Genomic DNA, 71,365 nt, shown 5'->3' with positions numbered 1-71,365 from the left:
TCTTCTTTGTCTATTTTTCACTTTCTCATTATAATCTGTTTTCCTCAATGAAATCAATTTTGATGGCATATCTTCCAACAGAAGGCAGGGTAGATTTGCACTTTGTGGGCTAAGTCAGAGATATATAGCATAACCTTTTGTGAGTCTTAGTTTACTTCATCAAGTGCTGTGAAAGGACATGCACAGAGAAGTATGTCAAATGGAGAGAGTAATTTGAATACAAATGACAGGAAAGGGAGGAAAATCCTACAGGAAATGTATTGCTTAGCCCATCTGCTTTTCACAAAAGACCTACATCAAGATATAGGCCTTGTGTCATGAGCTTGACCAGGTGTCAATTTCTGATGCCAGATAATAACATTAATCTGCCTGAGCTGTCCTTGGTCAGCTTGTGAGCGAATCTAAAAGTTAAATTATTAAGGGTTTCCATAGTCTTTTTAAATCTCAGCTGAAAATATACCTTTTCTCTCCCCCTTATATCTTTTCCCTCTGTTACCATTTGTGTTTTATTGCTTTATTTCAATAAAATTTGGGCTGTATACAGCTCATGTACACATGAATAAATCCTGCTGCTTCAGTGTAAACATAGTTCTGTCCATCTGACAGTTGCAGGCAAATAGGTTTAGATTGGATATCAGGAAAAAACTTTGTCACTATAAGCCACTGGAATAGTCTGCCTAGGGAAGCTGTAGGCTCTCCATCGCTGGAGGTGATCAAGAAGAGGTTAGATAGCCACTGGTCAGGGATGGTCCAGGCTTAGCTATGCCTATGTTCTACTATGGGTATTTCCCACGCTTCTGGGCTTTGCTGGTTGCCCTCTCTCCCCCCACCCCCTTTATGCTACATGTATCAGGGTGTTTTTAAGCCTTCCTCAGAGGCATTGGGTGTTGGCTGCATCCAAAGCTGGGGATTTTGACTGGGATGTGCCAGTGCTTCTGCTGAGACTTAAAGCCAGAGGTTCTTGGCTAAGGAATTTTGACAATTCTGCTCATGGTCAGACCAATTGCCATATTAAAGATCAGGAAGAAATTTACCCCGTGGTCAGATTGGTATAGACTGTGAGGGTTTTTGCTTTCCTTTGTAGCAAGGGGCACAGTCCTCTACCTATGATCCCTTGACTATATTAACAACATTTTATGAAACAGGACGTTGGCTGCCATGATTCCCCTGCTTTACTTGTGGTGGGTTAGGGTGTTATGTCTTATGTTGTCAGGGTTGACATTAGTTTTACTAAGAGGTTAGAATATGGATCTGTATGGGCTGGTTTGGATAGGAATGATCTTGCCTCAGGCAGGAGGTTGGACTAGATGACCTCTTGAGGTCCCTTCCAGCCCTACTTCTCTATGGGCATTTTTACACGTGCAAGTGTCACAGCACTGGGCGCTTTGAAAAGTGCCCAGCGCTGTGACACTTATGGTTGTATAAGCAGTGAAATGTGTGTCAGCATGAAAAAAATGGCGGCATTGCATTTCAAAAGTGCACCTCCGCCATTGTCTCTGTGCTGATGATCATTTTTCTGCTTATACAACTGCAAGCAGCACAGCGCATTGTCAGCTTCCATGCAGAGCAGACTCGATTAATCAAGTCTGCTCCAAATTGGTGGACCTCTGGCGCATCCAAGACCTAAAAGGTATGTGTATAAATGCCCTACGATTTCATGATTATATGATACAAACCCTTGCATCTGAATAAATCAAGAGTAAATCTGTAAATGGAGAGATGGAGCTATGGCTAGTGACCAGAATTAAGGATAATAAAAAGTCCTTTTTCAAATACATAGGAAATAAGAAGAAGGCACCGGGTAATGTGGGGCCCTACAGGATTGGCTTGGCAATCTGGTGATTGCAGCAAACAAAAAAGCTGACCTCTTTAATGAATTCTTTGCCTCCATATTCCTGAACAGGGACCGGGACATCTTCCCCACTAGAATTGCAGATGGACTCAGGGGAGGCACCGCCATGTTTAGGGTCAGGGATGATCTCTAGTTAGGGAACTTTTGGAGGGGCTGGACATCTTTAAATCTGTAGGTCCAGATACTCTTCACCCAACGGTGCTGAGGGAATTGGCGGGGGTCATAGCGGGGCCCCTAGCATGGCTCTATGAGCACTTGTGGGGCACTGGCCAGCTATCAGAGGATTGGAAAAGGGCCAATGTGGTCCCCATTTACAAGAAAGGGAGAAAGGAGGACCCTGGCAATTATAGGCCAGTTAGTCTTACCTCGGTCCTTGGGAAGAGCTTTGAGAAAATTAACAAGAAGCACATCTGCAAGGGCCCAGCAGGGGAGGTAATGCTCATGGGCAACCAAATGGGTTCGCTGAGGGCAGGTCCTGCCTGACTAACCTGGTTTCTTTTTATGATCAGGTTACTAAGTCCCTGGATGAGGGTGTTGGGGTAGATGTCATCTTCCTGGACCTTAAGAAGGCCTTTGACATGGTTTCCCACCGCATTCTCTTAAAAATCTTGGTGACTGCAGCATTGATGTCTACAGAGTCAGATGGGTGGCAAATTGGCTAGATGGTTGCACCCAGACAGCGGTGGTGGATGGGTCATTTTTGACCTGGAGGGATGTGGGCAGTGGAGTCCCCCAGGGCTCGGTCCTGGAGCCTGTACTGTTCAACATCTTTATCAGTGATCTGGATGTGGGTGTGGAAAGCACATTATCCAAGTTCACTGATGACACCAAATTGTGGAGTGAGGTGGGCATGCTGGAGGGGAGGGACAGAATCCAGCTAGATCTAGACATATTACAGAGGTAGGAGGATGAGAATAGGATGGAATTCAAGGGAGGCAAGTACAAGGTACTGCATCTAGGTAGAAGGAACCAGCAACACACCTGTAGGCTGGGGAACACCCTTCTTGTCACCATGGTGGCAGAAAGGGACCCTGGAGACATTGTTGAGTCTAGGATGAACATGAGCCACCAATGCAAGGAAGAGGTCAGTAAGGCTAACCACACCTTGTCGTGCATCTACAGATGCATCACAAGCAGGTCCAGGGAGATGATCCTTCCCCTGTATGCAGCATTGATCAGGCCACAGCTGAAGTACTACATCCAGTTCTGGGTGCTGCACTTCAAGAGGGATGTGGCTAGCACTGAGAGGGTCCAGACGAGGGCCACTCGCTTGGTCAAGGGGCAGCGGGGCAAGCCTTACGAAGAGAGGCTAAAGGGCCTGAACCTTTTCAGCCTCCAGAAGAGAAGGGTGAGAGGGGATCTGGTGGCTATTTACAACTCACCGGAAGGACCAGTGGGAATTGGGGGAGGCTCTGTTCCCCCAGGCACCATCCAGGGTTACTAGGAATAACAGCCACAAATTGTTAGAGAGAAGGTTCAGGCTGGACATCAGGAGACATTACTTTACAGTTAGGGCTGCCAGGCTCTGGAATGGGCTCCCAAGTGAGGTGGTACTCTCTCCTACCTTGGGGGTCTTCAAGAGGAGGCTGGACAGATATTTGGCTGAGGTGATATGACCCTGGCACCCGTTCCTGCCCAGGGCAGGGGGTCCGACCTGATGATCTGTTTAGGTCCTTTTCGACCCTAAGTACTATGAAACTATGAAATGTCACTCCTTTTCAGACCATCAGTCATTTTGCCTCGGGACAAGTCTTATCAGAACAGGTTCACGAGCATGTTTCCCTTAGTTGAAGTATTTTAGCCCATTGTCTTTTCATGCCACTTTGCACCATCCCCAGACAAGGCATCCTCTTTATCTCTGGAACCTCTACTGCTCCAAGGTTGTGAGATCAGATGTTGTCTCCATGTTTTCTTACCTGCCAGTTTTACCTTTTAAGCCTTATTATCCTAGATAATGCACCCTAGTAGTCACCATTTAGGAGAGTACTGAGTGCTATAAGTCTCTCAACCTGTAGCTCAGCAACCTCAGTCTTCAGCAAGGTGCTTGCTTTTGTTCCTGCGGATGTTCCAAATACAATAGGTATTGCTCATCTGCCTCAATCCTATCTTCTTACATGTAGTCTTAGCTTTACTGAAGATTTAGCATGTGAGAGGTTAATTCACTTAGCTGTTGAAGGGCATGTTAGTTCTGCTTGCTCAAATGCAGAACTTGCAGTTTCCAACCGTTGTATCATAAAGATTGAGAAAACTAACCACACTGAGTGTGAAATTTTGATGAGAAGGGGAAGTTACTGAATATGAGTCTGGAATGAGAAATCGCAGTGATGACATTTTCCTTTCTATATACTGTTTATAGACATAAACATACATATGTTTATACATTATATACATATACATTTGTATATCTATATACATTTTGTAGATTGTACATCTATATACATTTTCCTTTCTGTACCTTAATCCAAGATGACTTTGAATTTAAGATGACCCCCAATAATGAGGTTAGATACATTTGTTATAATTTTCCATGTATAGAATCTAATTATCAGTGTGTCTTCTAAAAATCATCCCTCCACTGCCACGGTGGGGAAAGCAGCAGAAGTGGGGCATGTGGTGAGGGTGGGGGCAGGTGTCCCCTAGATCCCCCCGACCTGCTTCTCTGATGTCTGTTCTCCTGTGGTGCCTGTACTCCCTTCCACCTCCCCCTGCCTTCTGCCCCCATGTGCTTGTGACCCTGGTGTTTGCCCCCTGCCAGCCCTGAACAGCCTATGTTCCCATACCTATGCCCTGCAGCTTCTGCAGCCTCTGGCCCCACATAGCCTTTACCTCTCTGCAACCTCTGATCCTGTCCCCCACAGCTTTGCTCCCCTGTAGCCTTTGCTCCCCCACCTACAGCCCACAGCTTCTGTCCCTGCCCTAGAGCTGTCATTGCCATGGTTGCATGGCTGGGCAGGGATCAGAGCTTCCATGTGCTCCATGTCCTGGGAAGGAATGGGGCCAAAACCATGCTTGACAGTAAGTGGGGTGGGGTGGGGGTGGGGAGTAGGGGGGACAGGGGCAGGCAGATGCTGCAGCTCTGTCTCTGGCCATGACCCAGGCTCAGAGCTGAAGTCAGAGCCATGTCAGCTGCCTGTGCCCCCTTCTGCCTGCCTTCGCAACCTTGTACTCAAATTCAAGATGAGGGGCTTTCTCCCTCAAATTGAATGGTGAAAGCACCTTGTATTGAATTCAAGTAAATACAGTGAATGTGATGAAGGGAGAACTAAATATGTGTCAGTCAGAATGAATATGAGCTGCATATATTATGATGGTAAACTTTCAGTAATTACATGAATGCTGCTTTATAGGCTAACAGGAAATGCTGAAGAGACATGGTCCCTGGAGTTCTCAGGGAATCAGGCACCTATGTCTAGCTATGGGAAGAGTTTAATCTCTGCTCTGGATTCACAAAGCTCTCCTGAGTTAGGCACCTAAACCTTTCTTTCAAAACCTGGGGTACTTATTTTAAAAAACCCAGATAGAAGAGAAGGTGTCTCCTTTTTATCTAACAGCCCAGTGGTTAAAGTAGTCACCTAGGTGGAAGAAGATCTGCCTTCCCATCCCTGCTCCAGTGAATATTTAATTGTTTTGTACAAAGTGGTGTTAGTTTCAGTAGAAGACATTAAGAGCAGGCTGTCCTAGAATGCTGTGTTCAAGATCTCACAGGCAGCAGAGGGACTTGAACCCTTATCTTATCTGCCACATAAGTGCTTGAACCACTGAATAGATGGGTAGAAGTAAGAAGTCAGCACCACCACCTCTTCTGGACATGCTTTTGTGAAATTGCACATGGTTTGCACAGGTTATTTGGATCACACTACACAGGCAGATGCCTATTTTGAGATTTCCCTCAGGGCTGTAGTCTGTGCAGGCACTTATGTCTGTGCAAAGCAGCAAAAACTTAGGTGCCTACAGGATATTACCTGTAGAAATGTAGGCACAGAGGAGTGTAAGTGGTGTTTTGTGAATATCAGAGGTGCCTAAATGTTGGATTTAGTTGCTTAAAGAAGCATTTAGGCATCTATGTCCCATACATGATTAGCAGTTATCAATGAACAGGGATACCTTTGAAGCACAAGAGAAAATTGGAGACATCTTGTCAAAAGCTTCTTTCAAATAAAGGCTTAATCTTCCTGAAGTTCTTCCTCATTTAAAGCTCTCATCAAGATGAATATGTTTGGGCAAACTTGGCAAACTGGGTAAAAAAAAGGAAAGAAGAAAATTCTCATAATTTGTGCAAACATCCAGTTTTGATCAATTACAGCCTCTGCCATGCTAGCAGTTGAGGTATGTATAACCAAAAATACTATGTATAACCAAAAACACTCATGAGACTACCGTACAGTTGACTAATTGACTGCATGGTAACGCATCAGTGTCTACATATACAGGAAGCTTACTGCAGTCAGTTAGTCTAATGTGCAGTTAATTTGCTACTTGCAGGTAGCAAATTAACTGCGCCATAGTAACTGTGTAGTAGCATACATGCAGATGCCGAATGGGAGCAAATTTGCTCCTGGTCAGCCCCACCACCAGGGAGACATCCTCAGGCTAGCTGCAGGGCCATGGGGCTTGGAGGTTCTCCAGCCCCAGGCCTGGGGCAGCTCTTTGCCTGCCCTTTAAAACTCTCTAATGACCCTGGGGGCCTGTGCCACCTTTTACCTGCCTCTGGCCAATGGCTCCTTCAGCAGTGGCCCCAGGCCAGCTGCAACAACCTGCCCGGACCCTGGTGCTGTTCCCCAGCCTAGCTCCACTGCCTGTCTGTCTGTTCCACACTGTGCCCCTGTGCTCTGCACTGCAGGAACCTGCTTAGGCCTGGAGTCTCAACTGCAACCCCTGAGGGCCATCTAGGGAGCCACACTGGCATCATCCCCAGTGCTACATACCACCTGCTGGGGGCCTACCTCATCCCAGGATGAGACTATGGACCTTGTTGCACTGTGGGGTGAGCCTGAGGTCCAGATCCAGTTCACCCCAGGTGGGTGCTCCAATGAACACATCTTTGAGGGCCTGGGGGCCCACATGTGGGGGTGAAGGCATGACTGGTTTGCATGTCAGTGTTGCATAAAGATCAAGGCCCTGCAGGTACAATGGGTCCATGTCACCAATCACTACCAGTGGCAGGGGGCTGCCTGCAGGATCATGCCCCTTATGGGGCAAGTGCATCACATCCTCATATCCCAGGACCCCAGGTGGAGCCATGTCATGTTCTTCGCACAGGCAGCTTACCAAAGCTTCTACTATGGCCTGGCAGTAGCGATTAAATGTCAGTGGGGGAAAGCCCCTCAGGGCACCAAGAGCTCATTGCACTATGGCCTCTACCCCTGGCATTATCCAGCAGCTCCAGCAGCCCAGGTCAGCACCTGCCCCACCAACTCCAGGTGTGCAGCCCTGTCCAGGAGATTAGCCCAGGGATGGCACCTCTCCAGCCATCCTCCCTGGATGGGGCATCTGCCTGGCCAGCCGGGCACTGTGCCCCTGCACCCCAGGATGCTGCTAGGAGCTGCATGTCATCTCCACCAGCAGGGACAGACTCAGGCCTCCAGGCATACCTGCCACACGAACCTAGTAAGGCCTGCACACCCACCCGGTAAGCCCTCTCCTCCCCTCCTTGTCCCTGTCTCTATCCCCACTTCCCGCCTGCCCTGACCAAACTCCTCTAACCCCCAGATGTCCCCCCCACAGCACACAGAGAAGTGGGGTGGGGAGTGGCAGTATAAAACTTTATTGAGCAGCCAGTGCCTCATCAGCTAGGCAGGCATGGGCCTCTCACACACTGAGGAATATGCTGATGCCAGTGGCAATGTCATCCTCAGCTGTGGGAGGCAGGGACACATAGCATAGGCACAGGTACCCCTCCAGGCAGTGGTGAACATTGCAGGGAAGTGCAGGCTTTCCTGCCACACCGTCAAAGCTCAGGGTCCCACTCCAGGTTCTCAGGTGTGCCTGGGGCACCAAGGCAAACAGCAGCAGCACAGAGTAATGGGTTGGGCACCCCTCACTCTATGGAAACAGCTCATCACAGCGCACCCAGGACACTCTCAGCAGAGGCATGCTTGGGGCACCTCTTTGGAGAGGCTCCCTGGGGGGAGGGCAGGGGTGCCACCAGCTTCACATTCCAGTTGGTCATGAGCCCCTCACCCCTTCACCCAGGCACCATGAACCTGGTGGCAAGGGCCAGCAGGAGGAGAAGTGGGGAGTGAGTCTGGAGTACCTGCAGCAGGTGCTGTCAGGGGCCAGGCCTGACCTGGCCCGGGAATGGGGTGAGGAAGGCAGATTGCCTGTGGAAAGCACCTGCCCCTGTGGAGTGAGTGGGGATGGGGGCCTCAGCCAGTGGCTGCCTGTCCCAGGGCCTGCCTGGCAGACTTATCATGGTCCCTGGCACCTGTGTGTGCACAAAACTCTGAGGCCAGGCAGTGCACAGCTCCCTGATATAGTGCTTATTATCCCAGAAATATTTTAAACTCTCAAAACAACCTTTTTCTCCTGGCTCTGCAGGTCCAACACTTGCATGTGGTGGAGGGACACCAGCATGGGGATGCGCCTTCAGGGTCACCGCTAGTCTCAGCTGGAGTCCTCTGTATGCGCTGGCTCAGGCAGCAGCAGACCCAGGACTAGACCCTGTTGCTGGTCCGCTGGTCACAGTGACAGAGGAGTGGCTCATGGACTCACAGGCCTGGTGTGTTGGGGCTTGCGAAGGGGGATAGTGGTACGTGCAAGCTGGAAAGGGACCAGGCGAGCGCTCAGGAGGACCAGGCATTCAGGGAGAAGCTCCTGGCCCTTGAAAAGAGGCACATTGCGCTCCTCAAGAGGATGGTGGAGGCCTATGAGCCGCAGGCCTCCATGGTGGCCAGGGCAGTGGAAGCTGTGGAATAAGACCATTAGGTGCTGGACACCATCCTGGCCCTGGCAATCACCTTCATCCTGCCTGCTGCCTTGCCCCTGGCCCTAGCCCAGGGATGGGCATTTATTTTGGGCGGAAGGTTGCTTACTGAGTTTTGGGAAGCCATTGAGGGCCACATGACAGGCAGCCAAGGGCAGATAAATATTCATTTTCTAAATTTTTTAGGGGCCCCATGGGCCAGATAGAATGGCCTGGTGGGCCACATCTGGCCCACAGGCTGCATTTTGCTCACCCCTGCCCTAGCCCCATCTTCCCCCTAACAGCTGCCTGTCACCCAGCTGCAAGCTCCACAGTGGGCTTGGGCTGGGGTGCAGTGGTGCCTTCTGCAGCTAGATCCCTCTGCCCTGGCACCCACCCCAGTTCCGCCACCAGCTCGCCCCCCCACCTGGGTCCCCCTGCCTCTCACCCCGGCTCTATGCATCCCCAGAGCAGGAGTTGCCCACAGCGGGGCTAGCATGACATGCAGGCCTTGCTGGCTCTGGCCCCAGGCTGCAGGAGGGGGAGCTGGCTGTGCCAGGACAGCAGCCCTCACCCTCACCCCTGGGTGAGCCCCCCACTCACCTTGCTGCGGCTGCGGTGCTGGACACCTGTCCTGGGCTCCAGCCTGTAGGCACCTCCACCCCACTGCCCCCCCCCCCCCATCCCAGGAGGCTACACAGAGCACTGTACATAGTCTGCACGGGGAAGAGGTAGCTTTATGGGTGGTGGGTGGGTTGGTTAGTAGTGGGGCTCTGTGGTTTGATGGGAAGGGGAGAGGGGCTCTATGGTTCAGGAGGGAGTGTGGGGCAGGATCTGTGTCTGTGCAGGGAATAAAGTGCTTTTGCAGAAAACTGTCCATAGGTAGTGCGGTGCTGGGCGTGTGCAGTGGGGCCGAGGTACATGGTCAGCCGTTTAGGTGGCCTACAGCAGGGAGTGCGGAAACAGCTGGTCCACCAGTACCTCTTGCACCTGGTGTCCTGGCCTGCTCTGCTGGGTGTGTGGCTCACCCAGGGCCTCGGTGAGGCAGGAGGGGGCGGTATCATTGTCACTACCACTGCAGCTGGTGCTCCCAGTGCCAGGCATCCTCTGCCTTTTGCGCTTGCTCTATCAAAGCCTTATGGAAGAGCTCCCCCTGAGCCTTGCAGATGTTATGCAGCACACAAGCAATGATGATGACCTGGAGGATGTTGGCCTCCATGACCTTGAGGAGGGCAGCGAGGGTGCATAAGGGTGCACTTCAGGTGGCTGAGGGCACACTCCACCAATGTGCGGGTCTGGCCCAGGCACCTGTTGAAATGTACCTGGCGGGGGTCCAGCTGGCTGGTGTAGCGCTGTATGAGCCAGGGGAGGAGCAGGTAGGTGGGAGTCCCTGATGAGAAGGGCTGGGACCACCACCTCACCCAGCTGGTGGTCTGGCACCCCTGGTACAAAGCACCCAGTCTCTGCCAGGGCTATCAGAGTGGAGTTCCAGAAGACACCCAAATGGCTACATGTATGGATACATGCCCAGGGTGGGTTTACTGTGCAGTAAAGTACTGCACAATAAACCCATATAGCACTAATTGCATGCATAGATGTGCCCAGTGTAAAACTTTGTTTTAAGAATATAAGGTTCCATTTTCAAAATGGTGCTCAGCTGAGATAATATAAATCTTGTAGTTCATGCATGCTGGAATCAGATGGAAACATTACACAGCTGCATAATAGGCTATTTGCATTACTGAGTAAGAGAGTAATATTTTGTCCTTGAGCATGATTATCACACAATTGTATATGTGAAAAACACATGACCTTAGGATACATAATCTTGTCTATAGTATTTTAATTTCCACGGTATTTTCTCTTTAACACATACATATTAAAACTAACATTAAATATGACCTGTTAAAGGAAAGAATGGTCTGTGTTTCCTTGCGATTCAAGAAGTTTTGAAAGTTACATGTGACAAGTTACAAGTTTCTCCTTATTTTTACATAGCTTTTCTACCCAGTCTTTCCTTCCAAATGCTGGTCATAGATCCGTACGGAGTGAAACTTGGGATTTAAGTCAGGCTCTTTAAAAACTTGTTTTTCATTAACAGTTTTTTTAACTTAAGTACGTGGCAATGAGTTGGAAAGAAGTGTCTCTGGTAAAGACTCATTTCCTCAATTAAAGGCGCTGATGAAGCTGCTATTTCAGTTTTCTATTCCTTCAAGAGAATATCCAGCAACTACAGAGAAAACAAAAACTGCCAGTGCTGATAGCTATGGTAAAATTGGCAGGCAAGGTTCTTTAGGTAGAACCTAAGAATATGTTTTATTAGACCAACTGAGTAGTTGGAAAAAAGTTCTTTAGCAAGTTTTGAGTTCAGTCACCCTTCATCAGGCATAGGAAGTCTCACTCCGTATGGTAAAATTGAGCCTTTTTCTGTTGAGAATGATCTCTCAGAGCTTCTATATGCATCAAGGTAAAAGAAAACGCGTTCATTTTTTTCCTTTGTAGGTTACATATGAAAATATTCTGTGTTTGTTTAACATAATAACCGCTAGACACACAACAGTTGCAAATCAGACAAAGTGAATAATTGCTTATCTTTTGATGGCAAACCACTCCTTAGACAAAGATTAAATAATCAAACACTGTTTCAACTGTGAGTGTTATGGACATGGTGGTTACAAGAAATTTGTAACTTGTCACCAGAGGCGACCCAGGCAGGATGCGGGGCCCGGGGCAAATCAGCTCATGCAGGGCTCTGCCCCAACTCCAATCCCACTGTCCTGGACCCAAAGAAGCTGCCGCTGCCATTGGCAGCGGCAGCTATGGGGGTGGGGGGATAGTGAGTGGCTGGATGCGTAGCCACTGCTCCGCCCAGCTCTGCGCCACCACTGCTACACTCGGCTCCATGAGGCCCCCCAAAGCACGGGGCCTGGGGCAGTCACCCCAATTCACAACCGCTCCCCCCCCCAAGGACGGCCCTTTTTGTCAGATGTAACTTTCAGAACTTCTTGAATGATTATTTATTATTGAAGGAGGGGAACTCAGCCCATATTATATCTGGTGCTGAATAATTTCCTTTTGCGGTTAATGATTTGTTGCAGTCAATAAATACTGTTTTATTATGGGACCATGTTAGGCTGCAAATTGGCAGCAGAGAATAGCTTTGCCTCTGCTTGTAAATGTTAGGGTGTTCCTTTCTTGGCAGCTTCCGTAAAGATTTCCTGAAGTTGTGCCCTCTAGATAGTCTTTAATTAAATTTCTGGTATAATAGATATAAGTCAAAGTGGGTCATTGGAAACAGTGATAAAAGCTGAGTAACTTTATGTACCCTAGACACATCCTACACTGTCTGCATTTTTATGTATATGTTGATATCTTTCCAGATGCACTAATAATCAAACCAAGGTCCTTTTGAGATCATTAGGTAATGGTGAAGAATAGCCACTATGACATCCTACAAGCAATGCCCATTTCAGAGTTTAAGCAAAACAGGGAACAGCTAGCAAATATTGGCCATTTCAACTCATTTCTAGATAAATTGAAATAGGAGCTTGCATTTAACCAGCCTGGAAATACCTATGTTTCTTTTCGTCTTCATTGCCGCAGAAGTGAAATGTCAGCAGGAGGAAGGCTCCAGGAAGGTAGAAGGCAGAGTTTTTGAGCCCAGTGGCAGCAAAGCCCTAACAGGGGCACTCTGAGTAGGTAAAGGAACCAGCTCACCAGACTGGAGGCTCAGAGGAGTCTTCAGCCCCAGGGGTCCAAATTTTGGAAAGGAATAAACAAGGCTTAGTATGGGGGAAGCCCCAGTGATTGCTGCTTCACCAGGAGAAGTTGCAGAGGAAACAGACTTGCATTACTGAGGAGTGCTTGGGACTCATTCACTCGCTCCAACACTAGTTGATTTGAGTTAATGAGTTTGGGTCAATGAATTGTTTACTATTTATTCTGAGTGGACTTGATGTATTTGGTTCCCTGAGGGGTCAAATGAATTGCTCCTGCCAGATGGTGCAGAGGGATCCAGAAATTAATTAGTTGGGATATGTATGAACTATTTGTTTATTGAAGGCTTGAGTTCAATTCTGCCTAGAGGAAATTAATGAATCACACTCAGCAGAAGACCCAGCGTGCCACAGGCCTTTGAGCTACCACAGGATCATATAAATCTTTTGTTGATTTGAGGGGACTCAGTTGAAGTCTTTAGCCTATGGGCCTCACGAACCTTTGCTGAATGCAGTAAGCTGAGTTGTTTACTACCTGCATTGCTAGTACGGGACCCTCCTGTGCAAAGAACTGTAGTCTGAACCCTAGTGAGACCTAGTTGGCATGCGGACATGGTGCAAAGGGGAGGAGGAGCCCTGAGAACCATTGATACGCTCTGCTCGTGGGAGTACCTGCACATGACCAAGGACCCTCCCTCAATCTCACAAGATCAAGGCATGGCAGGAAAGTCAAGGGGTATGCCCTATGAGCAGGACATACAAAGGATCAAACTGTCCAGCCCCAAGAGCTGGCACCCTAGAGGCTGGAGTGCTTGGGCACTGCTGCTCATAATTACGAAAATAAATAGAAGGTTATACTCTGCTTTGACTGCAGGGCATGGCATAACTATACCATGTACTCAAATGTGGAGCTATGAATGAAAGAACAGCTGGTTGAATACACCAGACACTCAGAGAATATAGTGATGAGTGAGCTCATAGGAAGTTAGTTACTTTTTTCTCTTGGTTTGCATATGGTAATGTTTAATGATCTTAACAGTGAAACCAGCTGTTGCTCTTCAGCTCACGAACAACATTGTTAGTATTAGGGTTGAATTCCCACTGCTTTGATCTATAGAAAAAGTAAAGGAGTCCTGGAAATAAAAAGTTGAATAATTATATTGTACAAGTTATTTGTAGTTTCATTTTAACACATAATGCAGGAAACAAGCAAAATAGCTTCAAAATACACACAGAACAGCTCTCATTAATTTTTGCTTTTGAAACAGTAAATGTTAATAATAATATTAATAACATCTTTAATTTTTCAGAATTCTTCAAGAGAATTAAGTATATTTAAATCTTAATTCACTTACCTTTATACTGGAAAACAGCATCAACTTTACTGCCAATTCCTGGAAAGTCATCTACTATTCTTCGTGGATAACCTCTTTTCATGGTTTGACTGTTTTCATCATACCTGAATGATACAGTAGGATGTAATGATTTTTTAAGAGTTTAATTTTCAATCCTGAAAAGATGTAAACATATACTTAACTTTATCCTTAGTATGGAATCTGATTGACTTCACCAGGACTGTTCACATTGTATAAGTAGATAACCTTCACATGTGCATAATTATTTGAAGGATTTTGGCATTAGACCCAGATTTATAAAAGCATGTAGGCACTGATGTGGGAGTTAGGGTTTGGATGCACCATGTGACAGTTTAATCAGCCTTTCCACCTTGTAGAAACAGGGAGTAGGCACATGCAATATCTCCCTAACCTGGTGCAGTGTACTTGAATCCGAGGTAGAATTACATCAGGGATAGTTAGAGGCACTGTTGTCAGCTAAAACCACATTTTTGTCAGCTATATTGGTGGCAGTGTCATGTATCTGTGGAGTTATCCAGAGGTAGCCATTTGCGATAGGCTTCCCTACAACCTACTGGCAAAGCATTAAAATTCTGCCCACTGTGACTAGCTGGTTGTCAACTCCGGATCCTAATTTAATCTGGTATACAAACACAATGTACAATACAGTGGAGAACTGTGTTATTTAATGAGGCCCTTTGGTACTTAAATCCAGGAATCTGATTCCTGCCTAATACTTAGGTAGATGAGAGGCCTCAGTTTCTGCCACTAAAGTTCCACAGGTGGTTGGGACTCTGCTTCTGTGCACCTCACAACTGTTTCCATCTCGGCAGGACTAGGCATCATGGCCCTATCGTTACAGACTAGGCATCCCAGAGCATACCTGCTGCACATCAATATAACTGAAACTAGAACAAGTCCAGAGGTCACAATATCTTTCATTGAATTGAAGTAGTGGAGATGGTGTTGCCACTCTGTATAATAGTTTAGAGCACTGGTTGTTAACTGGGAGTATGCATACCCCGTGGGGTACTTAAAAAGGTCGTAGGGATATTGGTGGTGGGGGGGTTCCCACCACTGTGCGCACCCTGGCTGAGGCCTGTGGGGCACGTGCCCCCCCACCTGATCTGTATGCAGGGCGGAGACGATTGCTGCTGCACACTGGGCTTTGTGCACTGCTGCAGCTGCCCTGGGAGTGGTGCGACATCATGTGCCTGCTACTGCTGGGCTGTGCTGCGCCCCCTGCCCACCCGGTGGTGGGATGCGCATGGCATCACACCACTTCTGGGGTGCTGCAGCGCAAAGCCCAGCATGCAGTGGTTGCTGCCACCACCCCATACACAGATCGGGGTGGGGGGAGCATGTGCCCCCCAGGCCTCTGCCAGAGTGTGCACAGCAGCAGGAGCTCCTGGACAAGCCTCCCAGACTCTGATTGTCCCACACCCCAGCCTAGTCAGGGCCCCATTCACCCCAGCCCCAATCCACTTCCTACTTCACTGCAGGGGCCTTGATCTGCCCCCACCAAGGCCCTTTCCCCTCCCACACAGACTAACCTGCTGGGGGACAAGAAGGTGCACACATGCATGTATGTATGTGCTCAGCCCCCACAAATCATTTTAATATAAAGGGCTACATGAGCTGAAACTCTGAGACAGAAGAAGTACATTTGTTAAAAAAGGTTGAAAACCCCTGACCTAGAGAAATGGTGCCCAACCTTTTAGCCCTGTGGGCCAGATGAGTAGTGAGGAATTGGTCCTCAGGTCAGATCCAGTCTGTTGGCCCAATCTGGTACCTGGGATTGGGACCTGATCTGGCACACAGAGCTTATCTGGTAGAGCCTGATCTGGCATATGGGGTTAGAGCCAGGGCCCAATTTGATTTGAGGGCTGGTTTGCCTGGGCCCAATCTGGCACGTGGGGTCAGCCCTGTGTGCTGTCTTGGGCCCTATGCCCAGGGATTTAAACACCACTCTCCCACCTCCCAGGAAAGTACACTAACCACCAGTCTGGAGGTAATGCTGGGATAATGGAGTTTAAGAGTACTCATAATCACAGTGGCCCAGCTTCATCAAGAGGGGGGGAGGGAAACCATATCCAGTTACTTTGCTTCTTCACTTGTGGTTCAAGTACTCTCTTATGTCATATGAGGAACATTATTAGCAAATCCAATCCTCCTCCACTTGAAGAGCAGCCAGTATAACATAAGGATGAGTTTAGGGCTTGAAAAAAATATAATTGCTGCTTTACTGCTACTTTAAAAAATAATCAGGTGGATTGCTAATGCATTTGCCTTGTGACAATGACTGTAAAATATCAGTGTAAGGGCTCTCACCAAACACACTGCATTCAAAACATAGAGAACTATAGACAGTTAAAAACTTAGCTAATATTGTGTGCCTGATTTTATCATCATGCTAAGGAAATGTATTGTAAATGATTAAGAAAACCCCCCAACATCTTTGGCTCAGACGATGCTCCCTACTTATTGCCAACTCTGCATAAGGAACTACTCTCATGAATAGCTTGCCATCTGCCTAAATATATCTGTTTGTTTATTTCATTTCCTCTGGTATTTGAGCATCAAGATTAATTCACAGCAATTAGACAAGCAGGATTAATCTTAAATGTGCTACAAATTCAGTACAATTCAGTTAAATAAGGGAAAATTAAGGACAGACTGTTTCATTCCACGTTATCTTGATTTTCCAAGTGTGATTCAGATTTATTTGTTCCGAATGCTCTTTGAACCCCAGTACTGGGACAGTTGAAGCCATACTCCCCTGGCTTTTGGGGGTAAGCAAACAGCTGCAACCTCAGTGTGCTACAGCCAGTGCTGCCTTGGCTTTCACCACTGTGAGACCTCTGCTGAACACAGGAGTCAGAGAAAGTAAAGTCCTATTAAATCAATGAGTGCATCTTCCTGCTAATGACAAATTGCTTTCTTCTTATATTTTTTTGTAATGAAAGTCCCATCTCCTGAAACTTCTATCATTTTTTGTTGAAAGGCTCTTGCTGTCTTCTATAGTAGATAGAAACATATCTAGGTCCAGGATACTCTATTTACATTCCTTTATACTGTACTTTAAAAGGGAAACAAAAGTATATTCTTTCATCAATTCAGAGTCGCTTAAATGCTTGTATTAAATGCTAAATAAAATGTTCTTTAATATTGCTACCTAAATGTCTAAATATTTAATGGGACACATCTTGTCTGCACATATTTAGATAATAGAGAAATCAAACAGAAAACAAAATCATTGCTCTTACCTCCAATACTTGTCACCTACAAAAAAGTCCGTTTTCCCTGTGTTCTTTTTGCTGCATCAATTTTCTTAACACTGCTTGGGAAACCCAATGTGCTGATATTCTTAGGATAACCAGGCAGCTCCTGATACCCACTGATAACCCAGAAATTATTGCCTGTTAATACAAAAAATGCAATTCTAGTTTCACCAATGGTTCCTGACAGGCAAAAGCAAACACAGGTGCATTCTTTTTTGTAAGTCACACAAGAGCAGAATTCAGGAAAAATACATTAAATTTCCTGTAACTGGTGATACTATATAGCAAGTGAATTATTCACATATCCACCCACTCCGCTCTTCTCTTTTTAAAAGTTCTATTTTATGAAAAATTTAGAGCAAATAAAATGCTTTACCTTTGAAAAATAGAGTCTGATCTTTAGTATTTTCATAAGCAGCTTGAATACCAAATGGAAGAAAGGGCAAGAATGTAGAAATTAATTCAAGTTCAACTTCAAAGGTATCAGGATAGACTCTCCATAAATACCTGTATATGATAGTTTTCATAGTAAATAATAAACCCCATAGATATTCCTATATATTAATGACAATATAAATAGCAATGTGTCTTAAACCCCTTTTCTAATAAGTGGAATCTAGTTGAATTGTACTAATCAACCAATTTTGCTTTGTTGGACAGTGAAATGCTTGCTACGGTGGGGGGTAAGATTTTGTCACTTCTTACTAAAATCCAAATGGACCGCCCACTTCTAGAATTCCAGTTTTCAAAGATACCAAGTGGTTAAGGCTATAAATTAGGAACAGAAGGATTTGGGCAACTCCTGTGCCACATTCTAATACAGGGAGAAGTCAGGATCGAAAATGGACCTGATTTTGTAACCTATTAAATCCATCTGCGTTGCTTGCACAGATGTAACCAAGAACAGAATTTGGCCCAATTATATGGTAATAAAGATGACAATACCTTAGCAAATGTATCTTGTTAGCTAAGGGGCGGGCAATTATTTCAGGCGGAGGGCCGCTTACTGAGTTTTGGCAAGTTGTCAAGGGCCTCATGGGTAGCTCCGCCCCTTCACAGGTGCCCCCACCTCCTTGGTCGCCATCTTGGTACTAGAAGTTCCACCCCCTAACCTCTGACCTTTGCCCCAGGAAGTCCCTCCCCTTGGCCCTGGAAGTATTCCTTTGGGGAAGAGGGTTTGCCATCTTAAGGGAAAAAAACCAAATGATATACTACAACTCAAACATCCATAATAATATATTTTAATTTAATTTAAAATAATATTTTTGCCCTGATTTGTGTGGGTTTTTGCTGTATATGTAGAAGTGATTGCATAATAGCTGCATAATGCAGTCTTACTCGTATATTGTATTGGGTGTGGAGGGGTGTCGGGGGGATGGGTGGGTGTGGGATTGGTGTGGAGCTGTGGGTGGGTGGGAAGGGGGTTTGTGGGGATGTGTGGATGTGTGTGGGTATGGTATTGTGGCTTTGGGAGCCACTTGGTGCAGAGTGACTGGCAGGAAAGTGGGGAAAGCGGTGGTGGGGAGTGGGGGGACTGGAAGTAAGCAGAGTGCAGGGCCTGTGCCAGTGTTCTGGGGCCAGTGCTGGCAGGGCCCAGAGTGGGCTGGCAGCAGTGCGGGGCATGGGCTGGCAGGAGTCCATGGAGCTGGACTGGGCTAGCAGCAGGGAAATAGGGGACCTGGCCCATGGCTTGTTAGCTTTGGGCCGGCTATGGTGAGCCTTGGCCTCCCAATCCTTCCTGCTGCATGGCAGAGTGGCCCTTGCAGTGCCCTTCGGAGTGGAGGAGGAAGACAAGGCATGCTCAGCTCCCACTGCCTTCTCCTTGTCATCGTACTCACAGCGGTGCTCATGGTGCCACTCACAGGAGTGGCCGCTGCGGTGCTCCCACCATGACCGACTGTCATACTATGCCTTCCCATGCAGCAGCCACCACCGGCCTCACAACCACCACTGTTTCTGGCTGGCATGGGCACCTTGGCCCAGTGCAGGGACAGTGCGGGACAAGCGGCACTTAGGCTTGTAGTACAAGCATCCGTGGGGCCGTGACAGAGGAGGTGGATGAGGCGGGTTCAGGTGCTACCTCCATCTCCTTGTTGCTGCTGCTGCGGTGCTCCTGCCGTACCTGGCTGCCGTGCTCCACCTCCCTGTGCAGCTGCTGCCACCAGCTCCACACCCACTGCTTCTGAATCTGCTGTTGCTGCTGTTTCTGATGGCCATGGGCGCCTCAGCCTGCAGTGGGGACAGCGCTGAGCACAAGCAGGCACAGGGCAAGTAGTGTTTGGGCTCAGGGACACGGTGGTGGTGGCAGCAGCAGCAGTGGAGGCCTTGTCACCTGGAGGCCTTGTCACCAGGAGGTACCTGCCCACTGCTGCAGCAACGAGGCAGAGCAGCCCTTGTGGCACACCTTGGGGCCACCAGCGTGGTTGTGGGGGCCACGATATGGGCTTGGGTGTCGCCACCTTCTGCTTGTCACTGTGTTCACAATGCCACTCCAAGCGGCTGCTACTGCCGTGGTGCTCCCGCCATGTCTGGCTGGTGCACTCCACCTCCCTGCACGGCTGCTGCTGTGGCAGTGGGCGGCTGCTGCCAGGTGATGAAGCTGGGCTGACCCTACTGCCACTGCGTACCTACCACAAGCCTGAGCACCTCTTTCCCCGTGGCCACTTGTGCTCAGCGCTGCCAGCACAGCAGGCTGAGGCACCTGTGGTGGCCAGGAGCAACAGTGATGGTGGCTGCAGGAGAGGTGGGCATGGGGCCAGTGGCAGCAGCCATGCAGGGAAGTGGAGCATGGCAGCTGGGCTCGGAAGGAGCACTGCAGTGGCAGCAGCCGGTACCACAAGTGGCACCATGAGCACTGGCATGAGCGTGGCAACAAGGATAAGGTGGTGGCCAAGCCCACCTCCCCCTCCTCCTCCTCCTCCTTCTCCCCCAAAGGGTGCCACAAAGGCCTCTCTGCCTTGCATGGCAGGAAGGAGTGAGAGGCCAAAGTGCACCGCAGCCAGCCCAAAGCAGCCAAGCCATAGGACAGGTCTTCTCTCTCTTTGCTGACAGCCCAGCCCGGCTCAATGGACCTCTGCCTGTCCATGCCCCGCACTCCTGCCAGCTTGCTCTGGGCCCTGCGAGTGCTGCCCCTGGGACACCAATGCAGGCCCCGCAATCTTCTTTCTTCCACTCCCCACACTCCTTGCCACCTCTCTCCCTGCTTTCCTGCCCACCCACTGGCCACTCTCCACCACATGGCTCCTGGCTGCATGGGCAGGAGCTGGCTCAACCCCGAAGACTGGAGCAAACCCCACAGTCCTCCCTTGCCTCCCCTGCCTCCCCACCCCCCCACTCTTACCTGAATTTCCCACTCTGGTACAGGGAGGCACAAACAGCCCCACAAACCCAAGCCAGAAGCCTCTGCTAGGCAGGGGCTTCTGGCTGGGGGAGGGGGCAGGGCTGGATAGGCCCTGGTGTTGCAGAAGCTTGCTGTGGCTTCCCCTGGGTCCTACTGCCCCTGGCTCCTGTCATCTTTGACAGGAGCCAGGGGTAGATAAATATTAAATTTCTAAATTTTTTAGGGGCCCGCTGGCTAGATAGAATGGCCTTGTGGGCTGGATCCATCCCGCAGGCTGTATATTGCCCACCCCTATGCTAGCTAATATGACCATCTGGTCATTCTGCAATGAAACATAGAACTTTGCATGGTATAAGATAGTCTTACTTCACACTTACATAAGTATAGATGAGTAATAATTATATTATCTGTTAAAAATAAAATGGATTTTTTTTTCCCCATTGATAACTAACTTTGATTGACTGTCTATCTCTTTATCAAATCGTTGATGTCAGTCACTGGGATGTATGGCAGTATTCAGTCATAGAGGAAATAATGCAAAAAGAAACCTCCAAAGGTTAATGTTATTTTACAATAAACTGTATTTACCTGCCTTTCACAAACATGACTTCTCTGCGTAATGTTGTGATAGCACTAAAAGACACCTTGGAGCCACAGACTTTAGATGATTTAACTGGAAAGAATGACCGGGGCCCTAAAGGGAAGCAATTAAAACACATGCATCAAATCGTGGGGGAATACCAAATATTTCATATAAAAATACTTTCAGTACCATACTTTAAAACTTTGATATAACTTTTTGAAGAAACTATTTCTGCTTTTTGTGTTTTTTAAGCCATGGTACCTACTCACCATAAATGGCCTGAATGTGAATAATGTCATCTTGAGAGAGAGGAAAATCTTAAACTTTGAAATAGGCATAACTGGGAAACATCAAGGCCCTCGGATCAGCAGAATGGGGGAGACCTAGTACATGGCCCAACTCATGAGCAGCAACAAGAAACAAGTTGAATCCTAAAGAAGAATAGGAATAAACAGTTTACATAATTGTGTCTATAGTGATTCAACAGCCCTTAGGATATATACCTTAAGCCATCAAAGTTTATATATAACATGAGACGTCATATGGGAGAAGGTAGTGTTTTTCCAGTGTCACATAGGGAGTGGCTCTTTCCTGTTTTTCTGTTGGCTATAAAATTGGCTGAGTTCAGTGAGTAGTTAGCTGGAGGTGAGAGTGGGAACACCTTTGTTGAATTGCCAGGAACAACTGCAATTTATCTTCCCTTGACTGTGTAGTGATTCAGGCATATCTGAAAGCTGCAGAACAGGGGGAACTGCTCATATGTACACATGAGGCATTAAATTATTTTGCTCTCTATGACTTTCTTCATTGTATACAGAGTATATAAAGATTGGGAAAATCAGAATATTAGCAGGATGTTCTATCTTTTATAAACAAAATTTTTAAGTTAATAATTTCTTTAAAGTATCTCCTGAGAAAATCTTGCAACTCAATTAAATCTGTTAGCTTGAAAAACAGGAAATAAACGGTTTTATCTCAGACATTTATCTACATCCACAAATATTAATGAGCTACATTTCACAAATCTCTTGTGTGTTAGGGAAGAATTACTATTCCCCCTTTACAAATAAAGAGATGTCAAGTGATTTAGTCATGATCAAAAGTCTATAAGAACCAATCACAGGTTTTTCAAGTGATGCTGGCCATAATGCAAGGATTCTATTGCATAAAAAAAAATCAAGGTCTCAACATCTCCATTTGAATAGGCAATGAGGCCAAGACTTTTCAATTTTTATCATAAAAAATGGAAAAGCAAAAGAGGTCATCCCAGAACATCTCATGTTCAAGTTCCAGGTCTCTCTGATTCACAGCAGGGGCTGCAACTATGGTCTTCTATATGCCAGATGAGCACCCGAATTACTGGCCATATCACTCTTTCCCCCCCAAAATCTGTTGTACCTTGTATAAATAATTAAATATTCATTGGATCAGAGAGATGTTGAATCTATTGCCTAGTGTTTAGGGTACACACACGGGAGACCAGTGTTCAGTCCCCTGCTCTGAATAAAAAAAGATCTAAGACTTGGATAAGTGCCCAAACACCAGGCTATTAATGAATATGGAGACTTCACAGTTGAGACCAGAAATCCCACTCTCCACTTGAAAGAACTTTTCAAGAAAATTTTTGTAGAAACTGGTAAAAGTACAACCAGGTGACCTATCACCTGGACAAGGGAGAGGAGATTGATGTCATATATCTTGACTTTAAAAAAGCCTTCAATCTGGTATCCCATGATCACCTCTTGGCAAAACTGGCTAACTGTGGCCTTGGCCTAACCATGATCTGTTGGCTGGGGAATTGGCTCCGCAGTAGGACCCAGAGGGTGGTGGTTGATAGAAGTCAATCGTCATGGTGTTATGTGACCAGCGGGGTCCTTCAAGGCTGTGTCCTAGGGCCTATACTATTTAACGTCTTCATTAATGATGTAAACATTGGTATCAGAAGCGGACTGGCCAAATTCGCTGATGACACCAAACTCTGAGGCAAAGCATCCACACCTGAGGACAGGAGGGCAATCCAGGCAGACCTTGACAGGCTCAGCAAATGGGCAGACGAGAACCTGATGGTGTTTAACACCGAAAAATTCAAGGTTCTCCACCTTGGGACGAAAAACCTGCAGCACGCTTATAGGCTTGGCAGTGCTACGCTGGCTAGCACTACAGATGAAAGGGACTTGGGGGTTATGATTGACCACAAGATGAACATAAGCATTCGATGTGATACTGCAGCTAGTAAAGTGAGCAAAGTGTTGGCTTGCATCCATAGATGCTTCTCAAGCAAATCCCAGAACGTCATTGTCCTGTTGTACTTAGCCTTGGTGAGGCCGCAGCTGGAGTACTGCATCCAGTTTTGGGCTCCACAGTTCAAAAAGGATGTGGAGAAGCTTGAGAGAGTCCAGAGAAGAGACACATGCATGATCAAAGGTCAGGAAAACAGATCTTGTGGTGAAAGTCTGAGAGCCATGGGACTCTTCAGCCTGGAAAAGCACAGGCTCAGGGGTGATCTGGTGACCTCCTATAAGTTTATCAGGGGTGCCCACCAGGATCTGGGGGAACGGCCACAAACTCCTCCATGACTGTTTCAGGCTGGACATAAGGAAGAACTTCTTTACTGTCCGAGCCCCCAAGGTTTGGAATAGACTGCCGCCAGAGGTCGTTCAAGCACCTACTTTGAACGCCTTCAAGAGACGTTTGTCGTGATGGATGTTTATCTTGATGGAATCCTATGATCCCTGCTGAATTCCTGCCCCTGGGGCAGGGGGCTGGACTTGATGATCTTCTGAGGTCCCTTCCAGCCCTAATGTCTATGAAATCTATGAAATCTGTGAAATTGCTGCAAATAGTTTCATAGTTTCATAGTAGCTAGGGTCAGGAGGGACCTGAACAGATCATCTAACCTGACCCCCTGCCACAGGCAGGAATGAATGCTGGGTTCACAAGACCCCAGACAGGTGATCGTCCAACCTCCTCTTGAATATGCCCAAGGTAGGGGCGAGGACCACTTCCCTGGGAAGTTGGTTCCAGATTTGGCCACCCTAACTGTAAAATATTGCCTTCTGATCTCCAACCTAAACCTATTCTCCATCAGCTTATGACCATTGTTCCTCGTGGTGATGCTGGGGAGAAAAAAGCTCTACCTATTTGCTGTTGATCCCCCTTGATAAGCTTGTAGGCAGCCACCAGCTCCCTCCTCAGCCTCCTCTTGCTGAGGCTGAGCGGGTTCAGGTCCTTCAGTCTCTCCTTGTAGGGCCTGTCCTGCTGCCCTCTCACCAAGCAGGTGGCCCTCCTCTGAACCCTCTCCAGGCTGGCCACATCCCTTTTGAAGCGTGGTGCCCAGTACTGGAAGCAGTACTCCAACTGCGGCCTGACCAAAGTCGCATAAAGGGGGAGTATCACCTCTCTGGACTGGCTTGAGATGCACCTTTGGATGCACGACAAGGTATGGCTGGCTTTGCTGGCTGCGGACTGGCATTGGCGGCTCATGTTCATCTTGGAGTCCATAATGACTCCAAGATCCCTTTCTGCCTCTGTGCTTTCAAGAAGGGAACTCCCCCACTTGTATATATGCTGTGGATTCCTTCTCCCAAGGTGCAGCACCCTGCATTTGTCTACGTTGAATTCCATCCTATACTCATCTGCCCACTTTTGTAGCCTGTCTAAAAATTGGATTTCAATGAATTAATATTTCCCAACAAAAATATTTTTCCACTATGTCCAAATAGATTCTCTTTTGTTCTAGCACACAGTAAGTCCCAGAACAACCTCTACTGCCTCTCAGATATTTGGGAATTATATTTTGAAAGATTTAACCTAAACCTTTCCTGATGAACATTAGCCTTCTTTTTATCCTCCGTTTTGAGAAAAGGACTAGAAAACTGTAGACTCAAAGGACTTAAGAAAATCTTCTGAAGGAGGAGTGTGACCTTTTCTAGGAGTGTGACTTTTTGTCTCACAAGTTTACTGAACTTTTAAGGAATTCCAAAAGACTAAAATATCTCAGAAATCAGTATTCAATGGAGTTGGGCTTCAAACCATGCAGAAATATTGCAGATATAGTAAGGGTCTATGGAGGAATTCTATTTCCTTTTTTGTGCCTAAATTGCAGTTTTCTAGCTACACATCTGACTTGTTTTGGAACTTATCCTGGCACTGTGGACACATAAGCATGCCTGTGTAGACTGAGCATAGGCAGTAGGTTATGCACTGATAACCCAGGAACCAAACCTCCAAGGGTGCATCCAGACTACTGTGGTTGTGCAGTATATGGCACTGCAAACACATTTGCAGCACCACATACCACACAGTCTGGAGTTCTCCATGTGATGCTCTGGTTTTTTTTTCCTGCATTTTTTTTCTGACCCCCAGGAGTAAAAAAAAAAATCTGGAAAAAAACCCCAAAGCAGCGCACTCTCGGGCAGCACGCGCTACTAAAAAGTAAAGCCGGGCCACTTGGATCTGTGCTGCGACTGCCGGCCAGGCTCTTCCCGACAGGTTTACTGTGGCTGCAGCTCTGGAAGGCCCCCAGGATCCCAGGTAAGTCTGCTGGGGCCAGCACAGTGCTGGCCCCAGCCTCGTCTATGCCACCTGGGGCAATTTGCCATGTGCCAAAGCATGCTTGGCATGGGTTTTCCCTGGGAAAAAGAAGCGGCTGTGTAAAGTCCACCACTGCTTCTTGTCTCTGGGGAACCAAATTTCCACGCATGTCTGGATGTGCCCAAAAGGGGCTAACCACCCAGCTACAGGGGCTAAAATATGGGACAATATCCCCCTTCTCCTGCTTCTGCTAGTCATGGAGTTCTGGCAACCTACATTTTCATGGCTTACATGCCCCTATGCATCCACAATGGGCCCATGTACATACCTGCATACCTTCCTGGACAATATATAGCTTATTGTGCATGCTCAGTCTAAGTACACATGCTTTTATATCCACAATGCAGGGGTAACAGACTTGCAGCCTGTGCATAACTACCAAAAACTCCACTTATATGGCTAGAAGACTGTCATTTAGGTGTACAAAGAGAAAGAGAATGCTGCCCCTATTACAGACATGATACAAAACAATAATGACTCAGCTACTGGCTCCATTCTTTTCTTATGTTGTTAATGAGGACCCTGTACTGTTGCTGCTTCCAATGGTGCTATTCCCATTTGTTCATTTACTTCTCATTCTATCCTTTGGTGTAGGATAGATTTGAATTTGGGTACCGACAATTCAGAGAGACTTAGAATCATAGAATCATAGAGAAGTAGGGCTGGAAGGGACGCCCAGAGGTCATCTAATCCAATCCCCTGCCTGAGGAAGGATCATCCATATCCAAATCATCCTATACAAATTCTTTGTCTAACCTTTACCAAAACTACAGTCAACACTGACAACACAAGATACATATTCTGCCACAGGTAAAGCAGGGGGACAACAGTGGCCAACATCCTGCTTCTGCAAAGACTGGTAATATACATATCCCAGGAAGAAGGCCACACCCCCCACTACAGAAGAAGGCAAACTTCCCCTCCCTCCCCATAGACTAAACCAATCTGACCATAGAGTTTAATTCCTTTGTGACCAAAATATGGTGATTGTTTCCACCCTGAGCAGAGGGACAAGACTCTTTAGCCAAGAACCTCCAGTTTTAAGTCCTAGCACTCCAGCTGCTGTGAACTCTCAATGCTTGATACACATAGCAGCAAGAAGAGGGGTGAGGGGAATTCTGTTCCAGCCCAGTGCAGCAACCAGCAAAGCCTTGAAGGATGGGACATACCTATAGTAGAATATAGGCATATCTATGCCTAAGATCATTCCTGACCAGTGGCTGTCCAAACTTTTCTTGAACACCTCCAGTAATGGAGTGCCCACAGCTTCCTTAGCCAGTCTATTCCATTGTCTCACTGTTCTAACAGTGAAAACGTTTTTCCTGATAACCTACTTTGCTGCAACTTAAAGCCATTGGTTCGCGTGTTACTATCTGCAGCAAGAGAGAAAAGATGTTTTCCCTCTTCTTTATGAAAGTCCTTCAACTATTTCAAGGCTGCTGTCATGTCTCCTCTTAAGCCCTTTTTCCACAAGCTGAACATGCCTAGCTCCTCATATAACTTGCTTTTCAAACCTTTCACCATTTTTGTTGCTTACCTCTGGACTCTCTCTAACTTCTCCATGTCCTTTTTTAAAATGTGGAGCCCAAAACCACGCACGATACTATAGATGAGGTCTAACCAGTGCTGAAGTACCAGTGCTGAGGTACTAACCAGAGAGGTACTGTCTCCTCCCGTGTCTGGCACCTAATGCTTCTATTGATGCATCCCAAAGCCACGTTAGCCTTTTGTGCAGCTCCCTTATACTGCAGACTCATGTTGAGTCTGTGCTCTCTCAAGACTCCCAGATCCTTCTCAGGAGTGCTGCCATCCAGCTAGGTGTCATTCATGTGGTATTTATATTTTTTATTATTCTTCCCAAGGTGTAGCTCTTTGCATTTGTCAGCATTGAACTTTATCCTGTTAGGTTCATCTCAGATTTGATTTGCATTTTCTTGGGATCCTTCTGAATTATACACCCATCCTCCAGTGTGTTCTGAATCTTTCCCAGTTTTGTGTCATCTGCACACTTGCTCAAGAAGCTTTCTATGCCAGCATCCAAATCATTAATAAGCCTGTTAAACACCAGTGGGGACCAGGACAGACCCATGTGGACTCCATGTGAATCCTCCTGCCATTCTTACATGGATCCATTTATAATTACTCTTTGCTTGTGGCTATTGAGTCAGTTGTCTAACCCCCTTATAGTAGTTTTGTCCAGCCTACATTTATCCAATTTGTTTATGAGAAGGTCCTGTGGATCTTGTCAAAAGCCTTGCTAAAGTCCAGAAACACTAAATCCACAGCATTCCCTTCATCCAGCCAACTGACCTGCCAACTTTTCCATTGCCTATATGCTTTCCTTTTGCATTTGAGGCATCCTAGATGCTCTTTGTACAACCGCATTGGTTTCTTGCCATTCTTCTTGTGCTTCCACCGTGTTAGAAGATGTGGACCTTCAAATCTTCAGTTTGGAAAATGGGATTCTTGCAACTGATATAAAAATCTTTTAAAAAGATTATTTACTTTGTGTGAAACCTCCAGAGGTTATGGAAGCTTCATCAGAAGAAGCTCCTCTAAGACAGGGAGGACCCCGGACTTGAGTAGGAAGCTGGACCAGATGACCTCCTGAAGTCCCTTCAGCCCCATTTTTCTATGATTCTATTAAAACAGGAACACTGTCTTAGAATTCAATAGGACCAGCTTTTCAACGTTTTACTTTCCTTGTTTAAAATCCTATAGTAATTTAGGGTCAGATTCAGACTGATTCCAGACACAATTAATAAGATATAGAAAGAATTTTACACCTAACTTCTGAAGAGCAAGCCAGATTATCCCTGTTCTATAAGTCACAACATACATTAGGCACATGAGTTTAGGCAGGGCCTACATTTGGACTGCAATGTGTCTTCATTTCTACATTTGGGATGCATGTTTTGAAATAACCCACCTAATCGCTGAAGTGTCTAAACTCTGTTGCAATCCAGATTGGTGCTGGGATGCACTTAAACCCCTCACAGGAGTCAATATATTAGACATGGCAACATATTTAAGTCATACTGCCAACAATTAAAAAATGCCAGTAATAGTGCCCCACATCTGCATAATAGCCTAGAGAGTATAGAATTTGCCCAGAAAGTGACAAGCCTGGGTTGTAATCCTCTTCAGCCTGAGGGGATTCCCACTTCTCAGGAGATTGTCCTAAAAACAAGGTTATAACATAGTCCAGATTGCTGCACTGTCCAGTCCTCCTGTTAGAATCACTGGTATCCAAGAGTGCAAGATTCATGGAGGAAAAGGAGAACAAGCAAGAGGACTCATTACAGCAAGCCTGTAATAAGGGCAGTCCTCTGTATAGGGAGGAATCCTGGGTTCTGATCACTGCTCTCAGGACTGTTTATGGATTCATGTTAGATATTCCTTGTTTAAAAATAGAAATATGCTTAATGGCAGACACAAGAACCCATATGTCTCCTCTCTCCAAGAAGGACTCAAATCACTAGGCTATAGAGAAATGCTCTTTCTTGCTAGGTTTCCTTCTTGTTCCCTGGCTCTTGCACTTTTAGCTTCCAAGTGCCCAGCAGCACAAATAAAAGGAGTAGAGGGTGGTCCCCTCCAGCTATTCTATAGCTTGCTGGTTAGGGCATTCTCTTAGGAATTTAGAGATATGGTTTTAAATTCCCTCGCAATCAGAAGGTGTCCAACCTAGGTCTTTTAGGACTAACCACTTAACTATTTGGTAAAAGTGAAAGTCACTACATCCAGTCAGGTAGGTGCCTGGCTTCATAAGTGGCAGTAGGCATTCTGTTCCTCAAGTGAACAGAAGCAAATAACTTGGTGCTCAAGTTTGGTACTTTAGCTCTGGTGGGCAACAGGAGGACAAATATATCCCCATACTTAATATTTCCTTTTGTATACCTCTAGATTCTTTCAGGCCTTCAAGCTAGTCCTTTGAAGGCATCTAAGACTATTCATTGACTGTATGTGAATTCTAGGTACCTAAATGGCCCAGCTGGATCACCTCTTTGGATTAGTGCACCTATGTCTTACACATGCACTGAAGTCTGAGTATAGGTGCCTTAGGTGAGCAAAATGGATCTGGTCTTTAGGCTTTTGCCAGATTAAAAAAACCAAAACTGTTACTTTAAATATTATTTTAATGTCTTACATTATTTTCAAGGGAGAGAAAATAGACTATATTAGAAAACAACTACTTATGTGTTTTTCTTCTTAATTAGTCTGTAGAATTATTCAGACTGTTTCCAAAAATGTAGATGGAAAGATTACACTTTTCTAATACATTCTATAGGTGAATACATGTGCCCCACTAAAGGCTGTGGAAATTTGACCATTAACTAAAATGGGGTGAAGATTTTACTCTGTATACTTTAGAACTTTAAGACCTTGATTCAGCCAGTTTTCTTAAGCATATGCCTAATTTTAAACATATGAAATTGTGTCCTGTTGAGTGACACATCAGTCCTGTTGAGTGACTGATTTTCTGCCTCTGTCTATGGGATCTAATTTTCTCACGTCACCAATTTTTTTCACCTCTTATTTCTTCATTTAAACCACATCAACCATGGTAGACTAACACTTCTTCTGTTAAGTAATTCAGACAAAGGGAAGTTTTAAGAGTTACACAAATTAGCGTGCCTCATCTTGTACATGCTGGCCATCTTCCACTTTCAGTGATGTCTGTGAAAACTGAGTGTGTACAGTACTTCAGAGAAGCAACCAAACCTCTGACAAAACAGGACTCATCATTTGCAAAATAACTTGTGACAAATATCCTCACTGTTTGGCTGTGCTATTTTTATGAAAACCATGTTCCAATGTTTGTCATTTGTAGCCAATATCTATCTTCAGTTCTTAGAAGAAGATGAACGTCATCCCAATTTCACTGCATTATGATGTTTGCTGTTTGGCTTTTAATGTTACTCAGCTGCAGCATGGGTATGTTCTTTATTAATATTTATTTGCACTGTGGTAGCACAAAGAGACCCTCATTCCCCTCATTCAATCTGGGGGTCATTAAGCTATTTACTGGTGGCCCCAACACTTCTAAATCATAATGGTTGAAGGTAGCTCCATTAAAAGGAAAATATATATTATACAAAGAATTGGAAATGTGTTTCCTGATCTGTGCCTTCCAGTTTTCAATTAAAGTTTTTAGGAACTTTATAGATTTTAAGTCCGGTTGTGAACATTATGATTATATAATCTAACCTACCCCATAACTTTTGCTTGATTTACAGCATGTGTTTAGGAAGGTTTTCATAACATTTACATTGAACTGGTCAAAGACCAACATAGCACCAGAAGCAGCTTTGGTATGAGGTGGGGCTACACAGAGCAGCTGCTGTTTCTCCTCTGCCCTCATTGCTCATCAGCTCCCTCCAGTGCCTGTGTGGAAAGGGAAAGAGGAGAGCCCATGAGGCCATCCATTATTTGGACATCACTCAGGGCCAATCCGGATTGACCACTTAACCTAGTCATTGCAAGGCCTAAAAGTCAGATACCTGTGTCCAGGAATGTGATCCAAATAGAATAAGATCCTTAAGATCTTTGTGAATACAAGTGGGTTAGGCACCTATGTTCTCTGTGCTGAGAATGGGATGAGTTGGGTACCTTCAGCGAACTTGGTGGTATCTAGAGGTAACCAATGGAAAATAGTAAGCACAAGGAAGGGCCACAGGAATTTAGGCACATAAGTCAGGCAGTGCTTTCGGCATCTCAATTCACTGGGGATCCAGACAGTGTAATCCCTTTTCTAAGGATAAGTATTAAGTGGTCAGTAGTGTGAAGCCCAGTGATTACCACGCTCACGTAGGATACGTCAGACATGTATTCTAGTCCTTTCCCAGCCTGAGGGGATTCAGACCTACATCTCCCACTTCCCAGGAGAGCATTTAAAGCCTCTGACTGCAGAATAGACTTGGTGGATGCATTTGAGATTTTAAATCATTGAATGAGAGCATGAGAAAAGTAAGAAGGTGCATGATTCGGTAGTCCAGTGATGTGGTACTCCCCTGGAGTGGGGAGAATGGGCTTCGCTTGCTGCTTATCTCTGTTTTAATCCAGTGAGTGTGAAATGTAACATTCATGAAGAGTCTTGGAAACAGGAGCTGGAACTCAGGATACTCTTTTCTCAGCTGAGTGCTACTGTTACTGGACTTGTCCATCTTCCGGCTCTAAGGCTCTTGCATTATAGGCTCCCAGCATGGGGGAAGGAAAGTGCTTTTCCACACTAGGCAATTCTAGTGGTCTGGTGGTTAGGGAACATTTACAGACTGGGAGATGTGTTGATTTAAGGAAACAGTCTGCTGCAGTGCTGTCAGTGTAATGTAGGGGTGCTCGGAGGAATCTTAAGGAACTGAGACCTGTGATGGGACCCCTTCAATCCCTATTACAGGGAAGAGCCCTTAAAGAAGAACAAGACTAGAGGCCACACCCATTAGAGAGATATAAAGACAGGGCCCCAGAAGTGAGAGGGCAGAAGGACCCTGAGCAGGGTGGATAGAGCTCCCATTGAAGGAAGACAGGTCCAAGGGAACTGACTGGTGCATAAGCTGAGGTGTAAGACTGGCTAGGGCAGGGGTGGGCAATTATTTTGGCTGGAGGGTTGCTTAACAACTTTTGGTGAGCTGTTGAAGGCCACAAGGGTAGCTCCACCCCTTGACATGTGCCCCATCCCCCTATCGCTATCTTGGGACTGCAAGTCTCACTCCCTAATCCCTGACTTTTGCCACCAGAAGTCCCTTCCCTTGCCCTCGGAAGTCCTTCTTTGGGGAGGGGGGCTTGCCATCTTGGAACCGGAAAAAAAACAAATCATATACTAAAAATCAAACATATACTATACATATTTTAATGTTATTTAAAAAAAATATTTTGTCTTGATTTACCTGTGTTTGCATAGTGTATATAGAGGTGATTCCATAATAGCTCACAATAAAGTCTTACTCTTGTATACTGGTGGGAGGGGGGGTAGGGGGGAGTGCTGGGAGCCCCATGGAGGTGGAAGAACAGAGCCCACCAGGTCCAGTGGCATGCGACCTCTGAAAGCCTGTGCCTCTTGATGGCTTTTAGAGGGGCAGCTGCAGGATTGTAATAAGTTTTTTGGAGCCCGTTCCCCCTGGCTAAGTAGAATGGCCTGGTGGACCAGATTTGGCCCATGGGGCATATTTTGCCTACCCCTGGGCTAGGGCCTAATAAGACTTAAGGAAATCTGGGTTGATTTGGGGCCTGTTCAGAAGGTCAAGGAGCATGAAGAGGAGATTGGACCAGGGAAGAATCTGGTGGAGAACTATGAGTCTAACAGGGTCTTTTTGTCATTATACAGAAAGATGGTAAATGCAGGAAGTGACATCCCATCAGACCAGGTAAAACCCCAGACCTGAAGAGGGTGTGCTCAGAGGGTATTTTCTGTTGGCTGGACTCTGTTTTGCTGCAGACACCAGCCAAGTGATCGATTATCCCCACTTACCATCATTAGCAGCAGACACCGTGCATATTGAAGCATAACACTCATCTGTTCTGTAAGCATTAGCTTAGTGTGAAGAGTATTAAAATGATAATAAACATCAAACAGATAGATGAAATTCCACAAAGCAAAATTGTGCTACCCCAATTAGCTCGAGTTACTAGGGTAGAGTCACAAAATACTAGATACAGGTAAAATGTTCAAAATAATTCACAAAAATTCGTCAGAGAAACTGCTAAGGAGATGAAGCTGTGAACAAAAGTTAAAGAAAATTAAAGAACTGTCATTCATTGGAATCTGGCAAAGAAACAAAGTTTAAGAATAAACTGTTGATTTTCAACAGAGCAATACATTAAAAGACAGTGATTTTTAGGTTTAATCAAGACTATAAGAAACTCCATAGGAAATATTCAAAAAAATGAGAATGGAGAACATATAAAAGCACATGGAATTCATAATTGAAAAATACACTGAAGTGAAAAAAAAAACGTGTTGAAGAAAGCAAGTGGAATGATTTGGAATACTTATGAGTAATATATGAAATTGATTCCCAATTAACTGTAACTATTAAGGAAAATGACTCAAGGAGAAATCCTGGTTGAAGTGAAATCTATACCTTTACCATCTATTTCATTACCATCAACATTTCACACTGGGGCTTCATTTGCAACAGGTTCCTAAAGGCTTTTCTGGACTTCCTGTTTAATATTTGTTAGAAAAATAGATATATGGCCATACAAAGATCTCTACCTTGCCAGTAAGGGATCACCTACTATCCCCCTTTTCCTTGGGTATTCTCTCTTCATGCTCACCTGCCATGACTTTGATGTTTGAGGATGCACAGCAAGGAAGAGAAAACAAAGGGAGGCAAGATCTTCAGTTATCCATGCTATTAGGGATCGTGGCAGTGATTTTCTTCCCAGGCTCCACTGCCCTTACACACCCTCTACTATTGGCACACCAATACAGGCACAAGCCTGTGACCTCTGTCTGTCTCACCCTTACAGCAAGTGAAATATAGTGACTGATAACACACTAGTTATTCCAATCTCTTGCAGGCAAAAGGATGACCACTAATGGCCCCTCTCATGTACTTCACTACATTTTTTAGGGCTTTATCCCCTTACTCAGGACATCAGTTGCCACTACATCTGTTTATAATGACCCCTATTATTCCTGTTTTTACTTCCTCTGTCTGAGTACAGTCTCCCCAGACATTGGTCTCCTTCTTTAACCCTTGGTTGAGTTGATTCAGGCTCAACTCAGTCCTCCCTCAGGGCCAACTAATTACTCAGCCATACACATTGATTCATTCCCATTTACAGTCCATCATTCTTCAGGCATAGCATTATGATTCTTATTACATCCGTTAACAAACCTCTTGACCCCTAGTCAGTCACTTGGCTTTCATTTTACTCACTCTCGGCACCTCATTTAGTAATCCAATAACACTTAATTCATTTGTTCTAGGTCCCCTTTTGCCCAGGGTGACCCAGCTTGCATATTAGCTTCTCATTAGTGATTACAACCAAGTCTCTAAGTCTAAAAAGATTAAGTCTATTTGGCCCTTTTTCTAATTGGCTGAACTAAGAAAGAATCCTTTTTCTCCTGGGGTTTCTAGTCCAATAACCCCATTCCTCCTCTTTCCCTTAGGGAAAACCCTGGGGTAAACTTGACTCACTAGCGGCAGCAGCTCCTTTGCCCCCAGCTGAGGATTCCCATGACATCTCTCCATCAAAGTACTTGCTCCCCCTTCGCCTTGGTTGTGGGTTTGTCTCCCGGTTATCTTACCAATTCCTTTGGTTAATGTCCATGCTTCCGCACAGCATGCACGAGCTACAGCTCACTTGTGCTTCCCCTCTCTGAGGAACCATCCTGTCGGCAGACCCAGGCTTATGTTCCAGTCCGGACTTAGCAGGCCAATGGGAGCTAGCCTCAGGGTCCCACGTGTGTCTGGCACATGGGCAGCCAAGTTTGCTTTGGATGCTGTCAGCATGTTTCTCCCCATTGCTCATGCTCATCAGTAAATACCCTTCTGTGTTTGGCCTGGGGGAGCACTCCTGACCATAACAGGGCCCATGTTTGGTGTCCTGTTACAGGTAGACATTTTCTGCCCTATTGGCCTGGATCTGGGGCTGGGACTGGGTCTATCACACCCTCCTTTCCAAGGCAGCATCTCTCTCACTGAATGCCCACACATCTTTCCTTCATGGCTGCCAAAGGGGATGCTTCAGGAGTAGGGTTAGAGGGTACAATCATCAATACCTTAGCCCACAGATGTGTTGTCAGAGTAGGTGTAGAGTCCCTGTAGGTGCCAGGACCTAGAACTCAAGTCTTCCATGCTGTAGTCAACAGGCTGCTGGATTAAAGTTAGGAAACTACTTCTGGCAAGTATATACATACCTAGCCAATTCCATATTTGATTGTTATAACCCTTCTCAGTCTAATGTTGCTAAATTAAATAAGCCAAGCTTCTTTTATATACTTTTTGAGATGAGGTCTCAATTCCTTTGACCAGCTTAGTGACCTTTCTTTAAATTCACTACAATTTAAATTAATCTTTTTGAACATTGGTGACCAGAACTGTACATGGTATTCTGAAAGCAGTCTTCCAGTACATTGTCCAGTGCCCTGAGTACCTCTTTCTCTTTACTGCATATATCCTGTTTACTAAACCCTAAAGTTTTTTTTAAAGCCATGTTACACTGGTCATCAAGCAATAGGCTAAATTGCTACTCTTCCTCAGGTGTCTCTAGACTTCACACATACCTGTTCTGGTGCAATGAAAGAACAGGACATACAATAGGAGATCAGTCTGACTAGATCACAATCTTTTCAATGAGTTGAAACTCAAAAAAGAATTATATATAATGTGGAAAATTTGTCATATTACTAGGAAAAAGTATAAGCATATTCTGTATCCCAGTATCCAGGTCTGCAGGGAGAAAATCAGGAAGGCCAAGGCATGATCTGATATGCAAGAGGCAAGGGACATTAAAAGCCATAAAAAGGGTTTTACAAGAATGTCAGAAACAAAAGTAACCAAAGCAACTAAAGAAACCATAGGTCTCTTATGGGATGCAAAAGGCAATTCAAAGAATGTGTGATTCAAAGAAGGCTGAAGTATTTATTTAACCTGGAGAAGAGAAGACTTAAGTGGGATTTAATAGCAGCCTTCAACTACCTGCCGCATAATTACAAGGAGGATGGAGCTAGACTGTTCTCAGTGGTGGTACATAATGAATAAGGAACAATGAAATTGAACAAGGACAAATGCAAAGTCCTCCACATGGAATTAAATAAATGTATATACAAATACAGACTGAAGAATGGTTGGCTGCAGAGCTGCAGAGAAGGACCCGGGTGTTACTGTAGACCAGAATCTTGCGAATCAATAGAAGTGATTCTTCTGTTGTATTCAGCACTGGTGAGTCCTTACCTGGAGGACTATGTCCAGTTTTGGGCTGGGAAGGAGTGGAAGCTGCAGGCCTAGAAAGGAACCCAAGATGTTGGGAGGAAGCCAATGAATGGGGGAAAAGGCTTTTGCAGCAGCATAGTGAATACTCACCTACAGCCAACTTGCTGGTGGCTGTTTCTGACTGGAGGACCTAGTTATGGCTGTAGGTGGGTTTAGGAGGCCCCACAAGGGTGCCTGAGAGAAAGTACCAAAGCTGAAGGCCTAGCCATTGCAGAGGGGCTGAAACGAAGAAAGGGCCGTGGGCCCAGAAGTGGGCCCAGGCCAGGAGGACCAGAATCTGAGCTCCAAGAGAGAGAAATGGGCTGAAGGTGAAAGAGGCAGGCCAGAGCAAGTAGGCCTGGGCTAGAGGCCTGCAGTCAGATAAACTAGTGGGCTAAGGCTGAAAGGGCTGAAGTCTATACAAGAAAGTGAATGAAAGAGTGACATCTGCAAATTATGGGTGTGGTTATGGGGGAAGCTGGAGTCCATGATTAGAGTTGTTAGAGGTTAATTAGCACCTATAGGGTCATGTGTGGTGACTGTAGAGTTGCAGTTGTGCTAGCAGGGTGCAAGCAGTTCCAGATGGGCCCGAGAGATGCTTGCAGAGAACAGAGGAGGTTCTGATAGCTAATGGAGGGTCCACGGACCAAGGGTTGGGTTAAGTTGGTCTGACACTGGTGAGATCACTCCAAGACTCAGGAGCAGCCTCTTAGTTTGTACAGTGTGAACACCAAGTCATTGCAGGTGATGTAGAAAGGCTGATGTACAGAAGACCTAGAGTGCCAGCAGGATTAGGGATTAGGGTGGCCCCTAAAAGGTACCACAATTACCCCTAGGACCAGTCCTGTCACAGATATCCATACGAATACCCATACCGCATGCAAAGAATATTCATTGTGAACAAAAATATTAATAGAGATATCAGGGACTGAACTTATTTAATATCTTCAGTGTTGAAAAGCAGGATTCTAGTCATAAAAGTTGTTGAAAATCACACAGAGAGAGTAGAAGTGTTTTAGGATTGACGTAATAGAAAAAGGAGGACTATAGGATTATAAAGTGTACAGGGTTGTAAAGGACAGACAACAAGAACTTCTCTTATAAGCTCAGGGTCCATCCTTTAGAAATGACAGAAGATGTGAAAGACTAAGTAGCCAGTCACAACCACCAGTGCGATGCTCTCATGAATAAAGCAAATGGAATCCTAAAATGTAAGAGAAGATGTTTTTTTTCCATTAGAGATAGGAATGCCACTGTTCAAGCCACTATTACAACCTCAACTTGAATAAAGATCTAAAATTTTGGCCACTTATCTCCAAAAGGGATTAATTCAGCTGCAGATGATGTAAAGCAGGACTACTACGATGACCAAAGGAATGGAGAGCCTATCACACCAAAGGAAACTCGAAGAGCTTGGCTTTTTAGCCTAGCATTACTGAGGAGGCTGAGGAGGAACATTATTGCTCACTTAGAATGAACTCCAGAATTAACACCAGGGAGAGAAAATAATTGTTTTTGCCAAAAAACCAAAGAGACATAAACTCATTACAAATAAACATAAGGTAAAAATGAGAGAGTAGGATGGAGCTTCCTTGGTGGGGATGTACAGCCCTAACAATTCATAGGAATTTCAAAGCGGGTCATGTAGGATGATGCAGTGTGGGACTATGTAGCGCTCCCATTCACTGCTTTTTATTTGGGGGAAAGGGTTGGACTCTTGACGCCCCTTGCAATTTCCTTGCCTCCAATCTATTAAGTCAGTCTGTATCTGGGGGCAGAACTGAGCTCTGGAGAAGTGGCCCTAATCAAAAGACACAATCACAATAGTAGGAAACATAATAAGTTTTATTGACAATCTTCAATCTGGTCTGTAAACATTTTATAAATTACGTAACTGCATTAAGATTACAGTTTGTAGTTTTTCAGACAAAAGTCTCAGAGAAAATAATACTGCTCTTCCTTTTTAAACAACCATTAAAAGCTGAAAACAGCATCATATACAGCTATTGTATTATACAGGAGGGAAATCAAAGCAATTAACAGTTAAACCAGCTGTTGCTCCTCAGGACACTGACAACTTTTTTGGTCTTAGGATCAAACTGGAACTGTTTTGGTCCCTGGAATAAATAGATATAGCCTAGAAAGAAAAATAAATTGAAGGATTAGAAGTCACCCGTTAGATCTTTTTCAAAGATTTTTCTAGAGAACAAAATTAACTTTTGCAGGAAGTACATACTCATGTATTAGAAAGCCTGTTTTTCATAAACCTGTATAAATATTAATAATAGTTCCCTTTAAAATATTTTTTCATTCCAAAGGAGCACATATCTTGTAGTGTAATAAACGTAAATATTTGTTTTATTTACCATTATGCTGGACAGCTGCATCAACCTTTCCAGTCTTTCCAAAGTCACTGATTATGTTTCTTGGATAACCCTCATCCATGGATTGCCTGTTTTCATCATATCTTAATAAAAAAAGAGTAGAATAAGGAGTTATGGATAAGCAAGTAACATTTAGAAAGGCCAAACAAGACCTGACACAGAAATGATGCTGTTCTTTAAAATGACTGGACTGCTATTATGTGCCTAGGTTTGCATGTGCATGAGAGATGGGAGAGACAAAAATCTTTGCCCTATTGAAGAGAATGGCAAAATCCCTAATGATGCCAGCATTTCATCTTAAGAATGTGTTGTGGTATGTGTATACGTATATGCAGTCACTCAAAGGGCAGGAAGAGGTAAATGCTGTGTCTATGGTAAACGTGGACCAGAGATTATTTTGTCCTGAACAGTTGCATTTTTTTTGCAAGGTTGTCCAAAGGGAATATAACATTGCTAACCTTTATAGAGCTTTGATCATCCCATGCTGTAGCACTACAGTCCTACCCATTGTGTAAAGCAGCAGCCTGTCAATTTAATTTTGAAAACATATTTGTCTATGCTATGGTATCATTGGGATGATATTTTATTTATTAAGAAAAATCCTGATGCATGTATGTGGAAGTGGTACTAGTATCTTGTGATTGCACAAATTGCATTCAATAGAATCCTAACCTGTTTTCTTAAGCTAAGGTACCAATGGGTATGATGAGGGAATCAGTTCAGAACAACATATTGTAGAAAAAGTTAACAGCGCTCTCATGAATTATAAACAATTTTCCACCAAGTAATGTAATGTTTAGACAACATAAATCATAGAAAAATATACGTGGATGGATTCCCAAGAGGTCATTCTGGCCAAGTTTGAGAGTAACAAAAATAAATTTCATGCTATTTCAAGCAGGAATTGCACCTTTGTGGGTTAAACTTGAAGAATTTACTAGAAAATCACCTTTCTAAAGATTAGTGAATCCTAGGGCATGTTGTTGTATCCCAGATATAGAATACTATAAATACTATAAAATGGTTAAAAAAAATCCTATGAAAAATTAGCATTTTTACAAGATTTGGAAATCAATTCCATAAAAAAACTATTTTGAATTATTTCACATAATCATCCTTCAAGCCTCAGTCCACATCTTAAAACTGCTGAATATTAAATCTTACCTCCAGTACTTGTTGGCTACAAAGAAATATGTTTTTCCTGTATTCTTATCACTGAAAGCTGCGTTAATTCTTTTAACAGTCTTTGGAAAGCCCAGTTGATAAATTCTTTTGGGGTAACCCCGGACTACATCAAATCCATTGAGAACCCAGTATTTGTTCTCTGCAAAGAAAAATACAAATTAATGTTTCATCAGCTGATTGTGATAATACTGATTATAATTTCTAATTGTAATTTCATTGAAATATTTCAAATTTAGATTTGTTTTAATTAACAAATGCCCTTGTTCCTAAAAACAATATTTTTCATAAAAAAATTGTCAGTAAGATTAGCACTTTTTAGATCTTGTGGAAGATGTTGTATTTTATTCAATATTTTTTTCTTTGAACTTGTATAAAAATCATTGCCCAAATTTTAATTAAAATTTTTTGAATCAGAAGTCCCCTCAGTAGTTCTAACTGAACTCTGCAAAAGTCAAAGTTTGACATTTTCAAATGTCTTCACCTTGTTTGACTGAATAATTCCCCTGCAATTCTGGTTTGTTATTCACTTAACAGATAGGGTCTTAGGATCAAAACTCTCTTTTTCTCAAAACCTTTAAGTAATGTTGTAGATAGTAAATCCTTCCTGAACCTCCAGCCCTTATAGGTCCTTTCCAAAACCTCTGATAGTAATTTAACCAAAAACTGACTATGAGTGTATTAATTCAAAGCTGTTATTGAGCTACTCAAATAAACATTTTCAATTTAGAAAAGGCATTTCTGGTTGAAAGTTATGTTATTTAAATGGAGTTTCATCTAAAGAGAAGCAGGATAGATTTTCTTAATTGCATTTTCTGTGAAGTAACCTAATTACAGCAAATTCATATATTCAAAGAATTTTAGATAGTGTTACCTTTAAAAAAAACAACTTGATCTTTTTCAACATTTTCATAAGCAGCTTGAATTCCAGATGGCAGGGTTGGCCAGAACAGAGTGATAAAGTTCATCTGAATCTCTGGTATCTGGCTATGCTTGCGCCAGAAATATCTGATTGAGATATAATTTGCACATGAAAGCAGTTGCACTCTAGCCAGAAATGTAACATAATGAGTCATTTGAGTGCTTCTAGTGGCTGGTCTGTAGGAAGGACACAAGTCTGCTACAACTACTACTTCATTGACCTAATTCTTGAGTGGCTTTTGTGCTAAAGATTAAAGTTTCTCACTGCTGCAGACCTAGAGCACACCAGGTTCATTACAGAGTTGGTAGCCCAGGTTTTTCCTCATACCACATTATTGCAAATGATAAGTTTACCACTGCTCTACTATCAGTTGAAGCCAATGTAATGAGAAATGGTTTTATCGGGGATTGAACTGGTGTCCTGACCTACTTCTACCAGCCCTTATTAGCAGACCAGAAGTATAAGACAGAAAAATTTGGGGTCTTCCATAATTATGAGAATTTTGTTTCTTAAAGGACATTAATATATAACAAATAACTTAATAACTGCAAGCAACATGTAATAAAGTAGAAATATGATGTCTAGAAATTCAAGTCATAAATTATAATTCAGTTTATACTTCAAATAGATTTCCTCTTCCTTCCTCTTTTGAAAATGGGAGATGGAAGGGTACTATGATGTACCAGGTGTTCAAATTTCTCTCACAGGTACTACAAGTAGACTGCTAGTCCAGGATTCACCCACACTGGACTGGCAGATCTGGATTTTAGTTTTCACTGGAAGTGCTTATAATTCCTTACATTTTGAGGAAAGTGACTATTTCCCTCTATTCAGCACTGTTGAAGTCACATCTGGAGTACTGTGTTTAGTTTTGGGGCCCCTATTACAGAAAGGATGTAGACAAATTGGAGAGAATCCAGCAGAGGGCAACAAAAATTGTTAGGGGGCTGGGGCACATGACTTATGAGTAGCGACTGAGGGAACTGGGCTTATTTTATGTGGAACAGAGAAAACCGAGGTTAGATATCAGGAAAAAAATTCTCCTGAAGAGGTGAGTAAAGCACTGGAACAAATTACCCAGAGAGGTTGGTAGAATCTCTGTCCTTGGAGGTTTTTAAGACCCAGCTAGACAAAGCCTCGGGCTGGTCCTGCTTTGAGCAGGTGGTTGGACTAAATGACCTCCTGAGGTCCCTTCCAACCATAGTTTTCTATAACTCTATGATTCTATGATTCTATTTCACCACTTGACACAGCCCCTTTGAATCAAAGAATTATGCCACAGTTTAGATAAAAGTTAGGTAACACCAAAGTGCCTGCTCAGAATGCAGGCAACTCTTTGCAAGTGATACAAATTAATTTTTTTGTATTTTTGTTTCCTTCTCAGCACTGCAGTACAATGAACCACCACACAGGCTTGTTGATTTTACCTGCCCTTAAAGAACATCATTTCTCCACGCAGTGTAGCAACAGCATCAAAAGACAAATTAGGGTCACAGGTTACTGGAGTTGAGGGTCCAGTTGGTTGAACAGGTTTCAGAGCTTGTCCTACATGAGAATTAAGGAAGAATTTAATATTATGTAAAAATGATCTTGAAAACCAGTGAAAACAGTCTTTAAGGGACAGGCTCTGAATCAGGGTTCTTCCAGGAAATGTCAGGTCTTTTGGTTTTCTAAATCTAGCACAGAGGAAGTTCAGCACCTACAAGGCTGCTATAAGCTGCAGGGATGGGTTTGCAGGAGAACTGGACTTCGGGATCATAGGATCCTGAAGGATGACCCATAAGATCATCACCAACCTCCCTTTTGCTGAAGGTCAGGAAAATGTGGAGTGCTCTTGGAATAGGTTATCTTGGGAAGATATATAATTTCCTTCACTGAAGGTTTAAGAACAAGTAGACAAACATCTGTCAGATTTCGGTATGGGTACCCTGCGTAGTACACAGGAATGAATTAAATTACTTCAGTAGGTCCCTTCCCTCTCTAGTGTCATTACTTTTTCTGGGTGATTGTTAAGTAGTATTCTGTGTAAAATCAATATCAAACCAGGGAATCATCAGATGTTGGTTTTCTTACCATAGATGCTTTGAATGCCATTAATGTCATCTTGAGGGAGGTGGAATTTTTTAGGGTCTGTGTAGGCATAAGTTGGGTACATCAGAGCTCCAGGATCAGAAGAATGAGACAAACCCAGGGAATGGCCCAGCTCGTGGGCAGCAACAATGAACAAGCTGTAGCCTGAGAAGTAAAGATAATGTCATTCAAATACATGAGATTCTTTTGAATCTGCGGTGTGGGTGTGGATTCAAATGCGAAACAACTTTGTGACCGACCAAAGAACTTTCATTCATTCTGCAAACACTACAGGTAGAATAGAAAAATAATAGTTATATGAATACATAGACCCAGCAGGGACTAATTACAATCCCCAAGTTCCTCTTATTGCTTCTCCTACTGCCATCTTCTATAACACACCATAGTACATCTTTAATTTATGCAAGGGGTTAATTGGGACTAATTCCTATGAAAAGAATTGTGGTCCATTAACTTCATTTGATTTATTTATGCCAAAATGTTGGAGAGGAAAATTGCAATAATGGCCAAAGACACCGGTCAGTTTTAGACCCTGCAGTTCAAAGACATACAGAAAACATAAAACCCCTTCTGGTTGCCAAAGAAAGTAACTTTTCTCAGTGCCAGTTTCTTTACTCTAAGTGTTTATAAAAAACATCAGAGAAAAAAACCCAGCATGAATCCCATATAACTGCATCTTCTTGAAGAACCGCCTCCTTCAAAGGAATCTATTGAAGAAGGGAGAAGGAAACTCCCGTACGGTAATACCTAAAGTCAATGGAACAACTCATTAAGGAAAATACTATTTCACCTGAACAAACGAAGACAACAAGGCAAATCTTACCTGTGTTATATTTTGCCCAAGTTTCCTCCTCATCAAAGTGAACATCTCCACCAATCCGGAGGCCAGGCTGAAAAGCATGTGCTAGTATCCCATTAGGTCCATCAAAGGGAGAATTGTCCCCATGAGCTAAAAAAAGAAGTATTTATTTAATTAATATTCTCAGTTGCTTCTATAATTGAGGATGGCTTATGATTACTTGATAATTGCCTAAATATGACATTGTAATCTCGTGGATTATGTCTCACCCCTATATTGAAAAGAGAGCATTATATCTGCTTCTCCATCCTCAATCCTTCTGAATGTCATTGGGGACACATTACTCCAGACTTCAAATGCTTGTTTGATAGCTTCATCCACATCAGCTGGTCTCATGTCAGGTGTGTAGTTTATAATCCTTTAGGATAAAGCAAACATTAGTCTATGAACATTGGCACTTGCAAGTTATTATTGGCAATATTTTGCTGTAGTAAAAATCTTTCATATTTACTGCCAAAAAGCCCTTCCATGCATGCTTTAGTAATAGAAGAAGTAGCTTGACTTTCAAATCCTGAGCACTTACATCTCCTCTTAACTTTCAGTAAGGCAGTCTCCTTCCTTAGAGTACCAAGATGCTTTTCTTGGTGCTGAACTCCAGAAAGGAGAGCCTAGTTTTGCGTGTTTAGGCCCACATATTTGCAAGTTTGGGCCTTAATATGTTGCTCCACAAATTGCTTAGAGAACTGTTACCTGTATGTCAAGTTATTTGTTGGCCACTTTGGATGCCCTTCTGTTAGAACGTAGTCGCCCATGTCAGGCACACCACATCTGGGCTTCTTCATCATCTCTATAGTCTCATCATTTAACTTCCCAGTCACTTTCAGTCCAAAAAATGACTGCATTTCCTTGAGTGTTTCAGATACAGCCTCAATCTTCTTTCCCCGAAAATGAGGCTGTGCATCTGTTTTCAGACTATAGAATTTTTTTAGGTAATCCTGCCAAAAAGCAAGAGCAATAGTTGAGGGCATGAGTGGTTATGAAAGATCATAGTTTCACCTCAGCCTGGCAGCCATAATGCTAGCATGGCTCTAACACACCAACTTCTGTAGCTGACAGCAACCAAGGCAGAGCATCCCATCTGGCCACTTCTGACTCCCAAACCTGACGGTACCCATGGTTTGACTAGAGGCAGCCATTGGCAGGAGGCTGGAATAGAGCTCGTGCTCATGCCTCCAGAGCAGAATAGGATACCTTAACTGCCCTGCCAGCACATTGCACATTGTCTCAAACATCCAAACAATTCTGACTTAAATCCCACTTGTTTGGGGCCTGTGTTTCCAGGATTAACTACTTTTTTAAAGAGATAGTTAACTATGCTAGTCTGAAGTCAGTCCGGAGGCAGACTAGATTTACACCTTATAGACTAATTAATCAGGGGTCTGTAGCATAAGTTGTCATTTACAGCAGCCTCTGATTAAATAAGCCTCCTGCTTATGAAAGCTTATGCTGTACATCTCTGATTTATTTAGTCTAAAAGGTGCAAATCTACTCTGCCTTCTGCCTGCTTTCTTAATGACTTAGTTAAATGACCAGGGGAAATTTCGGATGGGCATCTTCTTGATATCTATGTTTCTTCCCCACCAAAGAAAGATTTTGCCAAAAAGTCCCAAAAAATAAAAAAATTCAAATTCTTCCCTAAGTTTCAGTTGGATTTTTATTAATTGTGATAAACTCCTGCAGCTCTTATCTTGGCTCCATTAGTGTTAGGAACTAGCCCATGTTAATAATGCATCTCTGAAACCCAGTACAGCCAGTGGATGCCTCTGGATGGTGAGAATTTTGGAAAATTAGGCTATCAGTTTTGGCAAATAAATGCAGATATAGGATCTGATGTTATTTATTTATGTCTCTCTGAAATTGTGTTCCTAGTAAATAGGTGTGATCACTTCTCAGCAAGATATAAAAAAGATTTATAGCTGTAAGTGGGTTTCGGGTTGGGGTTTTTTTTGGTGGAGGGTGTGTTACATTAATTATCTGATTAACTATAATTAGCTTGATTTTAAATGAGTGAGCAGTCCTGTGGAAATCACTGAGACTACTCAGGCCACTGACTTAAGGTTTGGTACTAATTTGAGTGCCTTGCTGAATATATGGAAGCAAAGAAATCTGATTGAAGGAGAACACCAATGCATTTTCCTGTTATATTTTCACTTCATTTTGCTGCATCTAGCACCAGAAATTGTAATTAAAAAAACCTGAAGAAAATCTTTTTTTTTTTTTGCCAAATAACGTTATTGAAGTTAGAATAAAGGAACAGAAGAAAACTGTTTCTTTTAAACCCCCCAAACTTGATAAATCTTAACTATCCTGATTTATTTAAAAAAAAAAGGAAAAGAGGTGCAATATGACATTTATTAAATCTCTTTTACAAAATGTATTAATTCTGAGATAGAGAACTTAGAAGCCATAGCAAGTATTTACCTCTGCAAACCTTGTAGTGTCATCTTCTGGAGTCAAAGGAGCACTAGAGGAGAACGCCACGCATGCTAGCAGCAAAAATGGAAGGCTCTTCTTTCTTAAGGTCATTTCTATGCTTCTGTTTACTGCTTGCTTCCAAACTACTGCACACATCTCTCAAATAGCTCTCTTTTTATAGCAAATGTGTACATCAGCTGGAGCCTGACTCATGGTGTCAAACATCCTTTTAGTACCCAAAAAGTAATGATGCATATAATTTCATCATCAAAATATTCTGCAACATGACTTACCTAACACGGTTTCCAGCCCTCTCCCCTTTTGCAATCTTTTAATGATTTAATACAGAAGGAAGAGATTTACAAATAAAAGAAAGATTACTGTGATTTCATATACTTTTCTTTCCCAATTAACTCTATTTCCCATCCAAGTTTTGACACAGTTTCAGAAAATAAAATAAAAACATGTACAGTAACATAAATAAATAAAAACTAAGCAAACACAGCAGGAACTCACGTGCTTGCTTATCTTTAATGTGGTAAACAGGCTTTGTGACTTTAACACACAGATTCCCAGAGCTTTCCTGTGTTCTCAAAGGCTCTGGTTTTGAGGCACAGATTCTCATTTGTGCTGTGCTTGCACACTTCTTGCCACAAATCGAGGCTTTGGTCTGAGTAATAGTTGTGTAACAACTGTACATGGCTGGAGGCTGAAGGATCAGGAGACCCATGTTCTAACCACCCAAGGATGTTTGAATCAGCACCTCAGCCATACACAGTAGACAGATACAGTATTGCCTAATACTCTCAATAACTATTAAGGGCAAATTTCAGGCAAACATCTCTAGTTCCAGGATAGATCCCCAGACCGATGCTGGAGGAACACCACCAGGAACTTCTACTCATGTTTTGACATAACTTATTGTTAGGGACATACCAAATTTGTCATTTCACGATTTTCATGGGAAAGCAAAATTGGTAGGTCTCCCGTGAAAAAGTGTGGTTCCTCCCAAACAATGTGGTCCCTGACAAAAAGCATGGGGACTCTCAAAAAGCACAAAAACAGCAATCAAGGTGGGGAAAAAAAGAGCGTTGCAAAAACAGAAAATGATGGGAAGCCCTGGAGTCCTGTAGCATGGGGGAGGCAGAAGGGGAGAGAGGGGTGGTGGATTTTCACTTCAGAGCGTGGCAGATCACCCACGCCTGTGATTGGACGAGGGGCCCCAGAAGCCCTGCCCCTTCCCAGAGATTGACAGATGGCTATCTGGCCCCAGAAGTTCTGCCCCTCCTCAGAGACTGATACACAGCCGTATGTCTATCTCTGGGGAAGGACGGGACTTCTGGGGTCCCTCAGCCAATCAGAGGTGTGTGTGTGTGTGGGGTGGGGCTGTTGCACTCCTCCATGAAAATGGCTACCAGCATTGTGTTTGGACCACAAAACCAGGGGGACAGCCACCCCAAATTTGGTAGGTCCCTACACATTGTACTCTCCTTTTGAGACAACTCCTTATCAACCCCATAATTGTAGCATTGATTCCCATCATCTCAAATGTGCCCAGTAATTTTTCATGAGGCATGGTATTAACCGTTTGCTTAGATCCTGATAAATCAAATCCCCTGAATTACTTTTCTCCAGTAAATCCCTTATCTTATCATATAATGATAATAACTAAACACTTCTTTATATTCATTTTAGTTGTTTTTAACTGTTATCCAGATTGTACTTTGATCAATAAAAGCTTGTATGCTTATACACATTCTTGTATCCATACATTAAGTCATATAGAATCAAACAAATTCTTGAGAAACACGACACAGGTTTCCCTCGATTTATACTGCACATGCATTCCTGGAGAAAGGCGCATAAATCAAATTCATATAAAGAGAACCCAGTTTACAATGGAACAGGTAGGGATACATTCCCACAGCGGTGAGGGAGGAAGGGTGTAAGGCTGGGACCAGGGGCAGGGCATGGCGCAGCCTGTCTGTAACTCCTGGGGTTGCAGCTGTCAGCAAATTGGCGGGAACTGTGAGTGGGTGTGGGGTGCGGGGCAGCTTCAGGGGGCTACAGCAAATTTTGGGGTGGCAGCAGCCCCCCTCCCAGCACTGCCACCTCATTCCTGTAATAAGGCTGGGGCCGGCAGTGGCACCGGGCTCTTCCTGGCACTCCAGGTGGGTGGTGGCAGCAGTGCTGGGAGTGGGGCTGCTGTCACCCCAAAATTCGCTGTAACCCCCCCAACCTGCCTGCTGGTGGCCCAGTGATGCCAATAGCCCAAGCCTGCAGTGATAGCATGCTGTTCTCCCACACACAATCTGGGGGCCCGCTCACCCCCAGGAAGAGCGTGGCACAGCCGCCCAGCCTGCAGTCCACCTGGGGGGCGCATAGCAGCAAGAGCTGCACCCCCCCCCCCCGGCCTGCACCTTGCAACTACTCACAGTTCACACTGCCTTGCTGCCTGCTGCAGCCTGGAGCCTCCTCTTCTCCCTGCTCACCCCAGTCCCTGCTGCAGCACCCTCAGGAGCAGCCCACACCAGCTGCCTGTAGCCACTGGACTGCACTGTGCCCCGAACCTCTCGGGGCTCTGCTTTTCCCCACTCACCCCAGCTGCTGCAGCAGACCCAGGAGCAGCCAACACCACCTACCTGTACCATGGTGTAGCACAGCCCAGGGGCTGGCATGAGTGAGAACAAGTGGAGCCCTGATTGCATAAGAGTGAATTTACCTCACATATAAGGAATTTGGGGTAGAAAAAGGGTGACTGCATAAGAGCGAATTCTCATATATAGAACCCACATAAATCGAAGGAAACCTGTATAGGTGGAGCAGCAGTTTAAAAATTTGATCCACATGAGTTCTCAAAATAAAAATTCTGCATTTAAGAATAATTTCTAAAGTTTTAAAATGTTAGTTGGGATCCAATTTACACAGAATAATGTGATACCTACCTGTCTATGGTTAGGAAGATATTTATCTAACAAACAGTCTGTGTCATAATGCTCATCACATGGTTTCTTGTATTTTTTCTGCATCATGTCATGTCTGCTTCTACTGGAGATTAGATACCTGGCATGATGGATCACTAATTAGGCCCAGGATGGTACTCTTTCAACATCTTAAATTGATAAGTAAAGCTAGAAAATACTACAAATATAGTTAGAATTTTCTATAATTCTGCATGTTTTTTGTTTACTAGGGCTGGTAATTTTTTTTTCCATCTAAACTGTTTTAATGGTCTATACTGGATTTATTTATTTTGTTTCACAGAACATTCCAAAAGTGTTCAGCTTTATTTGACTTAAAACAACTTTTTTTTCACAGATAAGCCCTCAATTTTTCAATTAGCTTTAATTTTGGTTATTTCTGATTAGAGATTTGCTAATGTCCAGGTGAAAGGATTTCATTTCTGTCTTCTGGGAACGGATGTTACTTGTATGAATGCCCATAGCACGCACAAGGGAGGTATCCACTTGTGACTGAGAAAATTAATATTAGCATTGATCTTGGGACTGACCTGGAATATTTAAATACATTTAAATATTTAATTTACTGAAAAGTGGGTCTCTGGTTATAACATTTGCTGAAAATCACACAGAGGAAGAGCTTGAGGACTTGCTTAATAGAAATGAGTGGAATGTTAATGCTTTAAGGTGGCAAGGATATGTATCAACAATAAGAACTTCTGTTATAACCTTTGGGGCTCATCCTTTGGAAATAACAGGGGATGTTATTGAAAAGACTCAAGGGTAGTAGCCAATCACAACAGCTAATGTGATTTTCCCAGGGAGAAGGCAAATGCAATCCTAAAATGCATCAGGTGAGGTATTCCCAGGAGAGAGAGGGGAGAATCAATGTCATTGTTACCACCTCAGCTGGAATAAGGTGTACAACTCTGGCGCCCAGGAAGGATTAATTCCAGCTGGCAAAGCTGAAAAGAAAGACTACTAGGATGACCAGAAGAATGGACAGACTATATAACACCATAGAAGACTGGAAAAGCTTGACTTGTTTAGCTAAGGAATACAAAGACTGAGCAAGGATGTAATTGCTATCCCTGAATGCATCTTGGAATGAACACCAGGGAGGAAAAAAATTACTTTTGCTAAAAGCCAATGTTGGCTGAAGGACAAAGAGGTATAAAATCATCAGAAACAAATACAAGGTGGAAATGAAAAGCCTCTAACAAAAAGTGAGATACTGGAGCAGTAGGTCCAAAATAGAGGGCAAAAATCAGAGTACTGTTAGGATGGAACTTAATCAGTTTATGCGATGATATCATCCAGTTTCCTTTGATACAAACTGGGGGACTTAAAGACCTTTGGTCTTGATGCACAAAGAAGCTCCTTTTAGTTCTATGTGTATATGTAAACCCAATTCTGTGAGAAATACAGGAAAAAAAACTGTACTGGCCCAACACAAATGAATAAAAATGGTAGCAAAAACCACAAATTATTGTCAGGAATCTGAAAGTATGTTGAAAGCACTGGGAAATAAAAGCAAAAGCTAAAGAATGTAAAGAAAATTAAGTAGTGAAAGTGTGAATCCTGAACTGTCTGAATTCTGAATGGTTAGGGTACATCCAGATGAGTACGCATGTGCCTCCTGCAGTGTCTCAAAGGAGTTTGAGATGCCACTAGATGCATGTCGGGAACAAAAAAACATTCTCCATACTGCATATTTGCAGTGCGGGCTCAAAATTTGGTACCTGGATATCCAGGTACCAAAATAAAACCCAGATGAAAAAGAGCAGGTCAGGGCATGGTCCTGAATCACGCCCTGAGGTAACCCAGGAGTCAGTCCTCCAAGAAAGACACTCTGGTTTCTGCCCAGAGCATCTCTATGGTGCTCCTGCTGCCCTGGGCACTGTCATGGGTAAGTTAGGAATGTAGGGGTGGCGGGGTTTATGGGTGTGGGTGGGTGTGAGGCGTGGAGGGGGGATGTTGCTCCCCCACCTGGCCCCCATGGCACTGGCAGCAGCAGGTAGTAGGGCTGTGGCCCAGCTGCAGGCACAGCTGCCTGTGACATGGCACTGTATGACTCAAGTTCTGTACATGCTGAACAGGCCTGGCCTGGCCCGCTGACGCATGGCTTTCATGCATCGTAGGAGCTGGGTAGGGGGGCAGGTATGTGGCAGCCCCACTTGAGCCCCTCCACAAAGTGTGCAGTGGAACCTGCACACTGGCTCAGCCCGGCACGGCTTGCTAGAACGGTTTTGCAGTGGACCGGGAGGTGTGGCTCTGGAATGCGCAGCTCCTGTACAGAGGCACGCTAACTGTGCGGTCTGGACCGGGTTGGGTCAGACTGGTGAGATGCATTTTCCATGAGGCTTAGGTGGCAGTGCATGGCTGTGGCCATGGTACATCACTTCCTGAGCCTCATGGAAAATGTGCCCCACTGGCCCAACCCGAACCACCCAGCCCAGGCTCTGCAGCTAGCATGGCTCTGCCCAGGGACCACGGGTTCTGGAGCTGTGCATCCCAGTCCACTGCAAAGCTGCATTAGTAAGCCACACCAGGCTGGATCCTGCTGCATGCCTCCTCCCCACATGCCCCACTGGTCCATCAGTGCTGCTGCCGGAGGTAGGACTCAATCCAGTGTGACAGGCGGTTCCCCCGACTGGTGCTGCCTGAAGTGGCACGACCCTGTGAGGCACCATGGTGAGCTAGTCCACTGCTGCTATGAGCAGCACATGGGGTGCAAGCCCTGAGCCATTCAGGGCTGCACCATGCTGTGGGGGAGGGGGCAGGCAGCAGCAGCTCTGAGCACCCTATAGTCAGTGCTGCTGTGGGGGTGAGTTATGGGCCCTGTGTGGGGGGGCTGGGACCCTGTGGGGGGTGTGACACCATGCAAGATGGCTGGGGTTCGGCAGAGGGGCCATGACCCTGCAGGGTGGCTGGGATCCTGCAGGGTAGTTGGGACCCTGCATAGAGGGGCTGGGACACTGCAGGGTGGCTGGGACCCTCCAGGGAGGGGCTGGGACTCTGCAAGGAGGGGCTGTGGCCCTGTGGAGGGGGTAGTCCATGTGCTGTGTGGGGTGGGAGCTGAGCCCTGTTGGGGGCAGGGGACCCAGACCTCCTGAGCAGCCCCCTGCCCAAGGTTTCCCCCCTACACAATCCCACCACAACCCCTCCACCCCTACACACCAACCTGCATCCTCCCACATCCCTCCACACACCTTCCCACCCCCTCCTGCAAACTCCAAATTTGGCTTCCAAATTGCTTTAACATTGTAAATAGCTATAAAAAATTGCCCAACTGATTGATCCCTCTCTCTCTCTCTTTCTTTTTATAGACCACTATATATAGTGATCTTTTGTTCTAATCGTGGAACAACATGGATTTTATGGTATCTTAAAAAAGAGAATTTGGGATGCTGCTTCAGCAGTCCATCTGGCACAAGGGATAGCATCCCCAGATACCAGTTGGTGGACCGGGCCCCAGAAGCTCCTGTCTGTTTGTCCATTCACTTACTGTGGGCTAAGGCCCACCCAGCTAGCTAGTTGCCCCTTTTCATGGGGGCTAATGGATGAATGGGACAACTGAATTTCTTGGAACAACAAAAGCAAATGAAAGGGTGGGGGGTGTCATGTGAGTTAAAGGGTCAAAACATGAGAATAAGTGCTCCTGAGGAGGACACTGAGCAGGGGCCCCCGGGCCGGGCCCACTAGTCCTCAAAAGCATCCAACAAGCCAGTGGACACCACCCAGTGGTGCTCTGCCCAGAAATGTGCACAGATGAGCGAGAGGAATGTGGCCCCACAGTCCTTGGGCACCTTCCCAGCCACAGCCTCCTTCTTGGTTATATACAGGGCCCACTGGGCCAGGGCCAGGAGGAGGTTGACCAGGAGGTCCTGTGACTTGGCTGGAAGGAGGTCCTGGTAGAACTCTGGCAGCCCTTGCAGGTCCTGCAGGGAGAAGCCCTGCTGGCCAAGGAGCTGCCAGTCTTATCAGAGCCCCCAGAAGTGGCAGAGGAAGGTGTGTCCTAGGTGGCCTCATGCCATGTGGCTACCAACACCATATAATAGTCACTGCGGGTTCTGAAGGTGGAACGTCAGGACCTGACTGTGCAGGAAAACCAGGCTCTGGCCGCCCTCCCGGACGGGGAGGGTCAGGACCTCTGCAGTGCCAACTTGGCCAGAAAAATTCCAGCACCTTTCTCTGGAGCCCAGCTAGGACCTCAGGGGACACAGGCAGGGAATATAAGCAGTGCCAGAGCATGGACAGGACCAGCTGGTTCAACACCAGTGCTCTCTCATGCAGGAAGAGACACCTCAGGAGTCCTGCCCATGCCCAGAACCGCTCCACCACCTTTACCTCCAGCTGGTGCCAGTTCTCCAGTAGGGAGGGGTTCATGAGTGAAAGGTAGACCCCCCGGATAAAGCAGTGAGCCCACACTCAAGTGGATCCCATGGAGTATCAGGGGGAGTGAGCCCACTTGCCACCCATTACCCATAGTCAGGCCAAAGCTCTTGACCCAGTTGACCCAGGCAGAGGAGGCCACCGAGGACAATGCTTGGCAGGCCTCCACCTGTGCCACACTGCCCAAGCCCTGGACCGCAAGGAGTATGTCATCAGCATACACTGACAGGACCAGTCACACTGCCGGCTCCTGGAGCATCAACCCTGCCACCCACCTCCACAGGAGGGAGAGGAAGGGCTCCAGGGCCAAGGCGTACAGCTGGACTGACAGTGTATAGCCTTGATGCACTCCTCGCCTGAATGGGATGGCCTCTGTCAGGGTCCAGTTGAGCTTGACCAAACACTCTGCAGAGGTGTACAGCACCTGGAGACCCTGAACAAAGCGGGGCCCAAAGCCAAAGGCCTGCAGCATGCCTGTGAGGTATCCATGATTGACCCCGTTGAATGCCTTCTCCTGGTCCAAGGACAGGAGGGTGAAAGACAGGCCAGGAGAAGGAGGTCCCAAACCAGGTGCAGGTTGTTGAAGATGGAACATCCAGGCCCCGTGTACATCTGGTTGGATGGATCACATCCACCAGCATGCACCACAGGTGCAGCAAGAGGCCCTCCTTGTAGTCCATGAAGAGAAGAGACATGGAATGCCAGTTCCTGAGGTCACGGGGAACCCACTTCTTTGGCAGGAGGGTCAGCACAGCCCTCTGGCATGACATGGGGAGCTCCCCACTTCCCTTGGATTTGACCAAAACCACAGCAAAGTCCAGGCCAAGGACATCCCAGAAGGCCCAGTAGAACTCCACAGTCAGACCATACATGCCCAGCATCTTGTTGCCAGGCATCAGGCGGAGGGTGGCTGAAAACTTGGCCAGGGTGAGAGGAGCCTCCAGCCAGTCCCAGTCACCTGTGCTGACATGTGGGAGTCCCTCCCATAGGGTCCAACAGGCTTTGGCATCAGTCAGATCCAGGGAGAAGAGCTCTTCATAGAAGGCTCGCGCATGCTGGTGCATCTCACTTGTATCTGTGAGGGGAGTGCTGTCACCCGCTAGAAAGCAGATGATGTACTTCTTGATTCCCCACATCCTCTCCAGGGCATAGAAGTGGGAGCAGCGGTCCATCTCCTGGAGGAGCTGGATGCATGAGCAGACTTCTTTGCCAGTGGGACCTACAGACATCTTCCCTGCCCAGCCCATGGGGCACTCATCCTGCCCAGGGTTTGGAGCTGGGGAAGCAGGACCAATTAAGGATATGGGGAGAGACGGAGCTGAAGACCACCCAGGTCCCCAGGTCTTCAAGGGGCCCAAGGGGGACATACTTGCCCTCCACCATGAGTCCCCTCTCCATCACTTTGTGTGCAGCAGCCTCTGACGCAAGGAATAAGATGCCATGGAAGCAGAAGGCTGACACCATCTTGGAGGGCCCTCACCACCCAAGCCAGGGTCTGCACCCAGGTCTCAAAATCCAGTTTCTACTGCTTGGGTAGTTTACACTTCACCCTGTGCCTGCGGGTTAGTGCTGGAAAGGGGGCTCTGCCACCCGAGCTGGAAGAGCCCGTAGTGGAGGGTCCAGGCCCTGTAGCTGCAAGTCACCCCACAGCCACCTGTGCATAACTGCAGTTCCCCCACTGGGGAGTCACATTGGTGGGGCCAGGGCTAGGACCAGGGACAGGCTGGGTGGGTGCACTGGCTGGTGTAATATACCTTGTTCCCTCAGGTGCTGGTGGTCTAGGCTTGGGGGCAGGGCCCATGCCTTTCCCAACCCCAGCTGTGGAGGAGACTGAAGAGGAGCCCTTCCCACTGCCCTTGCCTTTGCTCCCTGATGGTGGGAGGTGGCACTTGGGAACCTCTCCAGGGGGGGCCTGGCCAGGGGAGACCCCTTGGCCCTGCTGGCTCCCCACAGAGTCTTACCTGTCCCTGCTGCAGAGTTCTCAGTCTTCTCTACCCCTGGAGGAGGTCATTTGGACTCTGCCTCTGGAGTGGGGGCTATGGGGACATGCATCCCCTTGGGGGCTTGGCTGGGATCTGCCCCCACAGTGGGGGCTGCAGGAAGTTCTGTGGGCACATCTTCCCCCCCACAAAGTTCTTGCTGTGCCATTGCACAGGGTAAAACAATAAAGAAACCCAAAAATGTACAGTGGGGCTGGTGAATCTAAGAGGGGCAGGCTGGGGTTGTGGGGGGAAAAAGGGGGAAGGGGAAGGGGGATGAAGCTCACTGAGCTACATCCCCACAGGAAAAAAGCTGGGAGGGCTATGCTTGGGGAATGTTGGGGAGGGGGCACACAGACACAAGGGCTGGGGAGACTCCAGCTGGCTTACTCAGCCACACAACAAACACCAGGGCAGGGGGAGTAGACCACAAGACTTACAACACATGGGCAAAACACACAGGGAAGGCTGCTGAGGCCCACTAAAAGAAATATGGGAATAAGGATGGACCAGAAAGGGAAGTTTAGGCATGACTAACAGATTAATTACTTTGGGAATATACAAAGCTTACCCACACACAGACACTTCAGAATGTGTGGTGCATGATAATACAGTATGGAGCTATGTAGCATTTTTATTTCCTGCCTTTGATTTGGGAGAAAGAGTTTGACTCTAAAAGCCCCATGTAATTTCTGTGTACCTCTGAGGACAGGGTCAGGGTCTCATGAATCAAAAGACAGAAAAAAACGACATGGCAAACATAATACATTTTATTGACATTCTTCAAACTAGTCTGTAAAAATTCAATAAATTATTCAGTTATATAATCTTCTGCATTAGGTTTACAGTTCATAGTGTTTAAGACAAAAGTCTCAGATAAAATAGTACTTTTAAAACAACCATTAAAAGTTCAAGAGCGGTTCATAAAGTTATGGAAATCACTGTGATTAACAACCGAACCAGCTAGTACTCTTCAGGACTCTGACAGCTTGCTTGGTATTAGGATCAAACTGGGTCTGTTTTGTTCCATGGAATAAATAGATATAGCCTAGAAAGAAAAATAAATTGAAGGTTTAGAATTCGCCTGTGCAATCAATTTAAAAGATTTTTCTAGAAAACAAAATTAACTTTGACAGGAAATACGTACTCCTTTATTAGAATGCCTGTTCTCAGTAAACCTGCATAAGTATTCATAAAGGTTCTCTTGAAAATCAATTTGCATTCCAATGAAGCACATACCTTGTAGCATAATAAACATAAATATTAGTTTTATTTACCGTTATGCTGGAAAGCTGCATCAATCTTTCCAATTTTTCCGAAGTCTTTGATTATTTTCCTTGGATAACCCTTATCCATGGATTGTCTTTTTTCATCATAGCTTAATTTATAAAAAATAGCATTAATATTTATAGATGGGCAAATAATACTTAGAAAGTTCAAAATAAGACCTAACACAAAAGTGACACATCTTTTACTGGAATAATCCAACCTGACTGGACTATTACAATTGTTACTGTTCTGAGTATATCCACGAGAGACACGAGAGATTTAAAGTGCTGTCCTATAGAAATGAATGGCAAAATGTCCAATGATGCTAGGATTTCACTGACAGCAGGGTCACCCAACTTCTGAGCAGGTGAGGACCAAATGCCACACTGCCTGCCCATGCATAGCTGTCTTAGCTCCATTCTTCTCAACAAACTATCCCAGCTATCATATGCTAATCATGGTGGGATGCTGCTGGACCACTGACTCCAGCAGCTGCTCCATTCCCCCCTGGAGCTGTGCTGCACTGTAGGGATTGCTGGGGCCTATCTGCCTGTGCACCTCCTGCCCACTGGGCTTCAGTTGGTTGGGTGGGGAGGGGCACACAGCACAGCTCCCATCATTGCAGGTAGCTTGCACAAGTGCACGTGTATGAGAGTGTGTGTACAGCAGCAGGCACGATGTAGAGAATGGGGGCCACATGGGAGCCATGTTAACTCTTTAGTCCACAGGCCATGAGTTGGACAGCTCTGATTTAGAAAATGTGTTGTCATGTATATGTATTCCACTGAAATACCAGGAAAAGGTAAACACCTGACTTGGTGCATTATCTTACAAGGCTGCCCCAAATGACTATAACATTACTAGCCTATATATACCACATACATATAGTGTCATACCAGTGAGGAAAGCAGAAGCCCTGTCTGTGTAATTCTAAACCATATTTGTCCAGGTTTCAACAATTTAGATAGTATATTATGAAAAATCTTGATGAATCTTTATAGGAGGATGGTGGTACTACTACAGTATTATTTAAAGAGTCCTGTTCAACAGAATCCTAAACTGTTTTCACAAACTAAGGTGTCATTGGACTATAAGGAGGGGACCTGTTCAGAGCAACATGTTGCAGAAAAAAAATACTGAGCTGTCATGTATTCTAAACAAAAACAATGAAATATAAACAAATTGTAACCACAAAGGCTAAGTACAGATAGTCAAAAGCACAAGGCTAAATCAATTCAATCTTTGCAGTTTAGTTTAAGCTGCATAAATTGAACCGATAAGAAAGTAAACAGACATTCACTTTTGATTCTGGAAATGCAGCCACGTGCCTGCAGTGGCCCAGGCCAGAAGCCAGGGAACACTAGAATATGCCTCCCTGCTCAGCTGGAGCAGACAGCTTGAATCTGGAGGGGAACTGGGACAGAAGTTCAGTAAACCAATGTAACCTAAATCAGTTAAGTCTGATACTACATCCATCCATGTTTATCTTAAACCAGTTTTGACTGTTTTGAAAGTGGTTTATCTGCGCTGAGCTTCTCTTGTGTTACAGATTTGAACCAGTTTCCAATCACTTATACCAGTTTATGTGTAATTTCTGTCCCTAGGCAAAGTGAAGTACAATTATACTTCATGCAATTATACAGAATAATAGAAAACTAGGAAAACCCCTTCCTCAGGTTTAGGATCAACTCTGTCCAAATCATCCATCCAAAATGTTCACTGAAGTGAACTCTGTGACTTGACTTCATATTGAAGGGAAAAAAGTCCAGCATGATAACAATTCTTTTACCTTGATGTTCGAGAGTTACAGGAATATATTTCATGATATTACAAAAAAAAATGCATGTTTGTGGGTTAAATGTAGACAATTTCCTAGAAAATCACCTGTTTATAGATTTTGTGGATCCTACAGCATGTGATTCTAACCGAAATAAACAATTCTAGAAGATGGTTACAGAATCTCCTAGAAAGTTTAGTATTTTTATTGGAGTAGTTATATTTGGAAATAAATCCCATAAAAATGTATTTAATTTTATGTACCCAAGCTAAATTAAGTGCTATTTTATATTATTTTTCACAATCATCCTTCAAGCCACATGAAAGAGAAAATACGTTAAGACCGTTGAGCATTAAAACTTACCTCCAATACTTGCTGGCTACAAAGAAATATGTTTTCCCTGTATTCTTATCATTGAAAGCTGCATTAATTCTTTTAACAGTCTTTGGAAAGCCCAGCTGATGAATTCTTTTAGGGTAGCCATGGACTACATTGGATTCTTTGAAAACCCAATATTTGTCCTCTGCAAAGAAAAATAAAAATTAGTGTTTCATCAACTGGTTCTGCTAACAGTAATCATAACTTCTGCAAGAGATCATTGAAATATTTGTTTTCATCAACAAATACCCCGTTTCTAAAACAATATTCTTTCACAAAAATTGCCAGATTAGCACTTTATAGATTTTGCGGAAAATGTTGCAGCCCATTCAATATTTTTTTTTTTTACAGAACTTGTAGAAATACATTTCCTGAATGCTCATAAAAAACTTACGCTCAAAAGTTCTGAGCGCTGTAGATGTTTGACATTTCAAAATTTCTCTAGGGTTTCATGGACTTCTAGGCATTCCCCTGCAGTACTGGTTCTTTTTGTACTTAAAATGGAGGCTCTTGGGATCAGAATTCTCTTTTTCTCAAAACCTTTGAGTAACCTTTGTTGATGATAAATCTTTTGTTAAGCTCCAGTCCAAAAAGGTCCTTTCCAAAAACTCTGATAGGAGTTTAACTTACAACTGACAGTGAATTAATTAAACAATGTCACAGAGCTACTCAAATTAACATTTTGAATTTAGAAAAGGCATTTCTGTTTGAAAATTAAGTTTAAATGGGGCTTCATCTAAAGGGAATCAGGGCAGATTCCTCAATTGCACATTCTGTGAAGCAGCCTAATTACAGCAAATTCACGTCAGAGACCACGAGAATTTAAGATTGTGTTACCTTTAAAAAGAACAAATTGATCTTTTTCAACATTTTCATAAGCAGCTTGAATTCCAGCTGGCAGGGTTGGCCAGAACTGAGAGATTAAATTTATCTCAGTCTCTCTTATTTGCGGATGCTTGCGCCATAAGTACCTGATTGAGAGATAATTTGAAAATTAAAGCAGTTCCACTTCAGTCAGAAACAGATCCAGAGTTTTACAAGCCAGGGTGCTGGAAGAGCAAACAACGCTGCAGAGTTGAGTGCATCCTTCACTCCAGACTACACTATGGGAGCAGCAACTGGGGACTTTTTAAAACCTCCAAACCTGGTAAGAATACTTCCCTCTACCCATTTCTGCTCAGAGGCATGTCCCCTCCCCTTCCCTTCCCCTTATCCCCCACCTGCCGTTGCTGCTGTCCCCATTGCCCAGGGGTGAGGGGAGCTCCAGAGCTGCTCCAGTTGGGCTGCACAGGGGTCAGGCTCATCCCGGGGAAGTGTCAACACAAGCAGGCAGATGGGTTCCTGGCTGCAGGGAACACCCAAGGGGACCAGGCAGGGTAGGGAAACCTGCCCGTGCACTGCTGCCCCCACTGTCACTGTCCTGGACTGAGCTCTCCCTACCCCCAGAACAGCAGGGGAGAGGGGAAATGACAGGGAGGAGACAGGGAAGGGAGGGGAGGGGACGTGCCTCTGAGCATGGAGGGGAAAGAAGGGAGGCAATTCTTATCTTCAGGGATTTAAAAAATTCCCTGGTTGTGACTCCTGCCATATGGTCAGAAAAGGAGGTGTGACCGCACCACTGCACCCCTATGAATGCACCCCAAATTTGAACCCAGTGCAAAGAGGACACGAGTCTGCTACAGCTACTACCTTGTAGAGTTCATTCTTGAGCTACTTCTGTGCTGAAGAGGAAAGAGTCTAATACTGCTGAAGACACATGATGTGGAAAGGTCATTACACAATTTCCCCCACTTTCTTAATAGACCTGAACATATAATGGGTAAAATAATAATTGCAAATAACACGTGGTCTCATTTTCTCAAGACTTATGAATCTGGCTTAGACTGCAAATAGAATTTTCCTATTTCCTCTTTACAAAATGAGAGCTGGTGGGGCCCCTGTACCAGGATTTGACAGGTCTCCAGATTTCTCTCACAGCCTCTACTCGTACAAACCACTCCTACACTGTGCTGCCACACTGGACTGCCCACCAAGCCTGCGTTTCATTTCCACTGGAAACAATAACAATTCCTTTACAATTACAGTATGCAGTGAATATTTTACCATTTACAAAGATCCTTTGGAATCAGAAAAAATAACCCATTTTGCCACAACTTAGGGAAATTTGAAGAAAAGACAAGGTGCCTGCTAACAAGGGATGCAAGCCACCACTTGCAGATATAGGTGGTGACTTTCTAGTGATATTGCTCTGTTTACACTACATTTCAAGTGTCCTTTTTATTTTTGTGACTGAAGGGGAATAATTTTTGGTACTTTTGCTTCCTTCTCAGTACTGCAGTACAATGAGCCACCACACAGGCTTCTTGAACTTACCTGCCCTTAAAGAACAGCATTTCTCCACGCAGAGTAGCAACAGCATCAAAAGACAAATTAGGGTCACACGTTCCTGGAGTTGAGGGTCCAGTTGGTTGAACAGGTTGCAGAGATTGTCCTACATGAGGATCAAAGAATAACTTAATATTGTATTACATAGAAAAATACAACTGAAACTCTGTGTGAGTCAGGGAATATCACTCCCCCTGCCCTGCTTCCATTTACTGAAGATCAGGAAAATATGAATTGCTCTAGAATAGGTAACCTTGGGAAGTTGTGTAATGTCCTTCATTGGAGGTTTAGTAAGAGCATGTAGACAAACCATTTTTTTAGACTTAGGTATAAAGATGACCCCACCCTGGGGCAGAAGAAGAAACTAAATGACCAGGTCCCTTCCCTCTTTACTGTTTATGCTTTTTCTGGGAGCTCTGTATGATAACACTAGATGGTTTCTTAAAATAAACACTTCTCATTGATTAAGCCATATTCTGTGGAAAAGCAGAATTAACTAAGTGAAACATTAGGTGCTGATTTTCTTACCATAGATTGCTTGAATGCCATTAATGTCATCTTGAGGGAGATTAAATTCTTTAGTGTCTCTGTAGGCATAATTTGGGTACATCAGAGAACCAGGATCAGGAGAATGAGCCAGACCCAATGAATGGCCTAACTCATGGGCAGCAACAATGAACAAGCTGTAGCCTGAGGAATAAACATAGTGCCATTAAAATAGATGTAATGTGTTTGAATATCTAGTGTGGGTGTCTAAATGGGAAAGAGCTTTCTATGTCAAGACAGAACACATTACATGTTAGAGATATTTTTACTTATTCTGGAAACACTATGGCCTAAACAGGTATAGTAGAAAAATAATAGTTATATGAATACATAGTCTAATCAGGCACTAATTAAGATTACATTTATTTATGCCAAAATGTGATAATGGACAAAGATACCAGCTAGGATTGGACCCTGCTGTTCAAAGGCACATAGAACAACACATAAACCCTGCCATAAAGCAGGGCTTGCTGCCAAAGGAAGTTACTTTTCTCAGCACCATTTTTTTTTACTCTTAACTCATTACAGACTCGAGAAAAAAAACAACCCAGCAAGCAAATCTCAATGAGACAGTTACTGCACACTGGCTTAATAACACTGTCCAGTAGCATGTCATGGCAAAAACTGTGCTAACAGCCTACTGCGCAGTGTTATTAGGCTAATGTGCAGTAAGCGTCACTAAATAACCACGTGCCAGCACTACTGCAAAGTAACTTTAGGTACTGCACATTTAGTTAGTCCTTGATTAAGGAAGTAGTAAACTAAATGTGCAGTATCTAAGGTGGGTCAATGAATGTGTAGACAAGCCCAGAATGAAGCTCAGCTAACTCCAACCTCTTGCAGAACTGCTTTCCTCAAAGAAGTCTGTCAAAGGGAGGGAAGAAAAAACATCTTGGGACCAGAATCTGCTGCTCTTATTCCAAATATAACATTGGAAATCAATGAACAACTCGAGATGTAAATTGCTATATTACCTGAGCAAACAAGGCCAGCAAGGCAAATCTTACCCCTATTGTATTTTGTCCAAGTTTCCTCCTCATCAAAGTGAACATCTCCACCAATCCGGGGGCCAGGCTGAAAAGCATGAGCCAGTGTCCCATGGGGTCCATAAAAGGGGTACCCATCACCATGATCTAAAAATAAGTAATAAATTAATTTCTTCAGTTGCCTCTATAATTGATGATGGTTAATGACTGCTTGATAACTGCCTAGGTATTACTTTGTAATCTGTTAGCTTATTTTTTCCTAGGTTTTTCTTAGGTTAGATATTAGGAAAAGCATTATCGCTAGGACAGTAGTAAAACACTGGAACAGGTTACCCAGAGGGGTTGTGGAATCTCCATCCTTGGAGGTTTTTAAGACCTGGCTAGACAAAGCCTTGGCTGGGATGATCTTGTTGGGGCTGGTGCTGCTTTGAGGAGGTGGTTGGACTGAGGTCCCTTCTAATCCTAATTTTCTATGATTCTATGATCTATGATTATTGTGTTATTTTGTATCACCTCTATATTGAAAAGAGATCATTATATCTGCTGCTCCATCCTCGATTCTTCTGAATGTCAGTGGTACCACATTACTCCAGACTTCAAATGCTTGTTTGATAGCCTCATCCACATCAGCTGGTCTCATGTCAGGTGTGCGGTTTATAATCCTTTAGGATAAAGCAAACATTAGTCTATGCACATTGACACTTGCAGGTTATTATTAACAATACATTGCTGTAGTAAAAATATTTCATATTTGATGCAAAATTCCTTATATCCATGTTTTGACAGAGGAATAGGTAGCTTGATATTCAAATCCACAGTACTTATAACTCCTCCTAACTTTCATTAAGGCAGCCTCCTCCTTTAGAATATCAAAACCCCTCTTCTTGTGCTAAAGTCCAGAAGGGAGGGCATAGCTTTGTGTTTTTAGGCCCACATATTTGCAAGTTTGAGCCTAACTCTGTTAGCTCCACAAATTGCTCAGAGAACTATTACCTGTATGTCAGATCATTTCTTGTCCACTTTGGATTCCCATCAATTAAAACATACTCGCCGATGTCAGGCACACCACATCTGGGCTGCTTCATCATTTCCACAGTCTCATTATTTAATTTCCCAGTCACTTTTAGTCCAAAAAATGACTGCATTTTCTTGAGTTTTTCAGATACAGAATCAGTGATTTTCCTCTTAAAAGAAGGGTGCAATTCTGTTTCCAGACTGTAGAAATTTCTTAGATAACCCTGCCAAAAACAAGAGCGATGAATGTTGGTGAAAGGTCAGAGGTTCTCCTAGCAACCATAGAGCTAGTGTGGCTGTGGCACACCAGTGTCTGAGCTGATAGCACCTTAGGAAGTGATTGTGTGTGTGTCTGGCTACTTCAGTCTCCCCAGCATGAAGGTATCCATATATCAACCAAAAACAACCTTTGGCAGGAGCTCTACCACTACACCTCTGCCACTACATAGCATGTTGATAGCTCAAAGCCTTATCTAAAGCATTTGAAACTTGGGGTCTGTGTTCCAAGCAACTAGGATGGATTACTTTCTTACTAAATTAAAATTCAGGATAGATTTCTTCTTGATATGTAGATATCCTGTTTTATCAATGAGTACTGTTGCCAAAGAGTCTTAGAAATCTAAAGTTACCTTTCCAAATTTCAATTCAATTTTTATTAATGATGATCCTTTAGCCCTTTTTTTCTGAGTAATATAGTTAGCTTCAATACTGTTAGGTACTAGCCCTCAGTTATTATGCAACTCTGAAAACTGGTGAAACCAACGGATGTTGCTGGATGGTGAGTGTTTTGGAAAATCAATAGCTTGATTTAGGAAAATAAATATGGATATAAAATTCTCATTTTTGTAACTCTTTTAAAAAAAATCTTGGCCCCAGTAAGTAGACAGTGCTATAACAGCCTAATAAGGAATAGGCAGACAAGGTTCCTTGGGCGAATTTGATATCTTTTATTAGACCAACAATAAAAGATATCAAATTCGCCCAAGGAACCTTGTCTGCCTATATCCTTAGACCAACATGGCTACAACCTAAACCCCTGTAATAAGGAATAGAAAGTTTTATAGCTTTTAACATTTTTGGTTGTTCTTTTGGTCTTTTGGGGGGTATATACTTGGATATATGCCTTATTTTAGGTGTGTAAGAGATCCCATGGAAATAAATGAGACTACTCAGCATATTGACTTAAAACTAAGGACTAACTTGAGTGCCTGGCTGAATATATGGAACCACAGAATCTGGTTGTAAGAGAACATCATTCATTCATGTTTCCATATTGTTTTCACTTTGTTATATCACATCTGATTGGATAGATTGAAATAAAAACAAACAAATTAAATGAAACTCTTAATCCTGCTTTGCCAAACAATTTTCATTAAGATAAATTGAGAGAAAAGAAGAAAAGAGCTTCTTTAAGGCCTCTTTAACTTGGTTTATTCCAAAACAAGAGGAAAAGAAGTGCAATTTAACATTTATAAAATCCCTTTTATGAAACACACAAGACTATTCACTCTGAGGTAGAGAATATGGGAGCCATGGCAAGTATTTACCTCAACAAGCATTGTGGTGTCAACTTCTGGAGCCACAGGAGCAGAAGAGGAAAGTGCTGCACATGCTAGCAGCAGGAGTGGAAGGCTTTTCATTCTTACTGGCATTTCTGTGTCTGTTTACTCGCAAGCTAGTGCACACCTCTCAGACGGTGCAGTTTATATAGCAGATGTGTCCATCAGCTGGAGCTTGACTCACTATGTATAATATCGTCTCAGTAGCAGAAAAATTATGATCCAAATAGATTCATCATCAAATAGTGATGCAACAAGGATTAGCTAATAGATTTCCCCTCTTCCAGTCATTTAGTATATTTAATAAGAGTTACAAATAAAATAAGAGTCCTGTGATTTCATATTCTTTTCCTTCCTCATTTACACTATTTCTCAGCCAAGTGATTACAGTGCTTCAGAAGTTTAAAAAAGAAAATACAGTAATGAATAAAACACAACAGTCACTCAGGCTCTCAAGTGCTTGCTTAACTTTAAAGCTGTGTGCAGACTAAGTGACTTCAACCTACAGGTACTTACAGCTTTTTCTGTGTCCCCTGGGACTTTGGCTCTTTGAGGCAAGGGTCATCCTTTGTCCTGTGCTTTTATACTTCTTGGCACTGGTCATGAATTGTGCCACCATAATCCAACTAATAAATATTAAAGGCAGAATCTTCTTTTACCTCATGTGTCAAAATTGAATTTTCCAGCCACATAACTGCTATTTTCAGCACTTACTCACAGTCTCTTATTCTGGATGTAAAAATGGCCATGTGGCCACTTAGCATGAACAGCAGACTGTGCTCTGGAAGTCCAGGTACTTAGCTCTGAATGTAAACTTAAGTCCTGGCCTGGTGAAAGCTGAAGCAGACCAGGACCCTCCCATATTTCAGATCCAAAGGGAGAGTGGTTAGATCACCTCCCCAGAAAGCAGATGGCTCAGACTCTGTTCTCCTCCACACACCAACAGGGGACTTAAACTTGAATCTCTCTGACTTCCTTGCCCTGATCTTAAACCACCAGGTGATAGATCAGGTATTCTGTCTCTCTAGCACTCCTTTTGAAGATGAGCCACTGAACCATGTATTTAATCTTCACTGAATCAAAGCAGAAGAGACGTTTGTGCTCTATAGGAAGAAAGGGTTCAGGTAGAATCCAAAGTCTGCTCTCTTGTAGAACAGCTTCCATCTTACTGCCCCAAGCACCCTCTACCTCGTGTGCTTCCTTCTGACCCTATGTGTTTTGCTTTCTTTGCTGCTAAGGGGGATAGCTTAAAATGGAAGAACCTGGAAAGTTCCTGATCTAAAGCCTGATAGTTAGGGCAACGTACCAGGAAGAAAAGGTACAGATTGAAAATGTCTCATAGTTCTCTGCCTCCTCTGGGGTTTGACACCTGCTCCCTGTGGTGCTTTGCTAGGTAGAGTTTCATGACTTAACACACACATACAGAGCTCCATACTTGCCTGGCCCCATGCAGTCAACTGAACCTGCTCTGGAGCCACGCGGAAGCTTATGAACCTATACATGGCAAGTAGGGTCACAAACTGTGTGCTAGTGCCAAAAATACTCGGGCAATTTTGTAGAACTTAGGCAGAATTTAGGTACTTAAAGGGGCACATCTACATGAGATGTGTACTGTGGAGCTGACTAATTAGTTCTGCAGTAAAACATCAGCATCTACACATGCAATGCATTTAGGCTGTAGTAAAGTAATTAAATCCACCATAGGGTAGTACTGCCAGAAGCAAATAATATCCTGTGGCAGAGTTATTTACTTTGTTGCAATGCATGTGTAGATGCTGATGAGGCTGGCTGGGGCATGAGGGTGCTTCAGTGCAGGAGCTACCTGCTAGCTAGCCCCAAACTGAAGCACCTTCTTGCCCCAGCCACCTTGTCCTCAGCAGGTTGAGCAGCTCTGGACTGGCAGGCTGACCCCCAGAACCCCCTGCCAAGTGAGGCTGCTCTGCCCTGGGTCAGTGTGCTGCAGTCCCAGATGTACATGCAAGCAGTGCACCTGGGAGCAATAAACTCCAGCATGAACTGTTCCAGAGTTTATTCATTCACATTAATTGCACACGTAGATGTGTCCAAGGAATTGGAGACAGATCTGAGACAGATTGCTTCCAGGCAGGAATTCCTTCAAACATGGGCTGCCTACCTCTGGGCATTTCTCTACCTTGCATTTACAAGCTTTTCGGCCACCTGTTGGAGGTACCCAACTCTCTCCACTGACTGGACAGGCAAGCTATCCACTTTTTGTCGTTTCTTTGAATCACCCTCTCAGATCCAGGTGCATATTTTTAAGCATGCAAAGCATGTCAGAGGCCATTTTAGATTTTGCCCAGTAGCACTTAGTACCTTCTTGTACGCTGTCACTGTAGACAACTGCTTCTTTTGTGAAATAACTAAGAAAAGATGATACAGGAAGTTTCAGAAATAGGGAAACGAGAATTCATTTCAACATTAGGATGATTACCAACAGAACTCATCATATTATATATAGCCTTTTGGGGCACATCTGGCCTCAGTTTCAGGATTCATCATCAAAATCAATTCTATTTTTTCACTATTATTCCTCCATCATCATATTCAGACATCAATAAGAAGACTATATCTAGCCACAGTGCCTTTGCATTGTATTATGTGCTCATGACAGTCCATACTATTACTCATAAACTTATGGCTAACATATCACACAAGCTCAGGAGGCTTGTCAGTGAGGCCCCAAGGGACTGTGACCGCAGGGAGAGGGGAGTTCAAGAAGAGTGGTTGCTTCTCAAGGGAGCGATCCTCAATGCACAAACTAAGTCTATTCCATCTCGGAGGAAAGGCAGCAAGAGGACACAGCAGCCCCCCTGGGTCTCTAGGGACCTAGCAGACCTCCTGAGGCTAAAAAGAAAGGCCTACAAAGGATGGAGGATGGGAGTCACCTCCAAGGGGGATTATTCTGCACTGGTCCGGTCCTGTAGGGAGCTGACCAGGAAAGCCAAGGCTGCAACTGAACTCCAGCTGGCTTTGAGCATCAAGGATAATAAAAAGTCCTTTTTCAGATATGTGGGGAGCCGGAGGAAAAGCAGGGGCAACATTGGACCCCTGCTGAACCAGATGGGGCAACTGACAACTGACGCCCAGGAAAAAGCCAACCTATTAAATAGGTACTTTGCGTCGGTCTTTCATCAGCCCCATGGGATGCCCATGCCAGCTACAGGGCCGGGAAGTCCGGGAGAGGATGATCCCTTGCCCTCCATTAATGCTGACTTCGTGAAGGAACATCTTGAGAACCTGGATACCTTCAAGTCAGCCGGCCCTGACAATCTTCACCCCAGGGTACTCAAGGAGCTGGCGAGCATCATAGCCCAGCCTCTAGAGCGGATCTTTGAAAACTCTTGGCAATCTGGTGTAGTGCCCGAAGACTGGAAGAAGGCCAATGTGGTGCCTATCTTCAAGAAAGGGAGGAAAGTGGATCCGGCTAACTATAGGCCCATCAGCCTGACTTCTATCCCAGGGAAGATCTTAGAAAAGTTTATTAAGGAGGCCATCCTTAATGGACTGGCCGACGCCAACATCTTAAGGGATAGCCAGCACGGGTTTGTTGCGGGTAAGTCTTGCTTGACCAATCTCATTTCCTTCTACGACCAGGTGACCTATCACCTGGACAAGGGAGATGAGATTGATGTCATATATCTTGACTTCAAAAAAGCCTTCGATCTGGTGTCCCATGATCGTCTCTTGGAGAAACTGGCCAATTGTCACCTTGGGTCCTCCACGATCCACTGGCTGGAAAATTGGCTCTGGGGTCGGACCCAGAGGGTAGTAATTGATGGAAGTCACTCATCGTGGTGTCCTGTGACCAGTGGGGTCCCCCAGGGCTCTGTCCTTGGACCCATACTGTTCAACATCTTCATTAATAATGTGGACACTGGAGTCAGAAGCGGACTGGCCAAGTTCGCAGATGACACCAAACTTTGGGGCAAAGCATCCACACCAGAAGACAGGCGAATGATCCAGGCTGACCTGGACAGGCTCAGCAAGTGGGCGGATGAGAATCTGATGGTGTTCAACGCCGATAAATGCAAGGTTCTCCACCTTGGGAAAAAAAACCTGCAGCATCCTTATAGGCTCGGCAGTGCTATGTTGGCTAGCACTATGGAAGAAAGAGAGTTGGGGGTCATCACTGACCACAAGATGAACATGAGCCTGCAATGCGATGCTGTGGCTAGTAAAGCGACCAAAACGCTGGCTTGCATCCATAGATGCTTCTCAAGCAAATCCCAGAACGTCATTCTCCCCCTGTACTCGGCCTTAGTGAGGCCGCAGCTGGAGTACTGCGTCCAGTTTTGGGCTCCACAATTCAAAAAGGATGTGGAGAAGCTTGAGAGAGTCCAGAGAAGAGCCACGTGCATGATCAGAGGTCAGGGAAGCAGACCTTACGATGACAGGCTGAGAGCCCTGGGGCTCTTTAGCCTGGAAAAGCGCAGGCTCAGGGGTGATCTGATGGCCACCTACAAGTTTATCAGGGGTGACCACCAGTATCTGGGGGAACGTTTGTTCACCAGAGCGCCCCAAGGGATGATGAGGTCGAATGGTCACAAACTACTACAAGATCGTTTCAGGCTGGACATAAGGAAGAATTTCTTTACTGTCCGAGCCCCCAAGGTCTGGAACAGCCTGCCACCGGAGGTGGTTCAAGCGCCTTCATTGAACACCTTCAAGATGAAACTGGATGCTTATCTTGCTGGGATCCTATGACCCCAGCTGACTTCCTGCCATTTGGGCGGGGGGCTGGACTCGATGATCTTCCGAGGTCTCTTCCAGTCCTAATGTCTATGAAATCCCTTTGTGTTTATCTAGTCTTGCCTTGTTAATAATAAAGATTGTTTTCCTGCAAACTTTTCTCCCACATTTGTCTTGCTTATGCTTGTATTCCTTTTCCCATGATGCTTCAGCTACCTCTTTGGGAATCTCACTGCTCTGCCATCTCTGTTTCTTTTGCCGTAGAATCAAAGAAAAGTAGGGTTGGAAGGGACCAGAAGTTGAGCCTAGGGCCAAATGATCACGTGGCACAGTGAGTGGGGATGCCTATGAGGGCATATGGTGCCATAGTGGGACGTGCAGGTGGGTGCATGGTACAGCAGCTGTGAAGACGCAGCAGTGATGGACTCAGGGACCCACGGCTTGCCCTGGTGTGGTACATGGGCATGCAGCCACTGGCCTTTAAACTCTTGGACAGCTGTGGTCTAACTTATTCTTAAACCTGCACAAAAACCCTGCAGCACAACTACCATGTACAATGCCTAAAAGCATCAAGAACACCCTGACCTGTCCAGATAAAGCAGGAGGAAAAGGACAGGGTCAATGTCCTCTTGCTGCAGTTTGGTAAAATACATTTGAGAGGATGGAGCCCACACACCTGCAGAGGAAGGCAACTACCTCTCCCCTGAACAGTCAATGCCAAATTGACTGTGTGGTAAAATTCTTTACTAACTGAAATGTGGAAATTGGTCTTACCATGAGCAGAGAAGCAAAACCGTCTAATTCAGAAACTCCAGGCTTTTTAGTCCTAGCAGGAATATTGATACATCCCAGTGAAAATCCCCAGCCTTAGAGAAAGACAGCTCCTGCCTCCTCCCACCCTGCCCCCCCACAATAAAACCTTAACATGTGTAGCAATGGAAAGGGAAAATAATTACTTTCCAGCTCCAAGTGGCAACAGGCAAAGCTCAGAAGCATGGGAAAGCTACACCCTCC

The 71,365-nt window shown here is 44.6% G+C and overlaps 3 protein-coding genes across 3 annotated transcripts; all 3 read right to left on the bottom strand.

Moving 5' to 3' along the window:
- Positions 1–13,501: 13,501 nt before the first annotated feature.
- LOC132249421 (matrix metalloproteinase-27-like) lies at positions 13,502–37,413 on the bottom strand. The gene is given in 8 exon segments (XM_059724512.1): positions 13,502–13,602; positions 13,825–13,928; positions 17,091–17,139; positions 17,142–17,243; positions 17,482–17,612; positions 21,034–21,139; positions 21,298–21,459; positions 37,371–37,413. Coding segments are annotated over 8 exon segments (798 nt in total).
- Positions 37,414–38,367: 954 nt separating this feature from the next.
- On the bottom strand, positions 38,368–46,607 carry LOC102563438 (neutrophil collagenase). The gene is made up of 10 exons (XM_059721019.1): positions 46,400–46,607; positions 44,669–44,913; positions 44,188–44,336; positions 43,943–44,068; positions 43,102–43,263; positions 42,456–42,573; positions 40,981–41,114; positions 40,089–40,248; positions 38,907–39,007; positions 38,368–38,677 (listed from the first exon to the last, which is right to left on the bottom strand). Exons 1-10 carry the CDS (start codon positions 46,547–46,549, stop codon positions 38,577–38,579), a joined length of 1,446 nt encoding a protein of 481 aa, XP_059577002.1. The 5' UTR covers positions 46,550–46,607; the 3' UTR covers positions 38,368–38,576.
- Positions 46,608–56,479: 9,872 nt separating this feature from the next.
- LOC102563684 (interstitial collagenase) lies at positions 56,480–65,835 on the bottom strand. Its single transcript, XM_014600695.3, has 10 exons — positions 65,630–65,835; positions 64,062–64,306; positions 63,582–63,730; positions 63,090–63,215; positions 62,065–62,226; positions 61,525–61,642; positions 59,989–60,122; positions 59,137–59,296; positions 57,005–57,105; positions 56,480–56,775 (listed from the first exon to the last, which is right to left on the bottom strand). Exons 1-10 carry the CDS (start codon positions 65,732–65,734, stop codon positions 56,675–56,677), a joined length of 1,401 nt encoding a protein of 466 aa, XP_014456181.2. The 5' UTR covers positions 65,735–65,835; the 3' UTR covers positions 56,480–56,674.
- Positions 65,836–71,365: the final 5,530 nt, after the last annotated feature.

Source organism: Alligator mississippiensis, chromosome 1, assembly GCF_030867095.1.
Source record: "Alligator mississippiensis isolate rAllMis1 chromosome 1, rAllMis1, whole genome shotgun sequence".
In the NCBI taxonomy this organism is placed as follows: domain Eukaryota; kingdom Metazoa; phylum Chordata; order Crocodylia; family Alligatoridae; genus Alligator; species Alligator mississippiensis.
The sequence above is the reverse complement of the archived record's forward strand: the minus strand, read 5'-3'. Positions and strand labels throughout refer to the sequence as shown.

Bases quoted from the DNA above. Each gene is read 5' to 3' on its own strand.
- LOC102563438 (XM_059721019.1), bottom strand. From the start codon at position 46,549: ATGTGTGCAGTAGTTTGGAAGCAAGCAGTAAACAGAAGCATAGAAATG. The intron at 44,914-46,399 runs GTAAATACTTGC...GCTTTTTGGCAG, and splicing joins ACACTACAAGGTTTGCAGAG to GATTACCTAAAAAAATTCTA. The intron at 40,249-40,980 runs GTAACACTATCT...TTTTCTTTGCAG, and splicing joins TCAAGTTGTTTTTTTTAAAG to AGAACAAATACTGGGTTCTC.
- LOC102563684 (XM_014600695.3), bottom strand. From the start codon at position 65,734: ATGCCAGTAAGAATGAAAAGCCTTCCACTCCTGCTGCTAGCATGTGCA. The intron at 62,227-63,089 runs GTAAGATTTGCC...TTTATTCCTCAG, and splicing joins TTGGACAAAATACAATAGGG to GCTACAGCTTGTTCATTGTT. The intron at 56,776-57,004 runs GTAAATAAAACT...TTTTCTTTCTAG, and splicing joins TGCAGCTTTCCAGCATAACG to GCTATATCTATTTATTCCAT.